General features: G+C 33.3%; 2 protein-coding genes and 1 long non-coding RNA gene across 3 annotated transcripts in view; 2 read left to right on the top strand and 1 right to left on the bottom strand.

Moving 5' to 3' along the window:
* The first annotated feature begins 21,921 nt into the window (after window positions 1–21,921).
* On the top strand, window positions 21,922–28,265 carry LOC131652101 (succinate dehydrogenase [ubiquinone] flavoprotein subunit 1, mitochondrial). The gene is made up of 16 exons (XM_058921875.1): window positions 21,922–22,205; window positions 22,442–22,609; window positions 23,550–23,637; window positions 23,983–24,129; window positions 24,216–24,356; window positions 24,615–24,700; window positions 24,790–24,882; window positions 24,981–25,044; window positions 25,160–25,303; window positions 25,626–25,813; window positions 26,468–26,642; window positions 26,730–26,900; window positions 26,992–27,061; window positions 27,159–27,279; window positions 27,367–27,404; window positions 27,941–28,265. Exons 1-16 carry the CDS (start codon window positions 22,116–22,118, stop codon window positions 28,041–28,043), a joined length of 1,887 nt encoding a protein of 628 aa, XP_058777858.1. The 5' UTR covers window positions 21,922–22,115; the 3' UTR covers window positions 28,044–28,265.
* Window positions 28,266–40,252: 11,987 nt separating this feature from the next.
* LOC131646798 (uncharacterized) lies at window positions 40,253–41,083 on the bottom strand. The gene is made up of 3 exons (XM_058916760.1): window positions 40,822–41,083; window positions 40,616–40,740; window positions 40,253–40,491 (listed from the first exon to the last, which is right to left on the bottom strand). The coding sequence occupies exons 1-3, from the start codon at window positions 40,995–40,997 to the stop codon at window positions 40,418–40,420; spliced, it is 375 nt and encodes a 124-aa protein (XP_058772743.1). The 5' UTR covers window positions 40,998–41,083; the 3' UTR covers window positions 40,253–40,417.
* Window positions 41,084–71,808: 30,725 nt separating this feature from the next.
* LOC131652100 (uncharacterized) overlaps window positions 71,809–72,089 on the top strand; it is a 1,981-nt gene continuing 1,700 nt past the window's right edge. Inside the window, exon 1 of the long non-coding RNA XR_009298580.1 lies at window positions 71,809–72,089. This exon is cut by the window's right edge and continues 307 nt beyond it. This is a non-coding gene — a long non-coding RNA (uncharacterized LOC131652100).

The following is a 72,089-nucleotide window of genomic DNA, read 5'->3' as shown; positions in this document are numbered from 1 at the left end:
CTCGGGTCATTATTGGGCATTCATTTCTTTAGGCCTCATGGGCGGCCCAGAAAAATTTCCCCTAGGCCTTTATCTCTGCTTGGCGGGGCGAGGATTGGTGGCACACACCTATAGTCAACAACGAAACCCGTGGATGTGGAAGTTATATAGGGGACATTGTTGTTCTTGGTAACAGCACATGAAATTCCTCCCATATAAGATGTAATGTGATGTTGGGAATGGCTGACACGTCTTTCTCTGCTAGTCAGTAATGATGTTTCTCCTTCTTTAGAATACTTAAGTATTTTTTTGAACTCTTTTCGAGGAGATCTCAACAGTTGGTAGTGTGGGGTGATCATATAATCCTTAATTCTCGAGTAGGGTATAAAGGGCTTTTAAAGTGTCATTTTACCCTTTATTTTATTATTGACCTGCAAAAGAGAATATTTTTGCTTCTTGTATTTGAAATTCTCTAGTACAGGGTAGACACATGTTAATACTGATGTTCCAACATCAGAACATGACATCAAGATAGATGTTATGACATATGCTCCTGATATAGAATAATAACATTCACGTGTAACTTTTGCGCATGGATAAATCACAGAATGACAAAAATCATAAGTTAAGATCAATGTCTCAACTCAGATGAAAATGTCAGGACAGATGTCTTGACATCATCTGCTGACATAACACATATTTATCAAATAGAAAGATATGCATAGAACAATTACAGAATGGTAAATAACACGGGAATTGTTAGCCTATTTCAGTGCAACAACACCTAATCTGGGGGCTATCAAGCCAAAAAAGAAATCCACTGCTAATCCCTACCAGTTTAAAGCCTAAACAGTCTCAGTTTACAATTTCTCGCCTAATCCCTACCCAGTGCAACTTCTACCTAGAAATCAACATCTAGATATGAGAAATCAATATCTCACCTCCAATCACCGTAGTAATAAAACAAACAGTCCCAATCATAGCTATTGTTTCAAAACAAGCCACAATTCCAATGATAAAACCAATCACAAACTAGTGATAAAAGAAGTTCACTCTTCCAAAACAAATACTTAGTCTTGCTTTACAGCTTTAACTAAGAACAATACTTGATCTTGCTTAAAATCTTCAATCAAGAACAATACTCATCTCTATGCTTAAAAGTTTAAAGACTAAGAACAACAACTTGACTAACAGTCAAGTAACAGGAAGTCTACCACACTGTATCAAAAGATACGTGGGTGAATTACACACACACAAGACACTCTCAAAACGGCAGGACTAAGACTCCCCTAATTTATAATTATCATAGTTCCATTTTACATTAGGTTAGGGTTCTCTTTAAATAGACTTTAGCATACTGTGGGCTTCAAAACCTTTTTCCCTAGTTCTTTCTTAATCCACACGCTAAGAACTGCACCGAATCTGCAAAGGCATCCTTTTGAATCTTGGAACAAATCTTCAAGTTTTCTAAATTGTTCAATCAACCAATTTTAGAAACTTTAATTCTGACTTGATTTGATTCTATAGTTTCGGATTAAATCTTATTGACTTGTAAATATTATTGAGATATATCTGAAAGAAATATCATCAAATCAAATCAAATATGTCAAAACTTAAAACAACCTATAATGAAGTTTTAGTTCAAAATTTCATGACATCTGTTAGAACATCTGTCTTCAATATAAGCTTAAACTCTAATGTATCAGTATAATTAAGATGTTACGACATCTTGCTCAGCATCTGTCAAGAACCATGTTTTAGAAAAATTGTTGTCAACCACAAAACCATGGAACTAATAATATTATTCTTCTCTAGGAGTGTTCCCGTTCAAGTGTCGGATAAGGTTTAGACAACTTTGGTCATTATCATTGACTTTGCATGTTTGATCGTCCTTTCCTCTAAGTTCTAAAGCTCGAAATTCTCCTTTTTTTGTCGTTCTTATTTTTCTAGGGTTTTTGAGATAGTGAGTGTTCGAGCAGCTTGTTTGCTTGCTGCTTTGTACCAGAATTTATTTCCTTTTCTAACATATTTAAGTCATGATGATCAAGTCAAACTCGATCAAGAAGGCCGATAAGGATATTTCAGGCAACGAGGTGGATCTAGAAATAATGAGAGTTGCTTCCTCTTTTGTTCATGAAGATGTCTTTGACCAAGCTTTGACTGACGTGGGTCTTGCAACTGACTGCGGGTGTTTCCTCCAGATGATGATAAAAGGATATGAAGTCAATATGATGGGTGTGTGATCCCTTTTCATGAATAGATGTTCTTTATCATAGGTTAGCGCCTTCCCTTCAATGAACTTGAAGTTAGCGTACTAAACCATTTACTTATTGCCCCTTTCACAGTTACATCCAGTGAGCTAGGCAATTGTTAAGTTTTTCCAATACTTGTCTGAATACAAGGGGAGCGAGCCAATTTCTAAGTTATTTCATCTTTTTAAATATCAAAATATCCCCAACTACACGAATGGATTTGGTTTTCTCTCTCTGATGCAAACTATTAGATATTTAGAGGTTTGTTCCAATAGCGTGAAACTTTTCAAGGATCGTTTTTTGTCACTCCTCTTAATTAGGAAGCGTGTGTAAAGATATACCACTTAATGCCTAGTCCTTTTCCAATGTGCACTGACGTTTTTCGCAAGTATTGGACACAAAGCCACTACTTGACTAGGGCATGTTTGTATCGCTATAGAGAGGGGGCCTGTCTCAGGACGAGTTATACTTGAAGAACTAGTTTGTGGCCTTCTGTTAGGATCTTGGTTACGTTGATGGAGTTTTTCCATCTGGCGTGGTGTCCATAAATCTTTTGAAAAGATGCATTCAGACCGCTAGCTAGGAGATGCCAAATCAAAGGAAGAAAGGAACATAATTTTTGGTAAGTGGTGCTAGAGCTTTAATTTTTCTATTTCATTTTCTTGAATCTCTTTTGACGTCTGTTTTCTTGATTGTGTAGATGCAATGAAGAATGAAGATGTTATGCGGATATTAAGGAAGTAGATTCGGGCATTTTCCCCTTGGCCAGAATTTTGAGTACACCTTCCATTCAAGGAGCTTCTACCTTGGGTACTTCCGCTTGGATGCATTTTGGTTTGAATATTGAGCAAGTCGTTTTTACTACCCCTCCTTTTTTTCAAAATGATGTATGGGCTTCTCCTAACTTAATCCTGGAAGATGATGTAACCATCTCCATGGCAGGAAGGAGAGGAAAGATTGGCTTCCATGCTAAAATCAAAAGAGATTTGGGTTTATAGATCTCTTCACAAGCATCCTCAACTTAAGTTTGAAATAGGGTAGGCTTCTATCTAGGTAGAGTTAAACCATGTGTTGCTAGCTCGTCCTAGTCTGAAGACAGACATGGAGTTTTGGTATTTTATTTTTTATGAAGATTATATTTAATTCTAGGGTGTTTCTAAGGAAGCTCAACAAAATGAATTTGTCAAATTTGCTTATCATACTCGCCAGGCTCAATTGTCCTAACATTTAAGGCTATTGGTTGGGGAGAGGCCTTATTACCCGGTTGTCTCTGTCAAAGGAAAGAAAAGTTCAAGGAGTGAGTCGACGACCTTACCGTTTAGCAAAATAGGTAAATGAAGAAGGTATAAGGTGCTTCTAACTCAATTCTAGATATGGAGGATGTTGTGGAGCCTTTCGAGTACCTTGACACTCTCATCGAAAAGGTGAAGCTGCTTGTCTGAGAAATTACTGAGAAAAACGAGGCTTTGGCTTCTGCCCAAGCATATTTGTCCAAGGTGGATACATCTCTATAAGAAGCGACATGGTCCGTAGATCCTTTAGAGAAAAATATGGAGGAGTTGGAGAAGTTTCTGAAAGATTAACAAGCAAGTCAGAAGAAGGATGAGGATGGCATTCGTGCGATGCATAAAGAGAATCTCAGTCTCTCTAAGGAGTTGGCTAAATCGACACAATAAAAGTTTCTTTGTTGTTGAGGATGCTTTTTAGAGTTCCTTGAAGCAGGTGGAATATTTTTATCCCACTGTGCTTGTCTCCCATAATCGTGTTTATCTTAATCAGGCTATTGAGGATGGGAAAGTAGTCTCTTTGAAGGACTAATGTGCTTATATTCTTTTTTTCCTTTTTTTGATTAGCGTGGTTGTACCCGGTATGAATGAATCTTTGTTGTTTTTGTCCTATAATATATACATATAATTCATTTAATCGCTTATTTCTATTTTACCTGATTTGTGGTGTTGCTTCTGGTCTCGAGTTTATTTCTCTAGGACTCAGATTTCCTTCAGAGTTTGTACTCGAAGTTTATTTCACGTTTCTGGGGACCATACCTAGCCAAGGGTCAGTGTTGGAACAAAATTGGTGTGCACCATATCCCATGGGTTTTAATGATAACAAAGTATTTAAATAACAATTAGATATACTAATGTGTATTCAAGTGTGCAGGTACAACGATGAATATATTGATTTAAAGTCAGTTTTGGTATTGCGCTAAACATTTAAAGAGAAGTTTAAAGTTGCAGATTTTAAATAAAAGCTCCCTTGGTGCATTTTGGGCCTTGTGGTGAATTTCATTGCTTTTTTGCACCCCTATTTAGCTTTATTTGCACCTCATTTCTATAAAAGACTTAGAAACTCATCCTTTTGGTTAGTGAAAATAATTTATTGAGATGGGCCAAATTAAATTACTCAGATTTTTCTGACTATTTCAACTTTAAAATAATGTATTGCCTAAATTATCAAAAGGCCTTGATAAAACTTCCCTCTTTAAAGGGAACACCACCACACTGTGGTGCGTCTTTCTCTTTGAATTGTTGGATGTGAGATTTGGTTAAAACAACGAGGTAAATATGTCTGTCACATAAGTATCCATTCAACCTACTATGAGGTTAGCTGATCATTAAGGATCACAGATGCTGAGATCTTCCTAAATACTTTGCTTTGATCTTTATTATTGATATTCATCATCATAGTTCATTCTTGAATCGTAGACTTAAATCATTGTATACTTAAGAGTATACCTTTAGTATTAACTACGACATTGAGCTGCAAAGAATACCTACAAAACATACTAAGGCTTCACATTTGATACCCAGATTTTCTTAGGTCCAGGTGTGTTAGTTTTTCTAAAAGGCATAGGGTTATTACATTTAGATCTTTTTAATTTATTGAAGCAGAATGGCTTTAAGTGGCCAAATCTCTTGTAGTGAATGCATTAATAAACAAGACGATTCTTTTTCTTATGATTCAAACTTTTACTAGGTGTTCTATTTGTTTTAAATCCTAGTCCCCTTTTATTTAAGTAAGGCCTTTAATTTGATAGAATCAAATCAATATTTTTTTTATCTTTGGTAAATTTACCTAGGATTTCATGCAAGTGTATTACTTCTTTTTTCAAAGAAACAGAAATCTCACATGTTTCTCTTGAGTGTCTAATATTAGATATTTCTGATTTAAGCGCTTATTCCTTAAGGTCTAAGTTGGGTATTTTATCATATCCTTTTCTTCAACTAACTTAGCACTTATTTTAAACAATTGTTTTTAAGATGGTTTTGTTACCTCATAATAATCTTCCTCGTAGGATGTTTTCAAGAAAGCTTAATCTTGTTCATTTGAATAAGACTCTTTTATAATTCTCCTCGAGGTTGATGTCTATTCTTTTCTTCTTCTTTCAAATTTTTCACTGGACGGTGCTTCTTCTTTATATTCTCTCACAAATGAGGTTCCTTAATTTAATCTTGAATCTTCCCAAGATCTTTCATCTACTGAGTATGTTCTTTCAAAGGAATCCAATGGAATCATTTGATAAAAGTTTGATGAAGTTTATGATTCTTCAATATTTTAGCTTTTTCCTTCATCTTCAAGTAATGAAATTAGGTCGTTCAATTTCTCTATGATTTCCTCCTTCTTATATTTTTCCTGAAATTCATGAATACTCGTATCTTTCGATTTAAGGATTGGATTAAATGTTCCAATATGATTTCTAACATCCCTAAATTTAGAAAAACATTTGTAAATAAATTTATAAATAAATTTTAAAACTTGATTTAGTGTGTGTGTGTGTGTGTGTGATTAGCCGTATAACTTTATCAAAAATTCCTTGTGTTTTACAATACTCAAATCAGTCAGACGCGACTTGACGAGCTTTCACACTTCCTCTCTTTCATATTATGAAGCTTCAAGACTTATCAAATAATTCAGTCATACAAATACTTGCTTGAATTATTCTTGAAGATGAGGCTTGAGGTGTATTCTTGCCATCATCATAGGACTTTTGTAGTAATCATTAAACCTTAGCTTAGTCATATTGCATCTTTGACTGCTTGTTATGTCTGCACTTTAATTGTTATTCTTAAAAGTTAGTTGTCATCATCAAAAGCATATTCATTCCCAAGAATATATTTTTGAGAACTTCCTTGATCATCAAACTTGTATAACATGGTTTCACATTATTCTTGGTTCAAGGTTGGCGTTATGCAAAGCCTCCTCTTGATCAATGTTGTTCTTCGAATAGGCATGGTGTAAAATTTATTCTATCTGAATTAATATTCTGATATGGCGTGGGAGTTTTGTTGTTGCACCATATGGTAGACGTTGTTCAACAGGTTGTTGGCCCCTTTCAAACCAAACTTAGCCTACAAGAGTTAAAAAAACTTACTCTTGGAGTAAGTTGAACTCCACTCTTTATTAAAGAGTGGGGTTTAACTTACATCAAAAGTAAGTTTTTTTAGTTTACTCAAAATGATAGTCTTTAAATTAGATTTAATCGAATGATTAATTGAATAAAATATTAATTACTAAGAATGCTAACCATTATATTAGATTCAATTTAAAGGCTATGATTTAGAGTAAGTTAAAAACTTGCTCTAGTAGTATGTTAAATCTCACTTTTTGTTAAAGAGTGGAGTTCAACTTACTCCAAGAGTAAGTTTTTTTAATTTATTCTAAATCATAGCCTTTATATTAGATTTAATCGAAGGGTTAATTGAGCAAAAAATGCTAATTATAATTAAATAAAAATGTTAACCATTAGATTAGATTCAATTTAAAGGCTATGATTTGGAGTAAGTTAAAAAAACTTATTCCAAGAGTAAAAAAAATAGTTTACTCCAAATTATAGCATTTAAATTAGATTTAATCAAAGAGTTAATAGAGTAAAAAATGTTAATTACAATTAAATAAAAATACTAATCATTATATTAGATTTAGGGATGGCAACGGGTCGGTGCGAGTTTCACACTACCCAAATCCGCACCCGAAATCACCACCCGAACCCGAACCCAAAGGTTATTCGGATTACAAAATAACACTCACGCTCACACCTGTTGGGTTCGGGTTTTTTCACCTGAATTCAAACCCGCAACAAAACACATAAAATACAACAACAACATTGAAATTTTTCATCAATTTTTCTCAACTTTCCAACAACAACATTATAATTTTTCATCAAATCTACTACAACTTTTCAACATCCACATTACAATTTTCCATCAACATTGAAATTTAAATTAAAGTCTAAAACTTTCCATCAAGTTTGTTACACTTATATATATTTAAGGGCACTTATATAATTTCAATTCTAAGCGGGTGTGATTTCGGGTTTCGGGTGCGGGTTTTACACTACTCAAACCCGCACCCAAAATATTGGGTAGCACCCGAACTCAGTTGACTCGGGTTCGGATGCGGGTGGACTTCGTAGATTTGAGTTTGTTTGCCATCCCTAATTAGATTCAATTTAAAAGCTTTAATTTGGAGTAAGTTTAAAAAAACATACTCTTGGAATAAGTTGAACCTTACTCTTTTTTAAAATGTGGAGTTCAACTTACTCCAATAGTAAATTTTTTAATTTCAAATCATAGTCTTTAAATTAGGTTTACTTCAAATCATAACCTTTAAATTAGATTTAAAATGTTAATTCAGTAAAAAAATTATAATTATAATTAAATAAAAACTTTAACCATTAAATTAGATTTAATTTAATAGCTATGATTTAGAATAAGTTAAAAAATTTACTCTTGAACCCCGTCTTTGTTAAAATATTATTACGAAATAAATATATTTTTAACTATGAGTTTAAAGGTAGTGCACTGACAGTGTAAACAAACTTTACACATACATCCAATCAAAATCTTCACACTTGCCATGTCATATTAATTTTTTAAAATTAAAATTGTGTTTTAATTGGATGCATGGTTGTGATTGGTTGACAGTGTAAAAATATTTTACACTGTCAGTGCATAACCCTTTTTCTCTTTAACTATTTTATAATTTAATAGCTCAATGTTTTTTTTACTAATAGCCTCTATTTAGAAAAATGTGATTTTATAAAACTAAAAACAAATTTAACATTATTTTTTTATACTTAATTATTGGTGGTTAAATTATTAGGAATAAATTGTTATCAACATGATTGAAACCCTATTTTATGATTGGGGATGGATTTAGTTTTCAGTATTTATTAAAAGAAGGCAAATGGCATAATTATTAGTTTCTAAAAAAATCTATATAAGCTTTTAGAGATTATATCTGAAAGTTTAGTACACATTTTATTGTCCGAAAATAAATTATAAAATATTTTTTGCTGCTTTAATATAGGTTTCTAAAATAATAGATGTTTAAGATGAAGTGCAAAAAAATATTGGAAAGAGAAGTGCTAATAGTTATTATCCAGAAGGAAAACCCTTGTATATGCTCTTCACTTGGTTTAAATGATAAGATTTGATTTAGGCCCAAACGATAAGATACTGTGGAAATTTTGAGGGGTGGAAAAACAAAATAGTAGGGTATGCAAAAATCTCTCCTATAAAATTATTTTGTACAAATATAATTCTTGGCACCCTTGGCCAACCTTGCAAAGTGTTGGAGAATTTAACTTACCACCCTAAAATTAAATCTGACACCCTCCATTTTTTTCTTAATACCAAAAGTAACCCTTGAAAAGAACAATTTTTTCGAACTAAATTTTCGATACTATGTTGGAAATTTCTAGTACGAACAAAATTTTCTGTAGTCATTTAAAATTTTCGGTAAGTTATAATTATTTTTAGAAATTTCAAAATCTACCATTTTGTATCGGAAATTTAGTTGGAGGGTGAAATTTCTAATAGTGTATTGTCTCAAAATTTTATTAACGATTAGGATTTTGTCGATAGTTTTGTAGGATTGTGATTTTATCGACAATTTTGTATGGTCTAAAATGAATTCAAAGTTGTATAAATTGTGGCATATGTTATAGAGAAAGACATCTCAAAAAATATCTCTTCCGCAATTTCTGATTAAGGCATAAGTGTATTTCAATGGAGACAATCTTTCTGTTGAGTTCAAGCTTCCGGATAGCGCTACATCTCTCTTCAACTTGACAGACAAGTTGAATGAATTGTTGCCTGATACATATATAGAAGGATGAGAAAGATAGAGTTTCGTGAAGATTGTATTAATAGTAGTTGAATGGTGAAATACAACTTGATTGAGTTAAAGACCGATAAAGATGTGACGGGCATGTGGAAATCATTTTGCTGTAGGATAACTAAAGGGTCGATCGAGTTTGATACACAAATTTCAAGATATGTCGATGAATTAATCATGATGCTAAAACATCCATAATCATCTAGTAGTACCTAGGTTTTCATGTTCATTTATTTTTAATTTATGTTTGTTGTACTATTTTATATTATGTTCATCTTCGAATCGCAACATGTAATCGCCAAAATATCATGCAATAAAAAATATTGTGATAAGTAGTCTAAGTCGCAAAATATACAAAAAAAAATACAAATATCAAATCAAAATTATAAATAGGCCCCCCACGGGCGAAGTGTGTTAGTTAGGATAATCATGTAAAAACCTCACCATCCGGGTTTACCAAACCCATGAGGTTTTTCATAATAACAGCGATCAACTAGAGGCGCTTCTGGTCATCTGTGCCTGGTGGGGATGATGGTGGCAACACATCGTCAGCTTGTACCTCAACCTCAGAAACCCGAGCATCAGAAGACCCTATAGTATGTGGTATGATGTCGGGGTGTGATATAGTGAGATACCACTCTAGGTAACCATCCTCACATTGAGAAGGGTGTTAAACCCTCATTGCGGTAGCCTTAATGGCACGTCAGAGTTGGTGATGTTACTCTAAAACCATCTGCCAATACCCTCATTTGGAGCCTCCAGAACTGGTCCAAGGATGCCTTGGATATAACCATATTGTCGCAGACACCTCTTGGGCAAGTGTCTAGTCATCAAGGTCTCCCACCTCATATGACCTAAATATAAAGAAGAGTCGTCAAATGCACAGTGGACCTGATGAGTTGTGTATGGTGTCCATATGACATCATCTATTGTCAGAGCATTAAGCCTCCTCATGTACTCCACAACAACACCGTGAATCGCTTGTCTGACCTTCAATCTCCTCGCTCGTGGAGCATCCGCTGGGGCAAGTTACACTCTCATATCACAGATACTGGGGAAATGCTCGTATATATAGCACTAGAGAAATAAAAACTAATTAATGTCACAAATAACTATTAAATAAAAAATAATTAAGAAATTATTGTATACTTGGAATAGATTCAAGTAACCAGCAAGTTGTTTGGTTTCAAAGACACCCGCAACTCCACGTTTCATATAAAGCATGGTCAACGCATCTAATCCTTAAGCCCAACATAGAACCTCTAGGCTACTGAACAGCCACAAGTATCGAACATCAATATAAACACATGACTTATCAGCAAAGAAAGTATATGCCATTAGATGTAGCATATACGCCATAGCGGCAACCTCATACCTTTGTGCCTCCACAAGCTTGTGGTACCTGTCCCGCAGCCAAGACATTTGAAATTGAGCTCCCCTGTTAAAATCAAACTCTTGTAGCACGACCTCCTCATTGACTTGCATATCCTCTACAACCTATACTAATGTTGTCGTCTAGTTAATGACAGAAGTAATAAAGAAAATACAGATGATGGGGAGATGAAACAACGAGGAAATATCATTCAAAGTGATATTTATCTCCCCGAATGGAAAATGCAAGGAAGATGTCTCCTTGTGCCACCGCTCAAAAAAAGCAAACAGGAGTGAAGCGAGCAGTCGGTGAACTCCAAAAGACTAAAATCACCAATAACACACCTGACCTGCTCAGGCATCGGACTCAGTAGGAAGTTCTTTAAATTTGAACTGTGGGATGTGACCTTCAGTGTCGGACGTTCCTATAGAAAATAAAGTTAAAAAAATTATCAGTAAACTTTCAACACATCACTCAACCATAAAAAATAAGTTGCAATTAAAAAATATAACATATATACCTCCCCCTGCCATACTCTATATGTGACATGGTTAGCATACATTGTGAGCACAGATCGGTCACTAGGATCTTCCAGGAAGGCTCCACCTATGTGAACATATGCCTCTGTAGAAGCACTAGTCAAAGCGTCTATATCAGTAAGAGTATCATAATTGTCAACAAGAGGTATGGAAGCCTCCTCTTCAACAGGAATCTGCTCAGCCAGCACATGAACCTCCTCAGCAACAAGAACCTACTCAGCTGACACAAGAACCTCCTCAACAGCAACCTCAGCAAAAACAAACTCAACAAGAGGTACCCCGTCAGCTACAAGTATCTCCACAACAGCAAGTACGTCCACAACAGTAGATACCTCCATAGTAACAAAAACTTTAGCAGCTCGACGTCGAGGTACGCGGAATTGGCTCAGCGCTTGCTCAACCATCTGTTTCCAATGCGAATCGGTCAGAGCAACTCGTCCAGCCCGTAGTTGGGAAGACTCTACCTCAGCATCCCTAGCAGCAGTTGCCGCTCTATTAGTGATCTTGTCGGGAATAGTGATGTCCTTCCCCCTGAACCTCACTGAAAAATGGGAAAAGGGCAAAAATTAGAGTAAGAAGATTGTATCGGAAATTTTAAAATTTCTTGAAAATTTCAAAAAGAATTGTACTACCGAAAATTTTAAAATTTACATTATACATGGTCGAAAAAACTCTAAAAATTTTAGAATTTCTAATAAATATTCCCGGAATTTTAAAAAAAAATTATAATTTTTCTCGAAAATTCTCACTTTTATGGTATTTTACTTATTTTTTCTAAAAAAAATCAGTATGAACTTGAAACATTCGACATCACCCTAAAAATTTGAAATTTCCAGTTGGTGTGTTTGAATTTGGAAAATGATAAAAACTTTGAGTAGTAAGGTGGTGTGAGGATCAACTCTAAGGATGGTAAGTTAAATCTTCAAAGTTTGGATTCCTTTTTAAAACTCATTGGGCTTCTAAACTTTGTTAAGATGCATACGATATTTATTTGTGGGAAATCGTTACCCACACATGATGATTTGTTGTGACACCCCTCCATTACAAAATGTTGGTATCTTAATTGGAAGTAAAAGTTTTATATAAGAAAAAACAATAGATGATAGTGTGTGTGTGTATATATATATATATATATATATATATATATATATATATATATATATATATATATATATATATATATATATATATATATATATATATATATATATATATATATATATATATATATATATATATATATATATATATATATATATATATATATATATATATATATATATATATATATATATATATATATATATATATATATATATATATATATATATATATATATAGGACAACTAAAGTGAGAACACTTGGTTATTATGAGAAATGAGAACAATGAATCACGACCATTAAATTTTGATTTTGTTGATTTTAATGGACTGGATTGACTTCTCTTTCTATCATCCTTAATATTTATTTTAAATCAACATAGAAAGAGAAACCAATCTAATCCATTAAAATCAACAAAATCAAAATTTAATGGTCGTGATTCATTGTTCTCATTTCTCATAATAACAAAGTGTTCTCACTTGAGTCGTCCCCATATATATATATATATATATATATATATATATATATATATATATATATATATATATATATATATATATATATATATATATATATATATATATATATATATATATATATATATATATATATATATATATATATATGAGAATTTATACATAATAATGTATTAAAGTTTTTGAGTGAATATAGGATCTTTAAAACACAAATTCACTTGTATTGTTGTTTTTTAATTCAATGAGATTATCTTCTTTTTTTTTTTATAAGCAAATTTTATTACTTAAATAGATGTGAGTACTAGGGGTATTCACAACTAGGGGTGGAAATAGGCTGGGCCGAGTTAGGCTTTGCCAAGCCTAAGCCTGGCCTGTCAAAAAAACTAAAGCCTAAGTCTGGCCTGTAGCCTGTCGTAGGCTTATTTTTTAGGCCTGAGCCTGGCCTTTTTGAAGGCCTGGTTAGCCTGTTAGCCTACATAAAAGTCTATTTGTTTTAGGCATATGAAATAAGCAATTAAAATAATGCTTAAATAGACTAACTAACTAAAAGAACTTATGAAAATGATGTTCATCAGGTGTTTTCATCTTATTTTCACAAGTTCTTCAAGATAACCAAGTTTTATTAATGTATTTTAATTCAAAGTACAAAACATAACATAATGAAAATAAAAAAGTATTCATATTTATTTAAATGGGCCGGCCTGATAGGCTTAAAAGGCTTTTTTTAGGGCCTGAGGCCTAGCCCTTTTAACTAATTAGGCTTATAAAAAAGCCTAGGCCTTTTCTATTTAAAAATAATCTGTGGCCTAGCCTGAGCCTATATAGGTTGGCCTGTAGGCCCCTGTTATCGGCCTGGCCTATTTCCACCCCTACTCACAACCCATTACAAAGCCAGAATTATACAGTACAAGATTAAATACTTAGGACCTCTAAAGGTGCTTGGAACCAATAAAATAAGGGAACAAAATTTCCAGATTTTGCACCAATCGATAACCAAATCCAAGAAACTAATTTAATGTTTACTATAACTTCATCTAGAACAAAATTTGCATTGTTGAACATGAAGTTGTTTCTTGAGTTCCAAATTGACCATACCGTTGTTAACCAAATCAAGCACCACTTCTTCCTTTTCAGTTTTCCTTTCAATCTTTGAACAAACTGTTCCAAATGGTTAGAACCTACCAACTCACCTTCCATTTGAACATCCAGCCACCAACAAATGTTCTCCCAAATTTTTTTAGAGAATGGACATTTGAAGAACAAGTGTTCCAAGTCTTCAATCTTAGCAGAACAAAACACACATATCTTATCCTCATCCCTATGGATGACATTCCTTTTTGCCAATTGTTCCCTGACTGGCAGCCTATTTAACATTAACCGCCACCCAAAAAAAATTATTTTTGATGGAACATCAGTACCCCAGAACAGATTAATCGCTGCTGTACAATTTGCTTCTACCGTCCGCTCCAAATGTCGCTCCCTTAGAAACGTTGCACAGCTTTTTACTGAAAAAACCCCATCAGCATTAGGCCACCATTTGGATGTATCGACTCCGTCTTCTAACGGCTTAATACCCCCCAAAATTTCCAGGAACTCTAACGCCTCTTGTACCGCTAGCGGATTATCTAAAAGCCCTTCTGCCTGTATGTGAAGATCCCACGACCAACATTTCCCTTCTAGTGAGCCCATTTCGTTTACGAACCCCATCTTCTTGGTTGAAAGGCTGAACACCAGAGGGAATAAAAGCCTTAATGCCGTTCCTCCTAGCCACCTGCCAAACCAAAAAGGAATAGAGTTTCCAGCTCCTAAGCCAAAAGTGATGTTGCCTGCAAAACAATCAGAATCATTAGTTTTATGTACACTTGCCATCATCATGTCTTTCCACCAAATGGAGTGTTTCTTCTCCGCCTTAAACATTACACCCATGAGCAAAGCTTTTTGATCGTCCCCGTATCTTGCTACTAAAATATCTCTCCACACCGACGCACCTTCTTTCAACAACCTCCATTTCCATTTGATCAGAAGCGAATTATTAAACTGCCCAATGTGTTTTACCCCCAAACCACCCTCCACTTTAGGTTTACAAATGTCATGCCAGCTAACTCAACTGATGCTTCTTTTATCCTCATTTCCACACCAAAGAAATCGACTTTGAATGCATATTAGTTCCTTGATCACCTTCATGGGAGCCCGATAAAAGGACATGGTAAGAATTGGAATACTCGATAGCACTGAATTGAGAAGAGTGACACTGCCCCCAATTGATATCAACCTGGACTTCCACACTGATAACTTATTTTTAAAACTACTCACAACAGTTTTCCATGCCTCTATTCTCCTCGGATTGATTCACACCGAAATGCCTAGGAATTTAAATGGAAGCTTTTCACTACTGCAGTTCAGAAACACTGAAGCAGTTTCCATAAAGTTCTCATCCACATTTACCCCTACCACCTTACTTTTGTGGAAATTCACTTTTAAACCCGAAATTAGTTCAAACCCTCTGAAAATCGCTTTAGTACTCCTCAAGTTGTTCCAACAGCCATTTCCAATCATTACCGTATCATCCGCGAATTGTAGAATCTTTATATCAACACTATTACTGATCTTGTAACCTTCGAAGAATCCGGACTCAGGTGCTGAGTTGACAAGCACGCTTAAACCTTCAGCCACCAAAGTAAACAGAAACGGAGACAATGGATCTCCTTGCCTTAATCCCCTTTCAACCTTGAAATTTGACGTGGGACTCCCGTTTACCAATATCGATAGTGAATTGTTAAAGATACACGCTTCCATCCACTTGCACCACAATCTAACAAAACCAAAATTCCGAAACAAAGATCTTAGGAATTGCCAACTAACACAATCATAGGCTTGTTGGAAATCCGCTTTAAAAATAAAGCATTCCTTTCTTTCCTTTTTAGCATGGTCAATAACTTCATTCAAAGCTAGAACCCCATCGAGAATCTGCCTGCCCGGAACGAAAACTGATTGGGACGTAGAAATTAAGCTGTGTAGCACCTTCTTAATTCTGTTTGCCAAAATCTTAGAAATTATCTTGTATAAACACCCGATGAGACAAATTGGACGAAATTCTTTAAGACCTTGAGGGTTGAGATATTATCTCTTGATGCTGAAGGCTTCACCCATTAAACAACAATAGTATTAGAGTCTGTCATACTTTTGACAAGAGATAACAAACTTTTTATATTGAAAGACATGCAATTATAATTTTATTTCACAGTGAGAATCAAATATGAATAAACTCATACTTGAAAAAAAGAGGTTGTAGGCATGTAAATCATGACTAAAAAATTATTGAATAAAAAATATATATTTTTAACAATTCCCTAATGTTCTAGAGTCATCTCACAACCCCACGCATTGGTAAGTGATTAAATGGCTAATTAACTTAAATCAAAATCGAATCAACATAAAGCATTTAATTTTCAAATCAAACGACCATGATAACTCTTCACCGAATGTCCATATAACAAAATTGACCATTAAATTGAAAGATATTATTATAAATCAAGTCTATAAATTTTTACATCAATAAAAAATTATTTGATACGTAAAATAGAATGATAAAAATTAACAGTTTTCATGAAGTTTTATAAGACGTTGATTTTTATGTGTCTCGTTGACATATCAAATAATTTCCGATTAATGCTAAATTTTATAGACATGATCTATACGATATTAATTTTCAATTCAACGATGATTTTTATCATGCGAATATACGGTAAAGAGTTATTAGATGTGTCATATTATTAAGTTTCCCAGCTAAACATCATTTTATCCTGCTTCTATCTTCTATTTTTTAATGGTTACAAATGCACGCAATATCTTATTTTTTAACCTTTTACATATATGAATAGTGTGACATTTTTCTTGCTTCTTCTTTTGTTTCAAGTTTGAAGATTATTTGCCTCAGTTTGTTTTTTGATATAAAAAAATTATAATCCTTCGATGTTTCATTATCATTGTTAAGTCATATTGCATGAGAATCTATTTCTCGCATTGTTGTCTCAATGTTTAAGGGAACGCCTGAAATTCTATAATCATAAGCAATTCACATTTCGATGTATGTTTAGTCTATTTCGACTAGGAAAATAGTTAAAATTTTCAAAATAAATTTTCTAGGCATAACGAGATTCAAAATTCGGTCCTTAGAATTGCTTTGTATTGTCACACATACCATCTGCACCTTTACCACTCATGTGAATTGTACTGCAATTCAAATGTAATTCAGCCTTTGACATATGGTATTGTCTATAGTTGCACAAGTTGTCATTCCCAATTCCAATCATCGAGCATTGGGCACCATCTTTACACACACAAAATTAACAACAACAACCATTTCCTTCTTCTTTTTCTGCATATACTTTTCTTCAAACAAGGTAATCAATCCTTCTGATATCCAACAATTTACAGTCTTTGCACATTTTTTTGTCTTAGGATTAATCTTTTACTCAATTTTTAGAAATTAAGAGTTTTGTTTGACCTAAATGTTTGACTTGTTAATTTTTTTCAGTTTGTTTTGTCATATACAAGGAATTCAAGCTCAAAGATGATTCATATTTCTTCGTCCAACTACATGTACGAGTTTGTAAATCCGCAACACTCTAAATCCATGTTTGAATTATATTTAACAATGGAAATTTGGTGAACCCTAGAACTTACCATTTTCCTTTGAAACAACTTGAAATTAATAGGGAATGGAAGACATTACTTAGTTTAATGATCATGAATACTCAATGGGTTCATTTACATCCCACTTTGTTAATATTTCATACTTCAAGTCTTTCTCAGGATCCACACTAGAGAATACTAATTCCTCTCATAATATTAATAATCACAATAAACAAATCCAGGTGTTCTACTAATTCCTCTCATATTCTTACTCGCCCTAACTTTTTCAATCTTTGGGCATTCTATTTGTCGAACCCTATCGGCCAACTGGGCCATGTCTCTCAAGTGTTGGGTATCCAACTTCTTCCTAATGGAATAGTCAAGGCCCCTATCGGCCATTTCGACCAACTAATGCTCAAGCACTTGCGTAAAGCATTTGGCCTTGAGCAAACAGAATCTGTTCAAGTAATCATCTATTGGCTAGTGAATTTTCGTTTGACACTTACCAATTCTTTCAGACTAATCTTTATTTGTCCCACGTAGAATTATTCATGGAACAGTTTTTCCAATTGAGCCCAACTATGTATCAAACTTGATGGCAATATGGTGAACCACGTAAAGACAATTTTCATAAGTGAACTTGGAAAGTATTTTATCCTATGGCTTTCATTATTGGCAATTTCGCCTACCTCTATTAGGTATTTTGCCACATGTTTGACAGTGGACTCGATGGCGTCCCCATAAAATTTAGTAAACTTGGGGACTTTCCATCTATGGGGTACATCTTATTGTAAGACATACCCATGCAAAGGTGATGTATAATTGGCATGTGAAGGCCAACATTCACCCGATTTCGCGCCATGATTCTTTCGACCATGGCATCCAGATTAATGTCTGCTGCCGCATCATCATGTCGAATCTGATGTATGACTTCGTCGACATTCTGGTTCTTATTCACCATCACTACCATTGATTCTCTTTCCCTTAGAGTTTGTGGCTTATGCCTAAGAGGTTCCACTCTAGGTTGTTCGAATGCCACTCCTTGATTCTCCACATTTGCTAGGGTGGATTTATTTGATTTTGTTGGACTTGGTTAATAGTGGGGTCTTCTTCAAGGACTACCCCTTGATTTTCTATCACCTACTCCCTTTGAGGATGTCTAGGGGGCTGTGGTACACCAAAGAAATCGACAATGCGTGTCATTTGCGTTGTCATTTGTTGGTTTGATTGAGTAGTGTTTTGGATCAAAGGGTTGAATATCGTACCCATTGTTTGGGCAAGAATCTGGACCATTTCATGGTAACTTTCGTCCATTTTCTGCCTTATTACTGCTGCAAAATTATTGGTCAAATTAGGCATTTGGATAGAAATTCCCATCCCTAAGGGTTGGATAATTCGACCCAAATTATTAACAGCAAACCCAGAACCTTGTAATGGCAAAGTTATGTTCACTATCGATTCTGAAAAATGTTTATGTGGTGTTGTGCAAACTCGCCATCAATGAAGTTGGCATGCCATAGGGTTGTTCGCAACCACCTAAAGGCATAAAGAAGCCAGGAGGCATATAAGGCCTTTGCGAAGTATTCCCCACTGGTGGGGGGTCACTTGTGGACAATGCGTCCCTACATAAGACAAAATGGGTCCACTTTGGACATTCGACTGCATTGGCGTCGAACTTGTTGTGGATGGTACAGGTTCAAATACATACGCTGAAACCGTAGTTCCCCCTGTCGAAGACAACTGAGGTTGTTCTCCATTATTGTTTGGTGGATTTTGGTTATTTGAATGATTTTGATTCGCCATCCTCCTAACGTATACTATCTTTGGTATTTTTGACTGGGTTTGTGGCTATTTTACCACTTCTTAGTCTCATGCAACAAAGTCTAACAAAGAAACGATAAAATGAAGAACTTTACACACAAAAAATTCACAAGAAAATATTCCAATCAATAGCACTGTCCCACCGGATGTGCCAATTTGTTTACTGTGAAAATTGGTAAACAACCTCTAGTCTCCAACGAAATGGTTAACTTAAAAGATCAACTAGTGAATCCTAGGACATGTGTTATTGTTTAGATCATGGTAATCAAAACCGGACCGGACTGGCCGGTTCAACCGGTTCGACCGGAAACCAGAACTCTAATCGGTCACTATGAAACTGAAAATCGACATGAAGATGAACCGAGATTTAAATTGGAACATCGGTTGAAAACCAGTTAAAATCAGAAAACCAGCGGTTTAGGCGATTTTAGGGTCGGACCAGATTTTGCTTTTGATTTATAAAAATATGATAAAAAAAATTTGTTTTGAATCAAAATAATGCATGATTTATTTTTCTTTTTCCTTCTCCAATCACTCTAGTACGTATTATCGTAGAAAAATCAAAATAAACACTATTTAAATTCTTTTTCTATTCTCTATTCATTTGATGAATGAAAGTAGATTTTGTATAATAATATATAATAGATAAATACGATAAAATACAGTTCAACGCATAGAAAATAATTAAAAATACCGTAAAAAATAATCAATAAAGTTATTTGATTATTAATTAATAATAATAATAATAATAATAATAATAATTATTATTATTATTATTATTATTATTAGGTTAAATTACTCACAAGGTCCTTTAAGTTATTTAATTATAACAGTTTGGTCCTTTAAGTTTTTTTTGTAACAACTTGGTCCTTTTGGGTGATATCTTCCTCCTTTTTCTCTCATTTTAATCATTTAGAAATGTTTATTGTTGTGTTTTTGGAAGCACTTCATCATTTTTACATCCCTCAAAATAATTGCATCCACAATTAGCACATTTTCTTGGTTAAAAAAGGACAATGGTGCACACATTTGATAACATAAAGGACCTAGTTGTAGCAAAAACAACATGAAGGACCAAACTGTTACAATCAAATAACTTAAAGGACCTTGGGAGTAATTTAACCTTATTATTATTATTATTATTATTATTATGAAAGTTCTGAGCTTACCTATCTAACTATTAAAAATATAAAAAGGCTATTAAAAAAATTTTAAAAAAAAACTTTAAGTATTAATTTTATAAAAATTATTAATAATATTTTTTGCTATTTAGAAAGTATAATTATTTTGTGCATTATTATTCTTATATATAACAAAAAAACATTTATTTATATATAACTGGTTCAACCCGAGTTTAACCTCGACCAAACCTTAAAACCCTTGAACCCTTAGTCACACCGGTTTAATGTTCGGTTCGATTTTAATTATCTTAGTTTAGATTACAGTTTTTTGAGTGTTAAACACTTCGACAACATTCATGATTCAGAGATTGTTCGTTTCGAATGATATAACTTGCAAAATATAAAGGAAATGCAATAAAGAGTACTTTTAAAGTAAATTGCAATGAAAGGTAAATTCTGAAAATATAACTGAACTTTAAATTGGAATGTAAAGATGGTGTTTTTACACGTACGTTCTCAATGACTCTTTTCTCAATCAGCAGAAAAATCCTAACACTAAGACTCCTATAAATACTAAGTCGAAATAACCGCTACCAACGGTCTTTCTCCCAGAAAGTGGCACGTTTCACTCGGCATGTCTTCCATTTATCTTGAGGCTCCACGCGTCTTTCTTTGAATCTAGATAAGGATAAAATACAATTATTCCTTATTCAAATTCAAACTACTCGTCGAACGCAACTTCAGTATTGCTGTTTGTCAAATCGTTACTTAAACTTGGAAAATATTTCCAAGTCCTATTCAACATCTTCCTCTCATACTAGGATGAGTTCGACTAAGACTTTTCAATAGCTTCTTGTCGAATTCCAGAATAATCTTCAAAATATTTCATTTTTCCCTTATCATATCAAATCAAGTTTGGCGTCAAAACTTCCAACTAACAATAAGATGTGGACTTTTGGTGCATCCGAAATATTTCTCCGTATTTAAGAGACATTTTTATATTTTCACTAGGTAATGTTATATTGAAATCACTTTAAGCTTTGTTTAGATTGATGAAATCGGATGGAGCGAGGCAGAATGAAATTGAATAAAATGATATTCCATTGTTTGAATAATTTATAAACATATAGAACAAAGCGGAATTGAGTGGTATGAATTTCATTTCATTCAATCACTTACCATTTTATTCCTTTCCGTCCAATTTGGACGTAATTAACAACTTACATTGTTCCGTTCTAAAATTTCCAAACAATAGAATAATATATTCGTTATGCTCCACTCTATTTCGCTCTCTTCCATTCCACTCCATTCATGTCACGATATAGATTCGGTTTTATTTTTAATTAGTTTTCCCCTCTCTCTTTATGTTAGTTTAATAGTTATAAATAATGTATTTTTATACATTGTTAAGTTACGGTTTCGGTTCTTAGATGTTAAAACAACACCACTATTTATTTATTACCATTAATCAAAGCGAAAAAAATGATGCCCTTACCTCCCATACGAAACCCCCGAGTGACGTGTTTCGAATTAAACCATCATTTCCCTTCCACTCCATCAAGCCACCTTCATAACAATAAACAAAACCCGACGACAATATAAATACATTGAAAACAGAGAGCCAAACAAGCCACGCTCACAGAGAAACTCGAAATCACCATAATCGAACGAAAAGCGATACACCACTCTTTCGTGCAGAAATGTGGCGCTGCGTCGCTCGCGGACTTCGCGTTCCACAATCCAACAGATCCAATAACTCTCTCGGATCTCACTTTTCCAGATTCTTCTCTGTATGTTTCTCCACTCACCTTCTTCATTTTTGATTATTTATAATCATTTTTCCATTTCCTTCGATTATTATATACGATTAGCAATTTGTTGGATCATTTTGCATTACTTGATTCCGATTCGTTCAATTCAGAGTTTGAAATTTGCAATTATTTATTTACTTGTTTTAATTGATTTTTCCCCTGTTTTTTAGGGTTGAGTTTTTTACTGATGCTAATTGTTTTTTGTTGTTGTGTAGAGTGGTGTAAACTCGTCTTACACCGTTGTAGATCACACTTACGATGCAGTTGTGGTTGGTGCTGGTGGTGCTGGTTTGAGAGCTGCTATTGGACTTTCGGAACATGGATTCAATACTGCTTGTATTACTAAGCTTTTCCCAACTCGTTCACATACTGTTGCAGCTCAGGTATATGAGATTTTGTAGTTTTATTACTAACAGTTGTTTGGGTGGTTTGTTTCTTATGCATGTGTATAGGGAGAGGTTTTTATTGCATTGGTGTTTTTGAAATATGGGTATTTGTTGTGGATTATATTAGTCGAGTCTTTTGGTTTTTGGTTGCTGCTGTGATATTGCTAGTATGATTGTGTATTGTGTAGAAACTAGAAAGAAATTATCTGGTTGAGGTGTAGTAAATTTTTTATGCGTTGGAACTTTGAGAAACCCTCAAGTTTATAATCTAGAGTAGTCTTTTGTTCTATTGTAGTAGGAGACGGTGTAGACAAGGATCCCATTTAATGGCAAAAAGATTTGACTGTTGTTTTTAATTTAAAAACATTTTAATATAGTAGACTTCTTGATGAATATATCGAGCCCGGCTTTTTTTACTTCCCCAAGAACTTTGGAACTACAAATATAGATAAAACATAGTTTTTTCCTGTCTGGAAGTGTATTTCTTTACACAAACGCGCTTGTTTTCCTGTTTGGAAGTGTATCTCTGGAATCAAGTGTGGTTTTTAAGATACACGAGGTGATTAAAGTTGGGCCCCAAATATCCCTTCAATACGAATTTGGTTTCACTTGACACCATCTATCGCTCGACTTTTCCACATAACTCATCCTTGTTTGACATTCCACTGTTACTTTGTGAGACATGAAAATGTGAAATTTTAAACTTGGAAAGACAGAATATTGTTTATTGAAGAAAGATGGGAATTTAATCAGCTCTTTGTCGACTTTTTGTTTTGAAAAAAATATTAAGTTAGATATTCTCCTACAATTCTAGTTTTTGTCTCCCCATATAGTTAGTTGTGAAATAAAACGTACTAGTGGATGTTCGCAGTAAAACTTTATTCTTTTCCTGAATATGCTGGAAATGCTCACTCATGGGAATAAAATCTCTGTATAGGGTGGCATAAATGCGGCATTGGGAAATATGACTGAAGATGACTGGAGGTGGCACATGTATGACACTGTCAAAGGAAGTGATTGGCTAGGTATAAGCTCAGTCAATCTTTGAATTATTTTTCATTATATTATATATCCTACAATATTAATAAATTGTAAGTAAAGTGTTCACTGCCGCAAATATCCTTATATGTAGAGATTTGTTTTTCTTTAAAAAAATTTACCTCCAATGAGCATGATATGCCCCGTGGTTGTTTACCTAGACAAAAAAAAAGAAACTTGTCAATTTTCTAACTGAAATGATGCTTTAGCAATTTTCAGGAAAAAAAATCCTTAGATGCTTAGCCTTGAGCAGCTGAGTACATACGAACGGAATTTTTCTTTCGGAATGTTTTTATCTTTCATGTTCTTGATGCTAGCTCTATAATTTACAGGAGACCAGGATGCCATCCAATATATGTGTAGGGAAGCGCCAAAAGCAGTTATTGAACTAGAGAATTATGGGTTGCCCTTTTCTCGAACAGAGGAGGGAAAAATATATCAGCGCGCATTTGGTGGCCAAAGCTTAAACTTTGGAAAAGGTATATCCAGGTTTTGGTGCAGGGTTGTGTATTTTTTCTTTTAAGAAGAGGTCTGATGTGAGCCTCTATTTATGGCTGAAATACAGGTGGTCAAGCCTACCGTTGTGCATGTGCTGCTGATCGAACTGGACATGCTTTATTGCACACTCTCTATGGCCAGGCGATGAGACACAATACACAGTTTTTTGTGGAATATTTTGCTTTGGATCTTATAATGAATAGTGATGGTAAGTTGTTGCAGAAAACAGCCTGCTTTCACTTAATTTGCAATAAATTACTCTAACCAAGGTATCAGGTTTCATTGGCATTAATAAGCAGTTTCTTCATATAAATTGAATTATTTGTTCTCTACAGATTATAAATAAGTTATGTTTTATATACCAATTGCTTTATCAAACATGTTACGGTGGTGAACGAGAGGAAAAAATATTTGTTTGTTCCATTTATAATGATTATGTTAACTAATTTTCATATTGGATATGTAGGTACTTGCCAAGGAGTGATTGCCTTAAATATGGAGGATGGGACACTACATCGTTTCCAAGCTGCTTCAACAATTTTGGCCACAGGGGTAACATAATTTTTCTGTGGTTTATTGTCACTGAAATTTTTGTTGCACTTGCTTGTTATGGATCATTGAGATATTTTATTCTGCACCAGGGTTATGGTAGGGCGTACTTCTCAGCAACCTCAGCACATACATGCACTGGAGATGGCAATGCCATGGCTGCACGTGCTGGGATCGGGCTTGAGGTTTTCAATTCTATAATATTTGGTGCTTTTTAATAATAAGATGATGTCCTATGGAGTGGGTCTTTTATATTTACACACTTTTATCTTATATGATGTAGGATTTAGAGTTTGTGCAATTTCACCCAACCGGTATATATGGAGCAGGTTGCCTCATAACTGAAGGTTGGTAGTTATGTTTTCTTTGCAAATCTGGGCTTGCTTTTGGTTGTACCTCACTAGGCACTTTGTCCAATTAAATTGTAATAGAATGTTTTCCATCTCTATTTTGGACTTTTAGGCTCTCGTGGTGAAGGTGGAATTCTTAGGAATAGCGAGGGGGAGCGGTTTATGGAACGATATGCTCCCACCGCAAAGGATCTTGCTTCTAGAGATGTTGTTTCACGATCGATGACTATGGAGATCCGGGAAGGTCGTGGTGTAGGTAAGCTAGCTTTTCATTGATATATCCAATGTATTTCATAAAAAGTTTCGAAAAAGAAGTCAGGATGCCACTGATTGTTGGTAATTATAGCAACATCGATTAATTGTAGTCTGGGGTTTAAGCTATGTAACTCTGTATGTCAGGTTTTCTTTTCTAGAGATTTTGAAATTTCCTATAAATGAATGCATTTTCTAATCTTGAAGAGACAGAAACAGAACTCAATCTATATTTTGTACATTGGAAAATAAATAAATTAAAAATACTGTTTCCCTGTTCTTTATTTTTATATAAGCTGTTATAAAGTGGAGAAAATCATTTGCAGGACCCCTGAAGGATCACATCTATCTACACTTGAATCATCTACCCCCAGATGTGCTCAAGGAGAGACTCCCTGGTATCTCTGAAACTGCTGCTATTTTTGCTGGTGTGGATGTTACAAAGGAACCCATTCCTGTTTTGCCAACTGTGCATTATAACATGGGTGGCATTCCCACAAATCATCATGGAGAGGTATTGAGTTTAAACAAGCACTTTGAAGTAAAAACTTCCAATTGAAAGACTTAATGATATAAAGTAATGAAGAAAAGAATAACATAAACCTAGGATGATTAATCACAGCATCCTGGCAAGATAAAGTTTCATATATCAAAATACTCACTGTTGATCACTTCATGAATTAATGTTCCATGCTTGCTTTTCACTCATCTCTACTTGCACTCCGCACACCTCTGACATGAGCATGTAGAACACAAGTAATAGATTTTAGTAGTCATTAGTTGCACACTGGCACCCCTATATGAATAATATGGAGCTAAACTAAATTGAATTTGTTTAAACGATTATCTAATATTATTATATAAACAAAACACCTGGACGCGTTTTAGATTTTAACTAGGAAAGAGTTATCTCCTGTCAGTAAGCAAATATAAGTTGGTGTTGTTGTCAGTTGCTGCTCCAAATTTATATCATCACTGACAATGGATGTTCTCTGTAACTATCACCACAAATAGCAAACTAGACTAGTTTTTTTTGGATTAATGGGTTGGAAGTTGCATAGTACAATATTTTCAATAAGCACAGAAATTGCAATCGTGTTCTATGTATATTTTATTTATTGGGAAAAACAAAATAAAAAGACTTAAACTAACGTGCTTTGATATGCAGGTGGTTACCATTAAAGGCGACGATCCAGATGCATTAGTTCCAGGATTGATGGCTGCTGGAGAAGCAGCCTGTGCATCAGTTCATGGAGCCAACAGGCTTGGTGCAAATTCACTTTTGGATATTGTTGTTTTTGGTAGAGCTTGTGCAAATAGAGTTGCAGAAATTAATAGGCCAGGCAAGCTTCTTTTCCAGTTATTGAAATTAAAATGGACTTCTCACTGAAATTAGTGTGATGAAAATGCATATATTATCTATGTTACAGGACAGAAACAAAAGCCTTTAGAGAAGGATGCTGGCCAGAAAACAATTGCATGGTTGGACAAATTGAGAAATTCAAATGGTTCATTACCTACTTCAAAAATTCGGTTGAATATGCAACGAGTAATGCAAAGTAATGCTGCTGTGTTCCGTACACAAGAAACATTAGAAGAAGGTAATCTATTATTTTGCCAATGCTGCTTCATTCTGCAACCATTTTTTTTTTCTTTTACTAAGTGTGTTTACCTTTGCTGATTTTGTAACAGGTTGTCAATTAATTGATAAAACGTGGGAGAGTTTCCATGATGTCAAGGTTGAGGACCGGAGTTTAATATGGTAAATCCTTCTTAATTAATGTTGAATATCCCTAATATTTCGAGGAATCTGCTTGGTAATTTTAATAATTTATTTTCTTTAATCTATATATTTACAGGAACTCCGACTTGATCGAGACTATTGAGTTGGAAAATCTTTTGATAAATGCCTGCATCACAATGCACTCTGCAGAAGCTAGGAAAGAGAGTAGAGGAGCTCATGCCCGAGAGGACTTCACGGTAATTTTTTTCGCCCCTTAATGTGCAAATTTCATACCATTTATGTGAACAACAAGGTAATTAAATTTGTTGTGTTGGATTCTGCAGACAAGAGACGATGAGAAGTGGATGAAACATACTTTGGGGTAAGTAATGTTCAAATAATACAGTTATTACTTTATGTTTGCCTTTTGTAAATATACTTTTTTTGAATGAAAAATGTTGGTATAATTAGTATTTTCTTGGGTGTGGAGATAGAATCATTGACTTCCTTATCACTCCACACCTTAACTCTTTTCCCTTTCCTTCCATCCAACCTAGCACAATGGAAATATGAAAACCAATAGATAATCTAAGTTACACTAAATTACTCTGGGATATAAACGAGACGATATTTTTCTATCAAAATGTTTAAGTGATTTAGTCTGTCCAGTTAATTCTTGCTTGAAGTTCTTTAGAAACAGAGTAGTCTTGATTTTCATAGAGACGCTAGTATTAATGCAGTCTTCTAATTATCACTACCAAATTTTCAAGTGGCCCAGTGAAACCTAAAATTGAACGCACTGTTCTTTATTCGGAAAATTACCTGAAATTTGATTTAGATGTGCCAATGGCTCAATTGAGGATATAATGCTTTTACAAGTTACACATGTTAGCTAAGCTTTTATATATTAATTTGCAGATTCTGGGAGAATGAGAAGGTCCGATTGGATTACCGACCGGTGCATTTGAATACATTGGATGATGAGGTTGAGTCATTCCCTCCTAAAGCTCGTGTGTATTAATTAAATATAATATTAATAGATGGCTCAGGCATATTGTTTCCACTTGTGCACAAGTGAAAAAAGATGCAATAAAAATGTCTTGAGATCTATGATTTTGATTTGATGGAAATTGTTGCATTCGTCATCGATGTTAACTAATGCTCACAGCATCTCCAAATAATACTCTCTGTATTTGCAGAAGAGAAAGCAAAACAATAATTTCATCGTTTTGTATGTTGGTTAGTTGTTACTAGTACTTATGTACACTGTATGCTATGTTGTGCATGTTTTGTTTAATTTTATTTTACTATTGTATTGAAAGTGTTGGATATGAAAACATAAGAGAGTTTGAATGTTGATAAGGGAACAAAACAAAACTCATGCTGAATAAATTCAAAACCCCATGTTTGGGTATTATTGTATTACCCAGTTTTTAGATAAAGACCTGTATGTTTTTACTTCTTTTTTTTTTTGGCAAAAGAGGATCAGTTGACTCAGTGATCTTATGTGGTGCCCCAACATTATTCTCATCTGTACCAAACATATTGTTTACGATGTTATGGGAATTTGCAAGTTTGTCAAATTTAAAATTAAGCGTTTTACCAGGTTATCGATGCAATATAATTGAAAATTTTCCAAAACCTAAAAAACTAGTAGAAATATTCGTTGGATATTTTTTTATAAGCAATCAATTATGTGAAAGAGAATACAAGTAATATCCAACCCTTAATACAAAAGAAAAAACCGGTATCAAGCCGGAAAAGAGAAATCAACATACACTAATGTGAAGATGATTTAAAACAATTTCTAATATACATCTGCCGATCCTTCCAATTGTATTGCTTGGTACCTTGGAAATTAATTTGAAATCATACCCACATTTGCTTCTAAATTCTGAAAAGAAGGTCCCAATTCTCCAACTTGTCTCCTTCAAAGACCAAGTTATTTTTGCAGATCCATAAGTTTCAGAAAACAGAAAGCCAGAAAAAACTAAGCGAATTCACAAGAAACTTAGAATTGGCGAAGGTACAAAAATGATCAATGCTTTTGAATAGACCTCTTCTCCTCCACCTCTCTAATCCCGATCCAACTATACACTTTAGACCAAACTGTTAAAGTAAAAGGACAATTTAAGGTTAAGTGTATTTCATCTCCAGCACTTGAATCACAAAACACATTTCAAATTATTACTATCATCCAACACTCCCCAATTTTTCAAATGGCTTCTAGTTGGCAAGCAATTCTAAAAAAATCTTCAGCAAAAAACCTACAAATTACTAAGAATTTTGGAATTTCAAACTTTGTCAATACTTTCCAACAATAAAGCATCCAAATTGCTTCCCGTATGAGTTTCCCAGTTTAAAAATAGCATTGCATAATTGCTTTGAACACTAAAGCCATGTTTGTCCTTCCAACAAATGAATCTGTCATTCTTATCCAGTGAAGGTTGAATGTCTGCAATCAACTCCATAACTTAGTCACTTGATTGTAAGCCGCCAAGTCAGTCTGATATAGGGATCTGCTTAGGGTTCCAGCACCACTTCCCTTGAATCCACGTTCCCATCTCAACAACCTTTGAAGAGGGAAAGCAAGTACTTATTTTATTTAGGAAATTCAAAATACAAAAGGAAATTTGCTTAATTCAAAGGTACAAGGAAAAACATAATTCATCTCATCATCATCCTCCCTGGAATTCGTTGGAGAGATAAGATTTTTCCTTTCCATTTTCTCAATGAGCAAGTTGATTTTTGCATTCATTTTTCTTTGCACATCATATATGTCACTGTAGGGGTTGTATGGAGGAGTGTTTCTTCGTCCCTTTGTTCTTCTTGGTTGTTAAGGGACAAATTCTCCTTTTTGAATTGCATATCTGATCTTGCTTATAACACATTGCCCTACCTTTGTGTGTACATAGATAGGCTTTTCTTCTACAAAGGGATAGCCAGAGTAGTGAAGAATCTTGGAGATCAGTTCGGCATAGTGTCACTCTTGTGTGTGAACAACATCTTCATTCCCCTGTGGTTGGTCAACATGATTTGGGTGTTATGGTGTTAGAGTGCTATTACCTGGACTATGCGATTGATGGTCAAGGGTTAGAGCCATTAGACTCATTTGAAGGATGTTCAAAACCTTGGTTATTTGGCCCATCATATTTTTGCTCAGGATATTCGTCTTCATCCACTTTGATGGATAATCTCGTAATGTTTACCTCAACCACTTCCTATAGTTAATCAGCAATTGTCTCTTGGACTGCATTGTCACTTGTTGGTGTTTGGACTGATGGCAAACTTGTGGTTAAAGGAACCGATCAATGGATACTCGAATCAAAATTTAGTGGCAGGAAACATAACAAAAATATGTTTTTCCTGTAAAGAAAGAAGTCAATGATATAACAATATTGTGTAGAGATAGATCACAAAAGAGATAAAAATTGAATTTAAAGTGCCATAGAGGCCCTAAAGTTGGAGTTTGAATCTTTGCTTTCTGAGCTCTTGTCAAGAGCGATTGATTCTGAGCATTTTGTTTTCTTTTTTATCACTGGGGAATTTTCCTCCTATGCTTCGTCTTCATCAATAGTGATGAAAGTTTCTTTTTTTGGTTGTTTTCAAGGATCTTGTTTTGGGCTTTCTTCTTCTTGGTTTGTCTAAGTTTGATGGTACCGATGGAAGCTTTTTTCTTCTTGGCATCTTGAAAATTTGAGGTTGCAACTTTCTCTACCATGTTCTTCTGATGCTTAGCAGGAACAAGTTGAGTAGAAACTAAACCTTCATTACCCTCACCAGTAGGCTCGACTTCTTGATTTCCATATTGAACTCTTGGTTCAGACTAATGCATTGGTAGAAAGTGAGTATGATAAATAATGGATGTGAGGAGATATAGGAGAGTTAGAGGATAAGTAAGACATGTGTTTTTTCACTATCAGGGCGGGAATGACTTTGTCTTTCTTGGATTTATTTTTTGGGGTGGCAGTGGTGGCATTACTTCCTCTTTTTCGACTCTGGAAAATAACAAGGATAAGCAAGAGAGAAAGCAAGGATTGTTGTCAAAATAAAGAATGAAAGTCCATGAGGTATACCTTTTTTGTTTCCTTTCAAGGGTCAAATTTATCACCATAGGTTGGATGTTTCTATTTGCTTATTCTTCGACTCTTTTGAAGCAATGTGTGTAACTGGGATAATTTAACACAAGTAAATAGAGTGAAAGATAAACAGAGTTAAGAGGTTCCCAAAAATCATGAATCTCACCTGCTAAACTGGGGGATAGGATTCGAACATGTTCAATATTGACATGAAGGTTCCCTCTATAACTGTGTATATCATGCTTAGCCAGAACTACTATATGAGCAAGTTTTTTAAAATTGCTTTATAAGGTCATCCAGTACCTACAGGGCAATCACTTTGGAAGTGGCGGCCGAAAAGCCAAGCCAAATTTACAAGCTGGTAATGGTGGAAGCTTAGAAAAATAAAATTTTAAAGCAAAATCATACTTATCTTTTATATAAAGAGGAATTTTCCAATTTGTGAGTTTTTCATTGACTTTATATTTTAAAGTAAGGGATGTATCATAAATAGTTCGACTAAGGTTGCATGATTTATACACAATTTCAAAATAATTTTGAAAAGCTTGAATTTACTTGATGTACATACTCGACTCTTCTTGAATTTAGTCTGCAGAGATGAAAAACCGTCTGTTAGAAGTTGGAGAAGAATCGAATGATCCACAAAAGGGCACGATGATAAGATGATTGTCACTCTTTAAATTATTGTGTGCATAGATAAGAAGATTTAAGTTTAAATGGAGTTAGAGTAATGACTTCTTTGGTATGGAAGTCTAGACATGTTTGATATTCTTCTTCTAATAGTTTAGAAGTGGCCAAAAAGATGTTGTATCTATTGCGAAAAAAGACTTTGGTAGAAATTGGCTAAAGCCAAATGAAAGCATAAAGTTATCGTTCGATATAGTTTATGTACCTTAAGTATCATTTATGTGTTTTGATATTTTTATCAAATCGATTATTTATTGATTGTGTATTTATAATTTGTATATCGTTTCATTCGCGGGCTTGTACGCTTTTATCATTTCAATTTGTTTGTAATCGCTTCGGCTACTGTTAGTTTGTACCACTAAGAACCCTCTATATTTCATCAATTATGTTCACTTGATCCTTGTTGGTAATTCCTTTTTTGAGCCCATAAAATTTCTATTTTTGTCATTTCCACAGGCGTAACTTGAATCACAAGTTAGAACATTTAAATTTGGATGTCTTGGTATTTGATTCGAATCATGTGTTATATCTGATTTGGATCACAAACCTGTGAAAATGGGAATTTTCCTCTGAACAAAATGATTCAAATCACAAATTGAACATGATTTAAATCATAACCTCATTTGATTCTAATCAAGTGCATATCATGATTCAAATCATGCAGTTTGAAAAATACCCCTTTTGGGTCTATCTTGATTGGTTCAAATCACACTTTCTGCTTGATTTGAATCACGTATTTTAAAATCCAATTTTCAATTTCTCATTTAAACAGTTGTTTCTTTTGGTGGAAGCAATAAAAGTGTAAAACCTATGGTAATACCCATAGAGACAAAAATGTTATTTTGTCTTCTATTCTTTGTGTATCTATCCCCATAACCATGTATATTTATCCTTTTCACTAAAATAACTACTTGATTATGAATTTATGTTGATTTCATTCTTCTTTTTGTTGCATCTTGTTCTTGTGCAATTTATTATTATGTTTGAGTGAATTAGAGAGAGGGAGTTTATTAATCTTGACATGTGTTCATGGTTAATAAATTTATTGATAACAATCAAATCCAAGACCCATTCATCTAGAAACTTGAGAGAACCTTGTGTGTGTTCATCACTCACCATTATCTAAACACTTGACTAACACCTTATGTTTGTAGATAGTTGTGAGATATTCTAGCATGTTCATCATTTTCATCCTTAGTCTTATTCCGTTATTGAGGACCTTCACCTCTAAAGATTGAGTGTTGAGGGAGACTAGTGGCACATTAGGGTATCTGATGTTTTTGTGTGAAGTTTTCCGTTTGTAACGGGTGCATGTATCTTTTCTTGGGCGTCGTTTGGTGATTGTTATTCATCAAGAATAAAGTTTTCATTATACTCGAAGGAAGACTTTGGCAAGATCTAGTATCAATTATTTATAAGGCGGGATAGAAGTAGTCCATCTTTGGTGGCGTTGGAGAAAGATTGCTCGTAGACAAAGTTGAGAGTTGTCCAATCAACACTTAGCTACGGCAATCACTCAGATAAGAGATCGATGGAATTAGGTGGATTGCCACATACAAATACTTGAAGCATAATTATTGTGGATATCAAGGTTATTGAATCAAGATCTCTTAGAGATTTTGTCTTTTTGTTAGCAGTTTAGTGTCTGCATCAACAAGGAGAATTATCGTATAATAGTTAATTATAATCAAAATGTTGCAATCAAACGTATCAAAATAGTGGAAGATCGTGATTATTTTCCAATAGTTTTCAACACCATTGAACAGTGGAGTAGGCAATGCAAGGACAAAAGTTGAACCACGATGTATCATTGTGTATCTTTTCCTCTTCCCTTACCTCCTTTAATTTTGTAGTATCTATTAGCATGTTGTTGTACTATTGCATATTTGCATTGATTGTATACCACATAAGTTAGACTTTACTTATAGCAATTTAATGTATAAACTTGGGTTTGTGGTGTATAAATTTTATTGAAATATCATGACTTTAATTGTGTCTTGTTAGAATTTATGAGCTAAGTATTTCGAAATAGCTTTATTTAAAATCTATTTGAGTAGTCTTGTGATTGACATGCATTTGAAGCAATCAAATGCATAAACATCATGTATCATTTCATACGGATTAATTCATTGAGATGCTCCAAGCTCTCTTATTTCGGGTTTTGCTTTCACGCTTCTTAAAATCTTTGATTTCTTATATAGAACCTAAATTCATTTTTGGAATTGTCTAATTGGGAAAGGGTTTATTCAACCCCCCTTTCTAGACCTTCTGATGTCCATATTCTCACTAACACCAAATTGTCTGGCCACCAAATTGGGTTGATAGCCAATATGTCTCAAGCCACCTCTCCCAGCATAATTATGGTTGATAGAATAGTAGGATTGTGAAAATCTACCCGAATGTTGATAGCCTCAGAATATTGTTCAAAGGAAAGAGGTGTAACTTTTCTTTTAAACCAATTTGGACCTTAACTTTGACTGACAAAAAGGGCTATATATGAGACAAAGTTAGCGCAATCTGAATACATGAAAAAGTATTTATTGAAGGATTCTTCTATTGAAAGTCCAATATCTTTTGGAGTGAGCAAAACAAGTCTAGTGGCTTCAACCCATCTTTCTTCGACCTATTTTGTTAAGTCAGAAGGGATGGTAACTCTCAGGGAAGGTTCAAAAGTGGCAATAAGCCATAGTTTGCAGAAGCCACATAGGGCCAGAAATAAAAAAAACCTTTGATCCGGGTCGATTATGGATTTTAGGTCAGATGAGGCAAGCCTAAGAGTTTCATACAAGTAACCTTAAATCAACTTGCTAAGATAAATTTTCCACCCCTCATGGATTTGGGTTTCCAGGGAAGGTTCAAAAGTGGCAATAAGCCATAGTTTGCAGAAGCCACATAGGGCCAGAAATAAAAAAACTTTTGATTCGGGTCGATTATGTATTTTAGGTCAGATGAGGCAAGCCTAAGAGCTTCATACAAGTAACCTTAAATCAGCTTGCTAAGATAAATTTTCCACCCTTCATGGATTTGGGTTTCCAAAGCTATGAACTTTTTGGCTATCTGCAGAGAACTAAAACATAAGACAAAATGGGATAGCCAAAAAGTGAGGAAAGTGATATGCTCGTGATCAGAAACTTCATCATGTTAGGCTTGGTATTGATCTTTGTTGTAGTTACTACAGCTTGGACGGAGAAAAGAGAAATTTGTTTTGGTTTTATTTTTGCGAGAAGGGTCGAAGGTTTCCCTAGTAGGATGAAGGCCAGTAATAGCTGCTACGTCGAAGCGGGTAAAAGTCTCGTTCCACAATGTAGTTGAAAGGTGTTAGTCGAACCTTCCCAAAAGAAAATGGCTAAAATAAGCGTGTTGGCGTAGTACTTGGGACCAACTCTAGACAATTGAATCAGATTATAGATTCCTTGGTATTTATAGAATTGTTCCATTTTTGTTTCTAATTTGTTTGACCAATTGATGTAAGCCTCATCTTTATTAAAGGGAGAGGAACAAAAAACATTGTAGGGTACGCTCATGAACCGTAACTTGCAAATTCTGCCTTCGAACGCTCGAGGTTTGTAGCGATGATAGCAAAGGAAAAACTTCTTTAGTTGTTCAGGTTTTTCAGAAGATCTAGGAAATGGGTCCATGAATACATGGACATTACTTGAAATAGAGAAAGGGATTAGTACTTGATAAGCCCATATTGTAGCTTTCTTCCTCCATTAGTAACTGCTTGACATTGTTCAAGGTAGTTTGTGTATATTATAGTCATCATGACTACTTTCACCAAACTATCACGTTAGTGAACATGCGCGTACCTATCCATCATGATTACAATTTCCTAGTACATTGTGGATCGCGAAATTAAATCACAACTAAGAAATCATTTGATTGATTTTAAATCAGATAAATGAAGCGCCACTTGTCCAATTTTGAGGGAGTCACTGAAAGTTTTTCTTCCATTATATATGTATATATATATATATACCTTCACTCTCTCATTTTTATTTTCAACAACTTCATCTCTCTTCAAAACATGTTCATAATCTCGAAACAGTTTGTGATAATTTGGTATAATCGAGTGGAAGTAGAAATAAGTTATATAAACATGCTAAGTATGAATAGCTTAATCATTTTGATATTATTATCCAAAGATTCGACAAGGAAAACTTTTCATATAAGCATTTAGAAAATTTAAAAGACTGTTTGAAACAACAAGAGCAGTTCAAAACAATTCAAATGTCGAAGTTACGTAGAAGCATACTAGATGGTTGAAGCCCGCGTAAGGGAGTGCGTGTCAATTTTTGTGAAGATGACAATTATCGATGGTTAACATTGTAATAGTATATAAGACGAATTGAGTCATGTAGACAAGGGTTGCAATTTCATTTATTCTCTATAGAAATAAAGTATCTAAGTCATATAGAGAAATACTTTGTGAGAAAATGTATGAACATACGTCATTTCTTCAAGTCTTTTCAATTCAAGCATCTATTTTAATGACATTTATTATGCTTTATATTTACTTTCTTCTTCCAAAACAGTCCTACAACGTTTCAATCATAGTTTCTATCCAAACTCTTAATATTCAAACATCTAAGTTTCGACACAAACACTTTTTGTTATACTCTTTTACATAATTTGTCCTTAGGACTTTTTTAGTTTAATCCATTAAGTGAACTAAAACTTGTGATTTAATTTACTGAAAACACCAGTAAATAATATGTTCGTACATCTCCAGGTCATAAGGAAAGGTTTAAAACTTGCATTAAGGAAGTTACGTTACAAGAGAAGTCAATTGTTTGATTGGATGTTTCCATAGGTAAAACTCTACATATATTATGCTAGAAAGTGCATTGAAGTTTCAAAAGACATATAAGAGATTGAGCGAGAAGTGTGTTGATTTATGTGGATGAAATGCGGTATTCCAAATAACGAGGATCTGGATAATGTAAAATATTTTGAATTTTTTTTATGTCACTTATAAGGTGTCACGTTCTACTTTTGTAACTTCTTTTTAATATTTCATGAAAACGTTATGATATTAACTACATTGAAGGGGTTGATAGAATTTAAGAGTTCAAACAACTTGTTTGAAAAGATAGCTGAAAATATGAAAGCTAAATTAGATAAGTATTAGGGTGATGTTAAAAATATGAATATGTTAATCTTTGTTGTTGTTGTTATGTTTAATCCTCGAAATTAGATGCAGTTTGTTATGTGGGACTTGAACAGAGCATATGTGAAGAATGTTGCGGAATCTTTGTGTGAAAAAAAAATAGAGGATGATAATTGGTAGACAATATACAAAATATTTGATAGTTATAGATTTTTTGTTGGTTAAGGTCAAATTCAAAATTCTACACATTCGTTTCATAAAGTAGAAATTGGTAGAACTTAAAGCACCAGAGGATACATTTTCTTTGGAGGTTGAGATGAACATAAATCTTAATTAGAACATGCAGAAAAATGAAATGAATTTGTATTTTATGAAAAAATTGGAGAACAAAAATCGTGTTTTTGATATTTTAAATTGATGTAAGGTGAATTCCACCAAATATCTTATTCTTGGTCAAATATCTCGATATGTATTGATCATGCCTGCGTGTACTGTATGTCTGCGTGTACTGTTACTTAAAGTCCGCTGGTAAAGGTTTTGTTTTGTATATCACTATTAAAAACTTTGAGAATTTACTAATTTTATTTACTCATTAAGTCATTATATTTCTTAGGTTTTGAAAATTTGTTGAATTTGTTTTTGAAAATTTACTATTTTTGTTTTATTGTTAGAACTATTGTGCTAAAAAATTATTAGTTTTGTTTTAGCAAGTTAGCAAATTTTAAACTATTGTGCTCGATTGTGTAATATTATTTTCGACAATTTCTATTTACTCCCTTATACAATGGAGTGCACTTATGAAAATCTCAAACCTTAGTTTATTCAGAGATACATCTCCGTACGCACTAAATATTATTTTTTTGCTAAAATTTAGTTCAGAGACACATCTTCGAATAAACTCAAGGATAAATTCACATATACATCTCCGAACATACTCCTGAAGTTATTTTATGATTTTTATTTAGAGTGTATTGATCTGATAAGATATGGGTTCTCAGAGGCATTTTTTCCACTACAGAGTAGTCAACCTAAAGACTCTTCCAAACACATAATGTGTATAAGTTAACTTTCAAAATCACTTCGTTTTATTCAGATTAATTTGAAACCTGGATGTCTAATACCAACTACATCAATGGAGTGGACAAGACATTCAACAAATGAGGCGAAAATTTAACCGGATCGTATTTTTAGAGAGGATGGAAGAGTTCACTAAATTGATGGAACTTGAAAGAGAATAAAATCACGAAAAATCGAAGACATAACCATTTGTAAATTTATGTAATACTTGATATTTTGATGCATTTTAGATTGTAATCATTACACTTTTTATATATTATCGTCAACAATGTAATCTTGATACGATTTAATACATAATAATATATAACAGTGTAATTCTTGATTAATTTTCTAGTTTGACTTATGAATTAGATTTTATGTACGTTTTCGGATATACATATCTAAATTAACTTAACGTATTAAAAAAATCATGTATATTTACGAATATTCATATCTGAATTTAACTTTTTTTGTACAGAAACGTGTGGTTTATCCGGAGATATATTTCTGAAACGTTATCTCATATATGGTTTAAGGTCCAAAGTGACTCAATACTTGTATAAATAGGGTGTGTTTGAAATACCCACCTTTTACATTTGTGTATTTGTGTATTTCAATAGCAAAAATTCGCCACTTCCATTTTGGGTCACCGAAAAAACATTCCTCACATATTTGATATCCAAATAGAATACTCTTGCGCTTTTCAAAAAATCGTAAAATTGTTAAGCTCGAATATCGATCACTCTTGTTTGACAGCGAATAAAAAGTCCTTTTCACCAACTTTAAATTGAAGACAAATAAAAATTTAAAAGATATGTGAATTATTTTTCACCGTTATGAATAAAAAAAAGTCCGATTGAAGTAGGTATGAATAAACACCAACATCAATATTACATTGGACAGTGTAATATTGATGTTGGTGTTTATTTATTTTTGAATTTGGTTCTGTTATATTTCTATTTTTTGAACTTTCTGTAATTAGGCATATTCATCTCCAAATAAGACTTCACGAATGCATCTTCAAATTTAATTTAATAAAATATGAAATTTGATAAGCTCGAAGAGATATCTCCAAAAAATATCAGGGGTTTATAAAAGTATCTTAGAGAAGATATAAAAGTATAAGGAGAAATTGCCTTATTTTCCTTTATACAAAGTGAACCTGTTGGAAACATTAAGCCCAATTAAATCGTGATGGTTGCTATTGTTTTAAGAGAAAAAGGGATATGCACTGACAGTGTAAAATATTTTTACACTGTCAACCAATCACAACCATCTGTCAACCAATCACAACCATGTTTCCAATTAAAACACAATTTTAATTTAAAAAAATTAATATGACATGGCAAGTGCAAGAGTTTTGATTGAATGTATGTGTAAAGTTTGTTTGCACTGTGTTTTAAATCTAGCAAGATATATTGTTTACTTTCTTTTCTAAAAAATAGAATTCTAGTTAAAACTAAGTTTTTAAAGTATTTAAAAATATTTATATATAGTGTGTTTAAAAATCGCGATAAGACGAGAACAATGTTCTTCAAAATGATTGAAAGTTAATGACGCATAGTCAAAAATTGACGAAACTCTCTCAAAATCGATTCAGTTAATGACGCATAGTCAAAAATTGACGAAACTCTCTCAAAACCGATTCATTTGAATAGGACTGAAAATGAATCGATTTGAGTTGAACTTGTCTCAACTCAGTCTAACTCATTAAGAACTGGTCGAATTCGAATTCATCACGAACTCTCTTTAAAACAAAAAAGTTAAAACTAAAAAAAATATGAAACTAAAATTTGGAATAAATCTTTAAACCTACTCTTAAAGAGAATATAATCTATCTAAAACATAATCTATCTCATATAAAATCGAGTTGACTCATGAACCTAACGAATCGAACTATGTATAGTTCGAGTTCAGACTCACGAACCTAACGAATCGAATTTGTATAATTCGAGTTCAACTTATTTAGTTAACAAACTTAATTTTTAATTTTTAAGTTATTCAGTTCAGTTGGTTCATGAACCAAACACAGCTTGATTTTTTTTAATTGGATTTTGAACTATTTTCAAATTGATTAGATTCATCATTTTGAACTATTTTTAAATTGGTTCGGCTTATTATCTACCCTAGAGACACTTGTGAGACAAAGGAGAGTGGACTGTCCCATTAGAAAAAATAGCACAAGAGAAAGTATACTAGTTAACATAGAAAATAATTCAAAGGTAAAATATATATTGTGAACCGGAACGGAAAAAGAGAAACAAAAAGCAACAACATCAAAATTCCACCCACAGGAAAAACAGAAACTAGTTAATATAAATTAAAACACCAGAAAGAATTAAAACAAAAACAAAATCATAATCAGAAAGCAAGAAAATCAATATAAAAAAAAAAAAACAACAACAACAACAAGAAATACATGGTATAATATTTGCATAAACCACTCCACAACACATGAAAAACCTAAGCCTTGGAGTTGCTCTGGTGCCTCGCTGTTTCCTTCTCTTTCACAACGCTTCCCTGCGTCTTGTCATAATCTTCACACCATAATAAAAAACAAATATTAACTAATTAGCATTAATAATTATTTTCCATCTCAATCCCAACAAAAACACAGAAAAAAACAAATAATAAGCTTTAGTTATTAATTATAATTATAACCTGGATGATTTTCATGAACCGACTTATGTTGCTGAAGAGATTGGTTTCCACCATATATTCCTCCAAATCCTTCTTCATCAGATCTTGTGGCATACCCTTCTCCAAACGAATGAGACATCACATCCCTTCATATAATAATATGAATTAATACTTCATCTTATAATACATAGAAATTAACAAATCAATGAAGATTATTTTGAGCTTACCCATGCTCAGTAGTTTCCTTTTTCTCAGTATTAGCCTTTTGAGCCTGGTCCATCTTACGGTCAGAATCAGGTTTGGTGCAAAATCTAACTGATGATGTTTTCCGACAAAGGTTAGAAGAGAGTGAGCGTGAGAAAGAGACTTGTGGGAATGTTAAGGTCTTTATTGTGTGAAGCATTTTTTTCTATATTGAGAGATGTTGCGGAGTTATAGCACACAAGAGGGGGAGTCCTATGATATCGGCAAGGAAACAGAAGTTAATAATAGATGAACATGGTGACATGCTATTATTACTCGTGTCACTTGCTACATGGTTTGTTTGTTTTGGAGATTCTGTCTGACTCGTGTCCTTCGCATGATACAGTGCGTGTCACACGTCAAGGTTAATGAGAATAGAGTAATATTTCAATTCAGCGTTGAAGACACGTTGTACTTGTGGTGGAGTAACACAACCAATGCCACGTGCTTCTTGTCTTTATGAAATGAGATTCAGTTTTGGGAATTCAACCTAAGTTGGGAATTGCTTGACAAGTGGGAGGTACGGTTGAATACGGGTCTTGTGGTGTGTTTCGGGGTTCAAAAAGCTCATTCGATGAACAACCGAGCGGAGAAAAAGTATAATATCTGATCTATTTAAAATTAAAAATGAGGGCATCCATACAAAAAATGTTCATGTTTTTTTCTTTTTACATATTTTAACTAAAGATGACAAAATGCCTATTTAATAACCCCGAGGCGCAATTATTTTCCATTCAACCTATTACACCACCATCCACAAATTCCCCACCCACATACACTCTCTTATCCCAAACGCTTCCATCCCACCTAAATTCCCAATTTCAAACCCTCATCACCAATCATGCCAATTTATTTGAAGAACCCTCTTCCCTACCTCCATCACGCCCCACTGATCACACCATACCCCTTGTTCCTCAATCCACCCCTGTCAATGTCTGACCGTACCGTTACCCACACTCTCAGAAAGTGGAAATTGAAGCTTAGATTTCCAAGTTTCTTAACATGGGTTGGATTCAACCCAGTACGAGCCCTTTTTCATCACCGGTCCTATTGCTCAGGAAAAAGGACGGTTCGTGGCGTATGTGAGTGGACTATAGGGCATTGAACGCGTTGACTGTGCGTGACAGGTTTCCCTTTCCACCATTGATGAATTACTCGATGAGCTTGGCAGTGCTCAGGTATTCTCTAAATTAGACTTAACTTCTGGTTTTCATCAGATAAGAGTAGCTCCTCAGGACATACATAAGACTGCGTTCCGCACACATGATGGTCATTACGAGTATCGAGTAATGCCCTTTGGTCTATGTAATGCTCCCTCTACGTTTCAAGCAACAATGAATGATATATTTCGCCCTCTTTTGCGTAAATCTGTGATTGTGTTCCTTGACGACATTCTTTTCTTCAGTGAGTCCCTGGAGAATCATTTGCAGCATTTAGCTCAGGTGTTTGATATATTGGAGCATCATCAGTTTCATTTGAAACCTTTTAAATGCACGTTTTGTCAAGCACAGATTGCGTATCTTGGTCATGTTGTTACCGCTGGCCGGTTGCCCCCGACCCCCTTAAGATACAGGGAGTTTTGGATTGGCCCACTCCTAAATCTACTAAGAGTTTACGTGGTTTCCTTGGGTTGTCTGGGTTTTATCGCAGGTTTGTTCGTTCTTATGCGAGTCTAGCCCAACCACTGACTTCTTTATTGAAAAGGAATTGCTTTGAATGGTCTGTTGAGGCCGAAAGAGCTTTTGAAGTTATGAAACAAACTCTAGCGACAGCTTCGGTTTTGTCTCTCCCTAATTTTGCAAAAACTTTTATTGTTCAGACAGACGCCTCAGGTCATGCTATGGGAGCAGTTTTACTGCAGGAGGATCATCCCATTGCTTATTTCAGTAAGGTGTTTTGTCCTAGGCTTTCTAAAGCTTCTACATACATAAGGGAATTACATGCCATTACTTCAGCTGTAAAGAGATGGCGACAGTACCTATTGGGTCATTATTTCATTATTCAAACAGACCATCGTAGCCTTAAGGAGCTTCTCACTCAGGTAATTCAAACCCCTGAACAACAGTTTTACCTAGCCAAACTCTTAGGATATCATTATGATATTCAATACAAGGCTGGAAAAACTAATGTTGCTGCGGATGCATTATCTCGTTGTTATGAGCCACCTACTGCTGAATTTCATATGTTGTCCACACCTCAATTTCTCTTCATTGATGAGTTAAAAAGAGAATTCATTCAGTCAATTGAGTATCAAGAGAAGTGTCAGAAATATAACACTGATCCCACTAGTATGTTGGGTTTTACTCTTTCCAATGGATTGTTGTGGCATAAGGGAAGAATTTGGATTCCTTCTAATTCTCGTTTCAAGTTGTTATTGATGAAAGAATTCCATGAAACACCAATAGGTGGACATGCTGGTGTTCTTAAGACTCTTAATAGGTTGTCTGCGAACTTTACTTGGGACTCCATGAGGAAGGATATCTCCTCCTTTATTGCTGATTGTATGATATGTCAACAGACATAATATTCCACTCAGAAACCAGTTGGCCTTCTGCAACCCCTACCTCTACCGACTCAGATTTGGGAGGATCTGTCTCTTGATTTTGTCACTGGTCTACCAATCTCAAGGGGCTATTCAGTGTTATTAGTAGTGGTTGACAGGTTCTCTAAGAGTGTTCATTTAGGTGCTCTGCCCTCTCATTACACAGCTTATAAAGTTACAGAATTATTTGTCAATATGGTGTGTAAACTTCATGGGCTACCTAAAAGCATAGTTTCCGATAGAGATCCTATTTTTATTAGCAAGTTTTGAGCTGACCTATTCAAATTCAGTGGCACACTTTTGAGGACGAGTTCTTCTTACCATCCCCAAACAGATGGCCAAACGGAGGTAACAAACCGTACCATTGAACAATATTTAAGAGCTTTTGTTCACCACAAACCTTCACTTTGGTACAAGTATTTGCCATGGGCTGAATATCACTACAACACCTCCTACCATACTGCTGCAGGCATCACTCCCTACCAGATAGTGTATGGTAAACCACCTCCCACCCTTCTTGATTATGTTGCGGGATCCTCGACTGTGGATGCCAGTGATGCCTTGCTACAGTCTCGAGCAGAGATCCTAGAGCTCCTGGAAAAGAATCTGACAAAGGCACAACTTAGAATGAAAGCAATTGCTGATGGAAAACGCAGAGAAGTACACTTTGAGGTGGATGATTGGGTCCATGTCAAGTTGCAGCCTTATAGAAAAGGATCGTTGTCCTCTGTTAAGTACAGCAAACTTAACAAACGTTTCTATGGACCTTATCGTATCTCGGCCCGCGTGGGACCTGTCGCCTACAAATTAGAACTCCCTTCACATGCCAAAATTCACAATGTGTTTCACTGTTCTTTACTTAAGCAGTATAGTGGTCCTATTCCCCCTACTGTCGACCAGCTGCCTCCTAACTCGGTTGATAACAATCCTATAGTTTCACCCCTTGCAATTCTCTCTGCTCGTACCACCACTCAAGATGGACTTTCTTGCAAGCAAGTGTTGGTACAATGGAATGGTCTGCTGCCTGAAGACATGACGTGGGAAGATTGGGAAATTCTTAAACAGAATTATAACCTTGAGGACAAGGTTAATTTTGATGGGGTTGGTATTGTTACAAGTTCAAGTTCAGAAGATGGGCCTATTGCTGCTAATGATATTGGGCCTGCTAAGGAAAGGCCCACACGTAACAGAAGGATGCCAAGCAGGTTCAATGATCACATAGTTTATAAATAGATTCCTATTTCATGTTGTTGTTTCTAGAACCTGTGAGTCACCAATAGTTTGTTAGAATTGCCTTGCTGTCACATCCTTGGCTCGATTCTGTTTAGATCCTCTATATATTTTCCCTTTATAATCGTTGTAATTTCCAGATCTGAGTATCAATGAAATATTTCTCAATTCTCTTTCTTCTCTCTATCCATTCTTAAGGAGGCAACTCAGGCCTTATAATTATGAGCATAACATTAATATATGACACAAGAAAGAGGTTTTGTTTGAAAGTTTGAAACGAGAAAAAATTATTAGAAGTTGTAATTCATTGTAGAAAAATATGTATTTGATATAAGTGTGTTCGATCTAGTAGAAGTTAGTTATATTTGACAAAGTCGAATACAATATTTAGTTGTTGTGTCAAAAGTCAAAATATAACTTTGGATGTTTTGGGTTTTGATTGTATGTTTAGAGTTTGAGCTTTGATCACCTATAAATAAGCATGATATTGCATAGTTTTATAGAGAACAATTTTAGTAATAACAACTTCGCAAAATTCAAAATACAGTTGTCTCTTTTTTCTCTCTTCGTCTTCCTCATCTTTCTTGAAAACCCTAATTATTTCAACAAATTTATATGAGAGTTTGTGTTGCGATTCAGAGAGAATCTGTAATGGCAAACAAAACAACAATATCAACGTAATTTTCAGCAAATCTACTGATTTTTAATTGTGAGAATTACGAGAGATGGGATGTGCAAATGAAGGTCATCTTCAGATTTTAAGATGTGTATGAAATCGTGAATAATGGAGTATCAGCATTGGAAGTGAATGCATATGATGTTCAAAAAGCAGTGCACAAGGATTAAATATCACTACATTTTTCCTCTTTAACAACAGAAAATAAGTGTAGCCAAAAAGGGGATAAACGTTTCCTAAAAGAATAGGTGACATTTTCCAATCGTCTTCTGTGCGAGCGTTGTCTATTGTTTTAGGAGACATTTATTTTTACTTTTAGGCCACAATTTTCTAAAACATCGCCTAAAATACAAGAAAGATGAACGTTTTTTCTTGCCATATGAGGCAACGTTTCTAAGGTGTGCAGCGACTGAAAAAGTGTTCCTTAAAAGTGGAAAAGTGAGAACACTCTAAGGGGACGGTTTTTAAATGTTGTTATATTTAATAACAATTATGAATTGTTCCCTAAAAATGAAATGGAGAGAAGACTTGGTAAATATATCTATAAGTTACAAGGTATGCTTCTTCCTATGTTTTTCATCAAATAAACAATTCAAACAATAATTACTCCAAACATAAATTGCATGTACATCAAAAATTATGTTGATAAAATCTTCAAACATTAACTCAAATACATACAATAAGCACAAAATGTCTAACATTACTCAATACTACGTACAAGTTTAACAGTACTTACTCCCTTCATTCTCTTTTATAAGCAAATTTGACTTTTCAGATTCATTTAATAAATAATGTATCTAGTCTATATATAAACCAAATACATCATTTATTCAATGAATCTGAAAAAGTCAATTTTGCTTATAAAAGAGAATGAATGAAGTATAAGTCTAAGTCAAGCAAAATGAAAAATACATAGTTTCTTTAAATTTAATGTTTAAGTATAAGCTTAAAACAACATCCAACTCATTTAAATTTTCCGAACTCATCGTCATTTCCATTATCCTCTTCATCACCTACGTCGTTGTCATACCCCAAAATTTGCCCATACTATGTCCCTTGCACAAAATCAGATCAATGCACAAAACTCATAGACACTTTCTCCTACACAAAGGCTCTGAACTAGGGTTTGGTTCTTTCAAAGGAAAATCACTGAATCAATGGCTCCAAGACATCTCACATGGCTCAATGTATCCCACATTACCTCCATGACAAGTATCAAGACCTATCTCAAAGATCTGGTCACTCAAAAGTTCATAAAGTCAACAGTCGACTGATTGACCCAAAAAATCAACTGTGGTCAAAGTAAAGTCAAAACTCCTGATTTTTTGTCAAGATCCTCATATTGAAGTATCATTCACCATTTGATCAAAAATTGATAATGGTTCATCAAGGAAAGATCAAAAATCAACAATTCAAAAAGTTTCTAAATTAGGATTCTGTATAGGAAAAGTCAACTGAACTTTGACCAGCCATAACTCTCACATGGAACATCGGAAATTTCCCATCTAAAGCTAATTTTGAAGGAAATTGAATTCTCTACAAAATTGTCTCTCACATGCCAAGTCCAAAAATGCTTCATTTAAGAGATATGGACTAAAACATTATAGGTCCTTTTCAAAAGTCAACAAAAAGACACTTTTTTCAAAAGGACATAAAATGAGCATGGAAAATAATTTTGATATGAGAGCAAAGACACTGGTTAGAGGACTCTCTAGGGTTTCTAAAAAGTCCTAGAACACCTTCATACCTCAAAAATTGAGAGAGATAGGCCTTGTCAAAGTTGGACTATTCTAGAGGGAAAATGTGAAAGAATTGAAATATTTTGCAAAGGAGCCCAAGTTTTTATGGCCCAATCTTGCTTCCCAAGTCATCTAGAGGATCCAAGACCAATGCCACGAAATTATGAAGATTATTTGATTTTTTATTGAATTTTTAATAATTAAAATAGGATTTAAATCGAGTAAATCAAAGAAATTTGAAAAGATTTTATTTAGTCATATTTTTCAACCAAATTCAATTATCAATTAACATAAATAATTGATTCAAATTTGTGGAAAAGAGATTGGCAAGAGATTGTATTACATTGGCAAATTTTGACAAATTTAGAAATATATTTCAATCAAATTTTCTTAAATTTGCAAATCAAGGATTCATATAGATTCAAAGCAAATTTTATTGACCTAGGCCCTCCACTATAAGTAGGCAGCAAATCCAAGTACTAGGGTGACGGATTTTTGGCAAGAAAGAACCCTAAACCGACTTGAAGAAGTGAAGGAAATTCCAAGATCCAATTTTCAGTTGCGGGGCGATTCAAGTGTTCTTATTGATTGCAAAACATTCCTTGGTGCTCATTGAAGCTATTCCAGTCTTCACACGCAAGAAACGCACTCAGAATCGCGCCCAATTCGCCACGGTTTGCACTATCTGAAACTTAGTCGATTAGCCTTATTCATGCATCATTATCCTTTCTTATTCATATATTTGTATTCAATGTTGTGTGTTGATCGTTTCTGGAGGTTTATGGACATTGCTATGATGTTATGAATGATTTGCCATGCTAGGGTTAAAGCTCCGAATTGGGGTTTTTAAGCATAAGCAAAATTAGAATTAATTAGGGCCAGGGTCAAATTCGTGAGGCCGAGACGAGTCGTTTGGCATACTCGCGAAAAATTTTCTCGTTGGTTTGGGGCTATTCGCTGTTTTGCAGGTATGGAGAGTACATGATTTTATAGCACTTTTTTCAGCAAAGCGTTGTAAAAACGCATCCGGGTCTTCCCATGGTAGAAGACGACTGCGTGGCGCAACCCTATTGGTCCAATTCAAAGAGAATTTGGCGCGCAGAAGTGGATGGTGCTGCCAGATCCAGCACATTAAGACGTACCTGTTAGCGTGTTCCCTCACCATCTCAGCCGTTGGATGCATTTTTGAATCAATCCCACGCCCCAGAACCTGCAGGTCTATCATGGTCACGCGCGCGCTTCCACACTGGATCATAAGTTAAGATTTCCAGAATTTGTTTATTTTTAATTGCACAACTCCTTTTTTTTCTTTTATTTTATGTATACATATAGTATTTAAATTTTTTTCTTTTTTTGATAACATTCAAACTATCATATATTTTTATATTGTTTAAAAAATTTTGTTTAATTGATTAAAATATATAATTTATTTATTTTACTTAAATAATTGTAATATTTATTTTCTTTACTCACATTTATTTACTAACACATAATTATATATATATATATATATATATATATATATATATATATTTATATTTTACTATATTATATTTTACTTTATTCTTTTACTTATTTATTTGTTTTTATAATTAATATTTATATTGTTTTCTAACATATTTATTTAATTTATATTTATTACTTCTATTTATTCAAGAATTTATATTTATTCCAAAAATTCATAAAAATATTTTTGCACTTGATTTTATATTTTTATCTCGATTTAATTAATTAGGTCGCGAGACCAATAATTAATTAAATCGTTTGTATTTTCTTATTTAAATTCGTACCCTAATCAGGGTTTACGAAGATCATGCCCTACACTGAATATTTCTTTTGTGCCTTTTCAGGGTTATCAACATGGTTCCTTCCGACTATGCGCTTGATCAAGACTCAAAGCTAAGTACCCTATTTTATTTTTTAAAAAGTCTATTTTGTTTCCTTTTGATTTTAGGGTTTGTCTTGCCTTCATTCTTCTGCCTTTGCCATTTTTCAGGGTTAACTCCAAGGCTTCCCGCCAACCATATCAGATCAAATTCGAAGCTAAGTGCCTATTTACTTTGTTTATTTTAAATTTCTTTATTATTTATTTTTAGGGTTAGTGACGTTTGCCTCCGAACCGATAATGCACTCACCCCTCTGTTTATTCTTTCTTTTCCAATTTTCAGGGTTTATTGAATGCCAAAGCTACGCGTATTGGTAACCCTAAACCCTAACTCTAATATTTTCCGTTTTAATTGTTTAATTATATCCCCTGGTTTCAATTCCCCTCTCCTCCGCTGGTTACAATTTCCCTTCCCCGTATTTGTTATATTGCGTGGTTAGTAATTCTAGGGAGTGCAAGCCTTGTTAATTGAATTAGAATAACTAATTACAAGATAATTTAATTGAATTAACCACGTGATTGTTGCACACACGCACACTTTTGGGGTAACCTCTCTGTTGCCTTGTTGCCTGTTGCCTTGTTGCCTGTTGCCTTGTGTTTTTGCAGAATAAGCCATGTCCCACGAAAACGAGGATACCTCAGCCATGCTGCCTCGATAAATAAAGGTCATACGACCCTAATGATACTGCCTTCGATACACTATATGACCTCGACCCTCGGAAGTTGCCTACGAAAAAGGCTGAGGTATCCTCTGGTTGCCTACGAAAAAGGCTATTCTGATCCTTCTCTTAGACTACCTGCCTCTCTATGGCATGGGTCAGTCTTATGGCGAAGGATAACTCGATGACCCGTTTACATCCAAACGAAAGGCTTCCTGCCCTCTCATGGCGTGGATAGACCCTTTCATCCTGAAAGGCTAAAAGAAACCTATCATCTAAGTTTAAGGTAATTGCCCCTAATTGCTTTGCCTTGCTCTAAAATTTTTTCTATATTCTTTCTCAAAATTCTTCAAAAATGGCTACGCTCATTTACGAGCTAAAGTCCACTTTTCTTCTTCATCTACTTTTCTTTTCAAAAAGAGCAAAGCAATTAAGAGCCCATGGAAAACCATGGATGCAAAGGGTGCCTTACACCTTCCTTTTGCATAATTACCCCCCGAACTCAAAGTTTCTTTAAAAGGTTTTTCTCTGTTCTTTTAGCCTTTCTAACTTGTTTGGATAAAATAAAAGTCGGTGGCGACTCTTGCTTACCGCGACATTCCGATTATAAAAAAAGTCAGTTCACCGTATTACAGTCGTCATCTTGAAGGTCGTCACATATGTCGTCTTCTTTAAATTCTTCTCCTATTTCATCCTCATCACTTAATTCGTCCTATTGAAATTCGTCACTTGCGTCGTTGTTCTCATCATCATCTATTGATACCTTACTGCATAAGAGAATAAAAAAAACTTGTTAAACGTTTAACTTCTCTATACTTTTATAGATATCTTGTTGCTAAAGGTAAAATTTATATTTATACAAATTATAAACAATGTATTTTGTTCTTGCTGCATAAGATGATTTTTCAAATTTATACCTTGTTGCATAAGGTAAAATATCATATTTATACCACTTATAAAATATGCATTATCTCCTTGCTGAATAAGGTAAAATTTTATATTTATATTTTGCAAATTTCATATTTATACCACTAATAAAATTTTAGATGTAACTTCTCTATACATTTTATAGATATCTTGCTACATAAAAGTTTAACTTCTCTATACAATTATAAACTAAGTTTCTAAATAAAATAAAAAAAAACCCGGTGAATCTTTGTGATTCTAGTACAATCAATTTAGATAAACCTACTTAAATTTCATATTTATACTTTGCAAATTTTATATTTATACCACTAATAAAATTTTGGGATAAATATGTCTGACGTCCCTATAAATATAGTGAATTTCAATTTTAGTCCCCTCTAAATTTTTCCTTCAAACAATGATCCTCCCAAACTTTTTCGTCCCTAAATTTGGTCCCTCCCGTTAGTTTTCACTAACGAAGGCTTACGTGGCACGCCACGTGGAGGATTATTAGGCAAAAATTTAAAAACGATTGAGATTGCGAGTGTTTTTAATCCCCTCTAAACAAACCTAAAAAAAGAAGAAAGATATTGGTTATGAACTTTTGCCGAACAATTTGTGAGCAAGGTGTAAACTGAACAATATTATCTTCATTCTGCTGTAGTTTCAAACTTCATGGATTATAAATATGGATACATCAATATTCACAAGCTTTGAATTTGAAGTATATTTCAAATTTGGAGCGAAGTTAAAAAAAATTGCTCTGAACCAAAAGTTTAGTCACTCACGCTGCATTTCAATTATATTTTATAAAGATATGAACAAATAGTGCATATCATAATTAAGAGCAAATATGAACATCTACATTATCCATCCAACTTGGAACATTCCAACAACCTATCATATTATGCATTTACATCCATATATATGTAAAAGAGAATAATATAATAAGAATGAATACAGCACTGCAACACGTTGACTACACATTTGTGAAGTGAATGTTTTTCCAGCACATCATTGGAATTCATTACCTGCTTTTATACTCCATGGGTGGCTGGGTAACACCAAATAACAAATTCCAAATATCTTGGGGGGAGAATATTGCATTGCTTGTAGCATAGTACGAGAGCACTGTATTAAGCTACTATTCGATGACGGCTTGTTTCCTCTTTCAAAATTAGTGAACTTTATACTTTTTATAATTATGCACAAATGTAGGCATATTATTACTGACATTTTCCTTTTAAATAGTAAATAGGTTTTGGTATGACAATTAAAAAGAAGAGGACCAAAATAAATATAAACCCTTAAAAAAGTTTTGGTATGACAAATTGTTGTATAAGCTTGGATTATCTACTAATAGTTATGTTATGTATGCATCACAATAGCTGGTTAGTTATGTTATGTTACAACAACAAATATTCTAGAATAGGAACAGCGAGATTAAAGAAACTAATAAGATGTAACAAAAAGAAGATGACATTGTTCAGTTTTGTTGTGAATTTAATACCAAGAACAAAGTATAATCCAAGGGAAGAATAAAGGACAAGGAAGAAGAGGAACACAAGAATTGGTTATAACTGCTATTCTTTCACTTTCTCTTAAAACAAGATTACAAGTTTACAAGAATAACAAATAACCTCTCTCACCCTAAATTAGGATTTGCAGCTTAGCAATGATGAGAGACTAGTATGCTATTTATAATAAAACCTAACATACTAACTAATGGGCTTTTTCCACAAGGACCATTACACAAGCCAACTTAATAAACAAGCTAACTTAACAAATTAGGGTTTAAACACTAAAACCTAATTTAACATGCTAACAACCCTAGCATCTTCGACACAAGCATGTGAACAACCTTCGACTTCATGCTTAATCCTGTCGAACCAAGAAGCTACCCTTCGACCATACTAGAGTTCGATCCAATATCTCACAAATCTCCACCTTGGACCTAACTCTACAACGTCAAGGAACAAACTAGCTTTCTTCATGCAGCTTTATCAACTGCATACAGTGGAAAAACTTGCAACTCGGCAATGTCTTGGTGATCATATCAGCAGCATTGTCTTCAGTCGAAACCTTCAGCACTTGGACTTCTCCACGCTCGATTACTCCTCTGACGAAATGCAGCCTCACATCAATGTGCTTAGTTCGCTCATGATAGGCTGAATTCTTCGACAGGTGTATTGCACTTTGACTATCACATTTAACAGTGATACCTCGACCTTGAAGTTTTAGCTCCTTCGCAAAACCTTCAAGCCACAATGCTTCTTTCACAGCTTCAGTTAGGGCAATATACTCCGCTTCAGTGGTTGATAGAGCAACAACCTTCTGAAGTGTTGCTTTCCAACTAATTGCAGTGCCAAACATAGTGAAAACATATCCAGAAATAGATTTTCTGGAATCCATACAACCTGCATAATCAGAGTCGACATATCCTTCTATTACTGCTTTACTATCTTCACCCAAGGCTCCACCATAAATTAGGACTCTATTCAGAGACCCATTTATGTACCTTAAAATCCACTTCAATGCTTGCCAGTGAGCCTTTCCAGGATTCGCCATGTACCTGCTTACAAGACTGACTGCGTAAGCTATGTCGGGTCTAGTACAGACCATAGCATACATCAAAGAACCAACTATATTAGCATATGGGATGCTATTCATATAGGCTCTTTCGACATCAGTACTGGGACACTGATCAATACTCAGCTTGAATTGAGGGTTTGTTGGAGTCACAACTGGCTTCGAATTCGACATACCAAACTTTTCAAGAATCTTCCGTAGATATGCCTCTTGAGATAGACATAACTTCGACTTCTTTCTATCTCTTCGAATGTCAATTCCAAGAATCCTGGAAGCAGCTCCCAGATCCTTCATATCGAACTCCTTATTGAGTTCAGCCTTCACCCTCATCACATCTTCAACATTGTTGCTTGCTATGAGAATATCATCCACATAAAGCAACAAAATAACAAATGAATTACCAGGTCGAAATCTGAAGTAAACGCAGTGGTCGAACTAACTTCTAATGAAACTTATGCGTGCCATGAACTTGTCGAATCTTCTATTCCACTGTCGAGGAGATTGTTTCAGACCATACAAAGATCTCTTTAACTTGCACACATAATCTTCCTTCCCGTTTTCGACATACCCTTCAGGTTGCCTCATCAGGATCGTTTCATCTAAATCACCATACAAGAACGCAGTCTTCACATCCATTTGTTCCAGTTCAAGATCGAACTGTGCCACCATGGCAAGCAACATTCGAATGGACCTATGCTTCACAACAGGAGAAAACACATCATTGAAGTCGACACCTTCTTTCTGAGTGAAACCCCTTGCAATTAACCTTGCCTTGTATCTTTTCGACGTCACTCCTTCAATTCCTTCCTTAACTTTGAAAATCCATTTACAGCCGACTAACCTTGCCCCAACAGGTTTCTTGATCAGTTCCCAAGTATGATTATCATGAAGAGATTTCATCTCATCATCCATGGCCTTCAGCCATTCAGTCTTATTTCGACTCCTCATAACTTCCTTATAGTCTCTAGGTTCTTCGTCTAGAACCTCACTTGCAGAGATTAAGGCATAAGCTATAAGATCTGCATATCCAAGTCTCTGAGGTGGCTTGATGACTCTTCTCGACCTATCTCTCGATAATAGGTAGTCATCGCCAGTTTCCTCAACTTCAGCATCTTCTGCTTCTTCTTCGACTTCATCTGGGATATGCAATTCAGCATCAACATGCTCCACCTCAACAGGAATCTCTACCTGTTCCAGCTCTTCGTCAGATGTTTCTGTACTTCGACCAACATCATCAGTTTTCTTAAAAGCCATTTCAGCTTCATTGAAAACTACATCTCGACTGGTGATACACCTCCTGTGACCTGGCTCTAGGCACCATAGCCTATAAGCTTTGACTCCTTCAGGGTATCCCATGAACATGCATTTCAGAGCTCTAGGTTCGACCTTGTCTTTCCTAATGTGAGCATAGGCTACGCAGCCAAATACTCTCAGTTTGTCGAGATCTGGTGGATGTCCCGACCAAACTTCTTCAGGTGTCTTCATATCTAACGCTGTCGAAGGACATCTGTTTATCAGATATGTTGCTGTCGAAACAGCCTCAGCCCAGAACACCTTTGTTAACCCCGCACTAGTCAACATGCATCTGACTCTCTCCAAAATAGTTCGATTAAACCTTTCAGCCAAACCATTTTGCTGTGCAGTACCTGCAGTAGTTCTATGCCTTGCAATACCAGAGGCAGCACAAAAACTGTCGAATGCCTCATTGCAAAATTCAAGGCCATTGTCGGTTCTCAACCTCTTGACCTTTCTGCCAGTCTGATTTTCAACCAGAGTCTTCCAACTTTTGAAATTCTCAAAAGTTTCATCCTTAGTCTTCTGGATGAATACCCATAATTTTCTGGAATAATCATCTACTATGGATAGAAAATACCTTGCTCCTGAATGTGATGGACACCTTGCAGGCCCCCAAAGATCAGCATGGATGTAATCAAGGGATCCATGTGTTCTTTGTTTGCCTTTGTTGAACTTCACTCTGCAAGATTTTCCAAGTACACAGGGTTCACAAAACATCAGCTTTTCGACTTTGTCTCCACCAAGCAGATTTTGTTTCCCTAATTCGACCAGACCCCTTTCACTGACATGGCCCAATCTCATGTGCCAGATTTCTGTTTTCGACAAAGGTTTCGTGGATGCAACATTTGTCGAACCACTTACAACTTCAGCCTCAAGGGTATACAAGCCTTGTTTTTTCACGCCTCTCAAGACTTCCTTCGAACCCTTCATGACTCTTAGGATACTTTTCTCTCCTTGGAAAACATATCCTTTCTTGTCGAATTCACCAAGAGAAAGCAGATTTCTCTTCAAATCAGGAACATACCTGACTTCAGTCAACAACCTTATTGACTCATCATGGAGCTTGAATCTCACAGATCCAACACCTGCAATCTTGCAAGCCTTGTTGTTTCCCAGCAATACTGATCCACCATCTTGATCACATAATTCCTCGAACAAGTCTTTGTTTGGAGTCATGTGCCAAGTGCAACCTGAATCCATAATCCACTCCTTCTTAGAGTCACTGCTTGAAACCACAAGAACATCAGATGATTCGAAATCATCTTGAACAATGGCAGCGTTGCCATTATCCTTACCTCCATGATATTTCAAGCGTGCAGGGCACACCTTTCTTGTGTGACCCTCCTTCTTACAATGGTAGCATCGAATGCCAGATGCTTCGCCACTGTAAGTCTTCGACTGGCTTTTGCCTTTCTTCTTGTCGAACTTACCATCCTTTCGTAAGAGTTTTCCTTTAACGGCCAAACCTTCGCCAACAGTCGAAGGTTTATGCTCCTTTCGTTCATTCAAGTCCTTAGAGTACAAGGCTGATTGAACTTCTTCAAACGTCAGGGACTCCCTTCCATACAAGAGAGTTTCTTTGAAGTGAGCATGTGATCGAGGCAAAGAACACAATTGTAACAGCGCTTGATCTTCATCATCGATCTTCACATCAATATTTTCAAGATCAAGAATCAGCTTGTTGAACATATCCAACTGCTCAGCCAATACTTTGTCTTCAATCATCTTGAATGAATACAAAGCTTGCTTCAGGTAGAGTCGATTTACCAGCGATTTGGTCATATACAAACTTTCAAGTTTCACCCATAACCCTGATGCCGTCGTCTCCTTTGATACCTGCCGGAGAACCTTATCACCAAGGCTTAGCAAAATTGCGCTGTGTGATTTCTCGATCATATTCGTCTTCTCCGCTGCCGTCAATTCTGCATTCATGGCTGCCTCTCCCTTCAACGCTTCCAAACAACCCTGCTGAACCAGTAGAGCTTTCACCTTCAAGCGCCACAGACCGAAATCATTCACTCCGGTGAACTTTTCAATCTCATACTTTGTTGAAGGCATCTTCTCCACGCTCACCGCACCAATTTGTTGTGAATTCAATACCAAGAACAAAGTATAATCCAAGGGAAGAATAAAGGACAAGGAAGAAGAGGAACACAAGAATTGGTTATAACTGCTATTCTTTCACTTTCTCTTAAAACAAGATTACAAGTTTACAAGAATAACAAATAACCTCTCTCACCCTAAATTAGGATTTGCAGCTTAGCAATGATGAGAGACTAGTATGCTATTTATAATAAAACCTAACATACTAACTAATGGGCTTTTTCCACAAGGCCCATTACACAAGCCAACTTAATAAACAAGCTAACTTAACAAATTAGGGTTTAAACACTAAAACCTAATTTAACATGCTAACAACCCTAGCATCTTCGACACAAGCATGTGAACAACCTTCGACTTCCTGCTTAATCCTGTCGAACCAAGAAGCTACCCTTCGACCATACTAGAGTTCGATCCAATATCTCACAAGTTTGCACCTTACTCGCAAAGGGCTCGACAAAAGTTCACAGCCAATATGTTTCTTCTTTTTTCTGGGTTTGTTTAGAGGGGCTAAACCCCCCCCCCCCCCCCCCCCCCCCCGCAATCTCAATAATTTTAAAAAATTTGCCATTCGTTAGTGAAAACTAACGAGAATGACCAAATTTAAGGACGGAAGACTTTGGGAGGATCATTGTTTGAAGGAAATATTTAAAGGGACTAAAATTCAATTTCGCTATATTTGTAGGGACTAAAAACTTATTTAACCCTAAGTTTTAGATGTAACTTCTCTATACATTTTATAGATACCTTGCTACATAAACGTTTAACTTCTCTATACAATTATAAACTAAGTTTCTAAATAAAAAATCCGATGAATCTTTATGATTCAAATACAGTCAATTTAGATCAACCTACTTAAATTTCATTTTACCTTTACATCATAATTGTAATCATAAATTTCAAACAAGTAGAGTCGTTGCTTGAAAATTTTGAAATTCTAAATTGAAAAAAGAAACTCAATGCCCGATGAAATGCAACCCAAACAAAATTCAAATAAAGGTTTCATTAAGAAGACAATATATTACAAAATGATCATTGATATAGAATCATCATTGAATGATTTAAATCATCATTTTTTTTATTAGGTATAGTTTAAACCAACAAAAAACTTGCTTAGTCAAAAGAAAAATTAAGCACTCTTGAGTGTAATAGATTTAATTATCTTTAGAATACATGTAGTATGAGCTAAAGGTACAATAACATTAAATTTTTACATGCGGTTATTTTTCCAGTTCCTGCATCTATCTCTTTTCACTTATTTTCTTTCTGAGTTTCAGCAAAAAAAATTGATTGAGTGGGCTCTTTTTTTCTTTTGCACGCTACACAATCACAAGAATTCCAAAATAAAACAACCCATAATAAAATCAATTGTAGAATAAACAAATAAATAAAATGCATAATAGTATTCCATGAATTAAATAGAAGTTACCAATTTTTCATGAGTCAAAGAGAAGTTTTTGGGACCCATTCGATACACCCACTTTAGTTGAGCTCCATTTTTAGTAGGGGTGGAAAAGCGGGTCGTGGCCTGCCGGACCGGCCCACACATCCGCCAGAGAAAGGCGAGTTGGGTTGGATTGGGATTTTGTGTCTGCCTCCCTCCAAAGCTCACTCCACCAAAACCCGCCTCCTACAAAAAACTCGTCACGCTTATTCGTTCAGTCTGTCTCGCTTTAAGCTCGTCCTTTTTTAGTTAATTCTAGCTAGTAATTCTAATTCTTGATAATTTATTTTATATGTTTATTTGTGAATATATGCAATATTATTTAATGTAAAATTTGTTAAAATTATGCTTTATAAAAAACTATTCTAAAAAATAAATGAAAAATCAAAGTGAAAGGTAAAAAAAATATTATGTTAAAAATGAAAAATAAATTGACGCGCAAGCCCGCCACCTTGACGGGCGGACTAGATTTTTATGTCCGTCTTTATTTGACGGGCTTGCTCGTCCCGTTCTTTTTTGGCAGACTTAAGGATGGATAGGATGGAGCGGGCGACCCGTTTTACCACCCCTAATTTTTAGTGTTCTTTTCGGTAATTATTTAAAGTTGAAGAAATTATTATAATATAAATCTTAATTCAATATATCATAAGTAAAAAGGTTCATAATTCATAAATAATTAGTTTTTATTGATCTTACTTGTATAAGTTCTTTATTTCAATATTCACAAAGATTTCTAAAATGAGTTTCTGGCACCTTTAGAGGATGATGTTTGAGTCTCTCAGTCATGTTGGAATGCTTCAAAAAATAATTCTTCTTGATTTTATGTTTATATCATCTCCAGGCATCTTTAATAATAGTTACAACCCAATTTCGTACTTCATTAAGATAAACTTCCGCTACAAATTCATATAAGACAAAACAAGATCAAGAAATTTTACTTAATTTTGATAACACTGGTCATGAGTGATTATAATATGTATAATGAACCTGCCTATTCATCATTCAGAGTTCATAAATTCATAAATCCATTATGTCGTACCAGAAATTAGTTAATCCATTAATAGTACCTCTCCAAATTATATCTCTCACCTAATTATCCAAATCTCTTCTACTTTAAAATCACAAGTTATTTTATAAACTCTCTTAAAGAGTTTCACAAGTATGAGTGTTGATAATAATATACAAACTAAAATTAGTTAATCCATACAACCTCGAATCTAACGAGTAAGTTTTTTCAGTTCAATACAAACTTGTGGTGTTCTATATTCACTTGCTAAACAAATATATGTTTCAAAATGGAATACATTGCTTCAACCATTGCACAATAATAAAAAGTTAATTTGGTACAAGGCTTGTAGTTTTTCATTTATTTAGAAATATACATGTATCTTTATATTCTATTATTGTGATACTTGGTTTGTATATTGGTATGACACGTATAACTACAAGACTTTGCATTTTGGTCAATTAATTGTTTATCCTTAACATACAATAATTTCTGTAGCTTCCTATGGATTTGATGGACACTTGTAACTAAACAGTTTCTTATCCTGACACTAACAAAATGAGAAATTTAAACAGAAAACCATTAATTTTTGGTAAAATCTTCTATAGTTTTTGGTTGCCCAATTTTCTTTGTAGCAATGGTCTTGACCAATTTTCTATCAACCTTTAGAATTCTTTCTCTATCATTTACATGTAGTCTCTTGTGCAATCCATTAATTGTAGCTTTTCCATGAGTTCTCTTTTTTGTTTCTAATTTAGTGAAAATACACCAAACGATATATATTATGAATAATTTAAAATATCTTTTTGGAAACATCAAGGAGTAACTGTTTACGGTGATTTCCGGTAAACAACCGCTAGTCCTCCAAACTATAATAAATATGATTTGGTTACTCGCAGGATCGACTAGATTGATCCTAGGACATGGTCAAACGAAAGGTTTATTGATGTGATTTGGTTCATACCTGTTTGTTTTGATTTCGAGAAATTTATGTTCAAATGACTAATCATTCGAGATAACGCTGGTTATATGAGTTAGTGTAACTTCGACGCATAAATCGTAATAAGAAAACATGTAAATTGCAAGAATGTAAATTACAAGAAAATTAACATGCAAGAATGTAAGTCGCAAGAATATAAATTGCAGGAAAGTAATGTGCATGAAACTAAATGACTTTGAAAGTAAAAGTTTAAACAAGGAAAGTAAAGAAAACGAAAAGATATTTGATAAAAGTAAATACACATGTATTCAAATTGGTGGTGTCATACGTACATTTCTCAGCGAACTCTTTCTCTTAACACTTGATACTTGAGCAATATGTGAGTGATTTGTACAAAATGAACACACGAAATCCTATCATCAAGACTCCTATTTATACTAAATTTGACCCTAACGGTCATACAATAATCTAATGCCACGTTATCCACGAGAACTCTGGGGATGCCATCTGTCTATGTGCAGTTTATAGAAACCGTTTCGCAATTCAAACCTTCCCGCTCAAGTCCTTTTCGACATGTGGCCATATAGTTATATTCGAAAATGTTACGGAAATACATTAAGCTTCAGTACTTTATGTAATTTTCCGCGAAAGATCTAAGTCTTGGCAAAGATATCTTCCGTGTTAGCTTCGATACTTCTCTCCTTCGTTTCAACTTAGACATTTTCTTGAAGCATGGCCATCAGTAGCCATTTTTTAAATCTTCGAAGATGGTCATCAGTAACCATCATTCTTCGAACTTAAAACCTTCGAAGATCAACTTCTTAAACGAAATCTCCAGCTAACAGTAACTGAACACACATAAAGAGCAATAGTTAAACAAAGAAAGAGCACTAATTTAACAATACAACACTATTTCTGCACTATAACTAGCTTTCTATAAATTACTGCATGTAAGAATGGACTAATGCAACACAACAAAACATCAACCTAACTAGCTTTCTATTATATTATAAACATATTGTTAAGAATATAATATTATAAACATCCAGTTTTTATGATTTACGTCTAGAATGTTGAATTTCTCATGTTTTTAGAACAATGTCCAAATAATGCGCGAGTTACATCTTTAATTCTATAAATATATATAAATTTTAAAAATTCAAAAGTAATATTAAATTTCAAAATTATAATTATATTTTAGAATGATGAATATATTAATAACTAAAATTTTAAATAAAGTGGTTCATGGCCTATTCCAATATTTTTATTGTAACAAATTTCATTGACATACAATTATATTATAATACTAGGAGTTGTTTACACAAAATAGAAAAAAGGGTTAAATATGTTTGACGTCCCTATAAATATAGCGATTTTCGGTTTTGGTCCCTACAAAAATTTTCTTCAAACAATGATGGTCCTTGCAATATTTTTCGTCCCTATTTTTGGTCCCTCCCGTTAGATTCCACTAACGGAAGCTTACGTGGCACGCCATGTGTCACGCCACGTCAGTTAAAATCAATACTAATATAAAAGAGACAGATTGCGGGGGTTTTAAACCCCCTTTAAATAACTTAAAAAACAATAATTTTTCACAAGTAATTAATCAAACAATTGTTAGAGAAATATTTGTTACCCTCATTCTTCATTATAAGTATTGACAAACCATGCATATTAAATAATCAATTTCCTAACCAAGATGATATTGCATTTATACTTAATTTTGTTGACAACATATTAATTAAGAAAACAAACATATATTGAATATTAAATAACCAATTTCCTAATCAAGATGATACTGTATTTATACTTAAGATTGTTGATTCCGTTTAATTCATTCTGGTGCTGCTGCTATGTAACAGGTGGGTAACTCATAGTCCTTCTAAGATTTTGCTTACTTATTAAAAAAATCATCCCGGCCCCAGGTACTAGTTTTCTTCATAAAACAAGCTTCATTGACTAAAATATCATTACTATTAAAGTAGTTAATTGAATGGTTACTATTAAAGTAGTTATTGAATCGTTAAGTGGTTTGAGATGCAATAAAGAAAATTATTTATTAATGAAAATAGGTACAAAAAAATTTGTTTGTCATTAGGAATTGAATTATTTTCAAAGCTGGGAGATTCTATTTATTTTTAAGAGGAAGGGAATAATCCTAGTAATTAATGTTTTAACTAAATCACATATATATTATCACGTAGTACTTTAATGAATTCATGTGTGCTCATTACTCAAAAGATCAAATGGATGAACTTATGGAAGAATGGTATGAATTTATTTCAATGAGTTTTTATTTTCTTATATGTATTGTATTTTCTTATATGTATTGCATTTTATAATTGTATTAATGTGTATAAAAATAGTGAAGCCAAAAGAAACATGTAGAAATATGAAGAAATGTAAAAAAAGTGTAGAACGGTTTGTTTCAACCATGTTTAAATGTTTCTGCTAAATAGCTATATCATATAAACCAAGAAAAAATGACTTAAAAGAGTTAATTGTGTAAATCATTTTATAATAGTTAAAATTTATTTTGCTAGTGAAAAATTATTGTTTTTAAAGTTATTTAAAGGGGGTTTAAAACTCCCGCAATCTGTCTCTTTTATATTAGTATTGATTTAACTGACGTGGCGTGCCACGTAAGCTTCCGTTAGTGAAATCTAACGGGAGGGACCAAAAATAGGGACGGAAAATATTGCGAGGACCATTGTTTGAAGAAAAATTTTGTAGGGACTAAAATTGAAGGTCGTCATATTTACAGGGACTAAAAACATATTTAACCCTAGAAAAAAAATCGTAAAGCTTTTTAAAAGCTATAATAGACAAACAAGCAAAGAATACAACAGACTCATATGAATGGTGGAGATGAATCTAATTGAATTTAACGTAATCTTTATTTACTCGTTCCAAAAGTTATCTACAAGCTTTTTCTTTTTGGCAAGAAATTTTATGGTGGAAAATGTGGCAAGACACATCACATATTTCTATGAATTGCAACATGTAAGAATGAACTAATACAACACAACACCAACCTATTTATCTTTCTATTTATTCAATCATTTTTTTTTCTCTCTCTCTCTCATATTTCATTTTCATTTCTTTTTGGACTTATATACTTATTTTAAGGTTTGTGTATATGTCAAAAGGCCCAGGTGACAATATGGATCCAAATGGACCCAGTTAAATATATGAAAATGGTGTAGAATATGTATATCTAACATATTGAGATGTGTTGGAGTATAATAAAATAATTATAACAATAATTACTCACGAGTCACAGAATATAGCAAGATTTGAAAATGCCCATAAAGTGAAAATTAATTGGTTAATAAGGGGAAACATAAAATCTAGAAATTGAAAAAGAAATTAGAAAAGAGTGAATAATTGGGTTTAGAGATTGACCTAGGAAGAAGAAGAGCAAGAGCTTCACAAGTGGAACGGTGTTTGGAAGAAAAGAGTAAAAAAAATTGAAAGAGTCATGACTATTGGTAATTAATTAATATTCTAAGTATTTAAGTTTTAAGAATAAAAAAGTGGAAAGGATTTTTGGTGTATGAGTTTGAATTGGAAAGAGTAAAACTCACGAGTTAGGGCAATAACAATAACTTTTGGGTTTTGGATTTGATTCAAAGAAAATAAATAAAAAATTATCTATTGGGAGAGAATATGACAAAGAAAGAAACAAGTCCTATAGATAGGGCCATAAAGCCAGGGTCATGAGTCAAATGATAACCAGAGATCTATGTAACCGTTTCCTCGCTACTACTAGTATCCATAGTAGGAAACTCCACCTCAAACTGAGTTTTCTCCATTATAGTTTCTTTCAGGTTTCTTCCTTGGTTTTCACTATTCTCCCTCTAAAGAAATTCTCTACCAACCAAGTAAGTTGTTTTAACCCCAACTTTTCCCCAAAAACTCAATAACAACTCAGCGGTAACATGCATTTTTATTTCTTGATTTTTGCAAAATTCATTATAATCCTCTGAAACTTTCTCAAGGCATTCATAATGCCTTAAACTCAAATCCCATAGTTCTTCCATGTCATGAAATTCTTCACTAGTTAACGATGAATGAATAACAACATTTGAACCTACTAAAATATATAGGAATCACTTAAACCCAAGGTGTTTAGAAGTATTTCTCAATCCCCTTAGATAACTCCAAAGATTTCCCAAAAACCTTTGTCTTTCTAAGTTTTCCCTTAAAATTTCCTAAACCCTTATTCTCCCTTGTTGTTGTAAGCTCTAAGATTATTATACTATAATAACATAAGAGATACATATTTATAATAGGCAAAATCCAACAAATCCATAACAAATCCCAAAACATATCTCCTTAATTGTTAGAATAAAAGATATTATTATAATATCTCTCAAATATTATAAATATCTTATAATATCTCTTAGACTATTATAAATATATATCTTATAATATATTTTTAGAATATTATAAATATCTTATAGTATCTTTTTATATTAATTTATATGATCTCCAAATTAATATAAAATATTTTAACATTAATGAATTGATCAATGAACCGAACTTGATACCCAAAAATCGCTCGAACTAGATTACTTTTAGATGATCATAGTTAGATGTTTTCCAAAAAGGATTTCATATTCAGTAACTTATTTATTAGTCACAGTGGGAGTTCGATTCATGATATGAGTTGCATCGAGTACACATTCCCCCCAGAAGCGAATGGGAAGATTTGCATGAAACCTGAGTGCGCTTACCACATTTAATATATGTCAGTGTTTTATCTCTACATGCCCATTTTGTTGGGGTGTACACACACATGAGGTCTCATGCATAATACATTTTTCTCGAAGGAAAGCTTGAAAAATAGAATTTGTAAATTTTGTCCCATTATAGCTTCGAAAAGTCTTCGCATCTTTATTAAATTGTGTTTTCACCAAGTTGCAAAAATTCATCTAGATTCAACTGACCCAAGTTTTATCTCTCAATAAATATACCCAAGTCCCACGACTATAATCATCAACGATTGTGAGAAAGTAGTATGAACCATCATGTGCGGCAGTGTGGTATCTACCCCCACTAGTTAGAGTGTATTAAACTGAAAGGCTTTTTTGCTTTATTAATGATTTGAGGGAAAACAATCTACATTGTTTGGACTTGTGACATATATCTCATCTAATGATCTTATTGAAATTAAAATTGCGCTTAAGTAAATGAGATAAGTGATGAAGAGCTTGGCTAGATGGACGGCCCAATCTTGAGTGCCATAGGGTGGTCGTGTCTCCTTGTTTTGCTACAAGTGAAGTCCCATGCATATTGGATTTGAGCATGTACAGCCCATTAAGTAAGTTATCTGATCCAATCGTCTTCCTCGTGGTTCGATCATGAGTCGCACAAAAATGTAGATGATAAGTAACAATACAATCTATATCATGTGTTATTTTGTGCACATAGATCAAGTTGCAACTAAATTTAGGTTTAAATGACACATTATATAGCTTAATGTTATTGTCAAAAATGAGTTTTCCTTTGATTTCCACCAGAACTGCATTCTCAATCGGAACTGTGATATAAAAGGGTTCATCAATTTTGTGAACATCTTTTAGAAGAGAGTATAAGGGGGGTCATGTGGTGTGAGGCACCACTATCTAGAACTCATTGTATTTTCTCGCGATTACCAGTCATGCCTTCACATGTTACTGCACCATTTTTTATGTGCAATTGATGTAAAGCGCGACTTACTGTTGTTTCCTACAAGCCTTCCATGTTCTAATTTCCATTAGCAACTTCCAAGCGAGTCGTGTCATATCCAGCTTGCTTTTCTTTGTCTCGTTGCACTCTATGCATATCCTAGTTGGATGGGTATCTAACTATTTCAAAACATTTTGATTTTATGTGACAAATTTTACCATAATGATCACACTTTGGCCCGCCACTTCTGTTTGCTTCCACTAAAGTAAAATGCTGCTCCTGCATCTGGTTTATTGCTGATCCCTTCTCTCCCTGCAGCGCATTGTGCTTCTTCTCTCAAGACAATGTTGATAGTTTTCCATAGCGAGGGCAGTGGTTGAGTGTTGAGAATTGTGGCTTTGACATGAGCGGATTGATTATTGTCAAGGCTTCCAAGGAAAATGTGAACCCTCTGATCTTTTTCTCTTTTCATCTGTTCCTTGAAGGCCCCAACTGAGCATTTTGGTAATAGTTGTAACTCATTGAACTCATCATATATACCTTTGAAATTGATATAAAATTTTGTAACAGGTAAATCATTTTCTTTTTGCATCAAACAAAGCACACGCCATAATTGATGAATTATTGGATCATTGGTCTGGGCAAATTGTTCTTCCACATCGAGCTACACATCTCGCGTCGTTGATCCGTGCGAGATACTTCCATGTAGAGTTGGATTTATCGAGTTAAGATCCATGCTATGACCATGGAATAAACTCTCTCTCAGTTGAAGCAATGTGCCGATTGTGGTCCTAGTTTCTTGATGGTTCCATCAATGACACCTAACTTTGCTTTCGTTCGCAACATTGTTCTCATCGATTATTACCATGTTTGATATTGTTGCCATTAAGAGTGACTATGACCAGAGGCGTTCTTGGATTGTCTGAGGGAACGAGGTAGTAAAGTGAGCTAGGAGTGAGTGTTGTTTTATGGTTAAATGCATAATATTCAATCATTTATTGCTAATATTTAGTCATTTACTACTATTAATTACAACTCATCAATTCTCTCTTACACATCTCCATCATGATCTAAATTATGATATTTTTTAATTGTTTCTTTACGTTTATGTAGTGTGGGTTTGTTTGGTTGGTAAGAAAGTTTATTATGCTAATGCTCTTTTGGTTTGCTTGATAGATTGATAAAAAACAACTTATCTTACTTAAGAACTCTGATAAGAGAATTTTGAACAAACAGGTGTAAGAGGAAGATGGAAGAGAAAAATATTTGTATATAAGGAGGTAATAATTGTGCGTGTCAGCCTATTATAAAATTTGATATTATATCATATCTAAAGGCTATTAGTCATGGTAAACCATTTAAATGGTATTTCATTCTAGAAGCCATTTAATTTTTGAAGGCACAACTGTTTAAATCCAATTGATAAACCAAAAAACAAAGGGGAAATTCTTATTTCACCCCACGTTTTTCTAGCGCACCACATAGAATTCCAAAAATGCCCTTGAAAATCGAAAAATATATTTTTGATTCGCACCATGCATATAATTCATTCGTTTTTGAGGTTTGCCTCATTTTTACGATAAAATTTATTTTGGAAATGCATTTCCGATATAAAACCGAAAATACATTTTCAGTTTCTACAAACTACAGAGAATTACGTCACCAAGCATGTAGATGTTTTGTAATAATTTAGGATAATTGAAGTGATTATATGCAATTAGTAACAACTCTAGTACACGTCCGTCTCTCCCATATCTTTGCATCTCTTTCAATAACTTGGCTCCAATCTTTACATCACCTTTCATACAATAGCAATCAATAACCATTGTATACGTTGGATCATCGGGTTCGTAACTAGCACTCAACGTATCCCTCAACAATTTTTCAAAAAATAAAAAATATATTTTGGTTTATATTAAAAGTGCATTCTAGATTTACATAAGTGTAACTTAAAAAAGATGCGTACCGAAAATATATTTTCAATTTTTAAGAAGGTATTTTAGAAATTTCATAGGATTTTCCTTTTCACTAAAGAATGGAAATAAGAAATCCCCAAACCAAAATAAAAAAACCGAAGTTAAATTCAATCCGAATTAGTTCATATTTTGGGTCTGTTTGGTAAAAATAGCGGTTGACTGATAAGCTAGCTGATAGCTTATAGCTTATGACTGATGGTTGATGACTGATGGCTTATAGCTTTTAGCAGATAGTTGAGACTGATAGCTTATAAGCTAATTGAAGTGTTTGGTAAAATTAGTGGTTCAATTAACTTATGTAAAATGACATAAAAGATATTTAATATATAATTTTTTTTAAATTAAAATAAATTATAAGGGTTAAAAATGAATATTAATTAAAATAATAAGGATAAAAAAGGAAGAAAACATAATAAGATATAAGACATAAACTAAAACGCTATTTAAAATAGCGTTTGAAAAATAAACTATAAATTCGTGATGAAAAGACCGTTACCAAACGGATCTAAATTATCATATGAATTTACAAGACATAAATTATAATCTCGAAAACATGACTTAATAAACAGAATCTTTAACATCTACTCTATAGCCTAATTGGAAACTTTGTATTGAAACCTCTAGTAAATTTTCAACAAATAATTTTTTTCCACAATTCACGTGAAGAAGTTGAATTGTTCTATGGACAGCACATCATTGCCGTATTCCTAGTTGCTTCATACCTAATCGCCATGACGCCACCAATTGACAAAATTGTCCCTCTTTATTATTTTTAACGGGGACAGATAATAACAATATCTCCTCTAACTTTAAACACTATTAAAGGACCCGTGCGTTCGCACGGGTCGCGTAAAGTCGATATAAATATGGGTTAAAAAAAATATATAAAAATTTATACGAATTAACATTAAAAAAAATTTCAACGTTGATTGTCATACAAATATTAATTTAATTTATTAATCTGTAATATTTGCTAGGATATACATATATTTGGTAATTGCTATTAAACCAAATATATGGTGGAAAAATAGGTTTGGTCCGTCGGGTATACCTATAATTTTTATAATTATTTATAATTTTAATTTTTACAATTTATATTAACAAATATTATAAAATAAAACATATCATACACCAAAAATATATATTGGTTTAATAATTTGATTAGATTTAAAAAATTGAATAATATTATGTTTGTTAAATTTGTGTAGTAATTTAGAAGTTATATGCTCTAGTAATTCAAAAGTCATTAAACATATTATCTCTAATATTTGTTCAATTAAAGTAAATATTTTGTCGGCCCGTCAGTAAAATATGTTCGGCCCGTCGGGCATGACTATAATTTTTAAATTATTATGTATAGTAAATTTATGGATTTTGTTGATATTTTATGTTTTTATCATCTAATAGAAAATAAATTTAAACATAGATAAGTTTTATAACGAATCTCTGACAAATCTTGAACAAATAACAATTGTTGAAAAACTTAAAAGAAAAAGTTTTTGAAAAAGGATATGTGATTAGTAAATTGTAAAATACAAAATAAAATTGAACAAATTACATTATTTGTAATTTTATTTTAAATTCTATTTTATTTTATTTTTTACAATTTACTTGTAAGTATGAAAAATATTTAATATAAATATTGCAACGAATTACAAATAAATAATTAATAAAAACAAATAAAAAATATTCATTATTAATTAAGTTAAAATAAGAATTATAGGGTAGTGATGGTAATGAATAATTAAGATTTATAAAAAGAAAATAAAGTATTATTGTAATTGTTTAATTGGATTAGTTCGAACATAATTAAAATAATAAAAGTAATATTAATGATAATTAAAATATTTTATTTGAAATAAGAACAATAAAAAAAATTGCAAAATAGGATGGATACCATTACTAAGGGCAACAATTGTTTAAATAAATTAACCTAATAAATTCAAATGCCTCAAAGGTTAAGTGGAACAAAGAGAGATAAAAAATACGGGTCATTGGAATTAAAAGAAAAAAATATTTAGAAAATTTGATTGTCATACAAATATTAATTTAATTTATCAATTTGTAATATTTGTAAGGATATACATAGATTTGGTAATTGTTATTAAACCAAATATATGGTGGACAAATAGGTTTGGCCAGTCGGGCATGCCTATAATTTTTATAACTAGATATATGGCCCGTGCGTTGCACAGGTTTAATTAAAATATATTTTTAAAATATTTTATAAAATCTAAAATATCAATTTAAGTGAATATCAACATATATAAATAATTTTTTAAATGTGAAACTCTGTTTATATTTAGTATTAATTTATTATAGAAAATAAATTTTTTATATCATTTATAAATATAAAAATTATATAAAATTTATAAATATAATGGTTTATTGATAAACATTAAATATTATAATGTTAAATATACTGAGTTAAATTTTTTTGTTCAATCAGTAAAAATAATTGAAGATAATTTTTTTAATAAATAATATAATAAATATAATAGTATAAATAAATATTTTTGTTTTGTTAATATTTTTATTCTTAATATTTTTATTGTTAATATAAATATTTTGATATTTTATTTAAAGTGACTACTAATTTATGAAATAGAAAAATTAGTTTAAGAGTTAATAATATATATTGGCAATAAGAGTTACCAACATAAAATTTATTGGTGTTTTAATCTAACATTATTAAGTTACGACCTCTCATTTTCTATAAAAAATATGATAAATTCAATTGAGTATTATGCATTACTAAAGTTTAATTAAATTTAAAAATATTTATTTTAAAAAAAAAAGTATAAAATTGGAGAGAAGTTTAAAAAGTGGTTTACGTAAATATAAATAAAATATATAATAAAGTAATATTATTTTTATTAATAATTAATTGTATTGTAATGCTATATAATCTAGCATTTTGCTTTTATACAAATAATATTAAAAAAAAAAAGTATTTGGTTTAATAATTTCATTATATTTAATGAATTGAATAATATTATGTTTGTTAAATTTGTGTAGTAATTTAGAAGTTATATGCTCTAGTAATTCAAAAGTCATTAAACATATTATCTCTAATATTTGTTCAATTTAAGTAAATATTTTGTCGGCCCGTCAGAAAAATATGTTCGGCCCGTCGGGCATGACTATAATTTTGAAATTCTTCTGTATAGTAAATTTATGGATTTTGTTGCAATATTTATTTAAAACATTCTTCATAATTACAAGTAAATTGTAAAAAATAAAATAAAATTGAACAAATTACATTATTTGTGATTTTATTTTAAATTCAATTTTATTTTATTTTTTACAATTTACTTGTAATTATGAAGAATGTTTTAAATAAATATTGCAACAAATTACAAATAAATATTTAATAAAATTAAATAAAAATATATAAATTATTAATTAAGTCAAAATAAGAATTATAGGATAGTAATGGTAATGAATAATTAAGATTTATAAAAAGAAAATAAAGTATTATTGTAATTGTTTAATTGGATTGGTTCAAACATAATTAAAATAATAAAAGTAATATTAATGATAATTAAAATATTTTTATTTGGAATAACAATAATAAAAAAATGGTAAAATAGGATAGGTACCATTACTAAGGGCAAAAATTGTCTAAATAAATTAACATAATAAATTCAAGTGCCTTAGAGGTTAAGTGCAACAAAGAGAAATAAAAAATACAGGTAGTTGGAATTGAAAGAAAAAAATATTTAAAAAATTTAATAATGATTATATTTGATTAGAAATATTAATGCACCCGTTTGGAATAAAGGAAAAAATTATTTAGAAAATCTTAAATAATGATTATATTAGATTAGAAAAATTAATGCAGTTTTGAATTTTTTTTTATAGCTTATAGCAATAGTTCAGACCGATAGCTTATAAGCTAATTGAAGTGTTTGGTAAAATTAGTGGTTCAATTAACTTATGTAAAATGACATAAAAAATATTTAATATATAATTTTTTTAAAATTAAAATAAATTATAAGGGTTAAAAATGAATATTAATTAAAATAATAAGAATAAAAAAGGAAGAAAACATAATAAGATATAAGACATAAACTAAAACGCTATTTAAAATAGCGTTTGAAAAATAAACTATAAGTTAATAAAATAAATTATAAATTCGTGATGAGAAGACCGTTACCAAACAGATCTAAATTATCATATGAATTTACAAGACATAAATTATAATCTCGAAAACATGACTTAATAAACAGAATCTTTAACATCTACTCTATAGCCTAATTGGAAACTTTGTATTGAAACCTCTAGTAAATTTTCAACAAATAATTTTTTTCCACAATTCACGTGAAGAAGTTGAATTGTTCTATGGACAGCACATCATTGCCGTATTCCTAGTTGCTTCATACCTAATCGCCATGACGCCACCAATTGACAAAATTGTCCCTCTTTATTATTTTTAACGGGGGACAGATAATAACAATATCTCCTCTAACTTTAAACATGCCGCACCTAACGTTACACGTCATTAGATCTATACCGTCAACCCAAGAAATCTTAGCCGTCCATTCCTTACAAAACTATTATAAAAGATAGGTTTGAGACCTTATATTTT

This window comes from Vicia villosa, linkage group LG2 (assembly GCF_029867415.1).
Source record: "Vicia villosa cultivar HV-30 ecotype Madison, WI linkage group LG2, Vvil1.0, whole genome shotgun sequence".
Lineage (NCBI taxonomy): Eukaryota > Viridiplantae > Streptophyta > Magnoliopsida > Fabales > Fabaceae > Vicia > Vicia villosa.
Note: the sequence above shows the minus strand (reverse complement) of the source record. Positions and strands in the feature narration are given on the sequence as shown.

What these genes read in the sequence shown, in the direction of transcription:
- LOC131652101 (XM_058921875.1), top strand. Translation starts at nt 22,116, where the DNA reads ATGTGGCGCTGCGTCGCTCGCGGACTTCGCGTTCCACAATCCAACAGA. An exon ending in CACATACTGTTGCAGCTCAG is followed by an intron (nt 22,610 to 23,549) that starts GTATATGAGATT and finishes ATCTCTGTATAG; the next exon opens with GGTGGCATAAATGCGGCATT. An exon ending in CCGGGAAGGTCGTGGTGTAG is followed by an intron (nt 25,304 to 25,625) that starts GTAAGCTAGCTT and finishes AATCATTTGCAG; the next exon opens with GACCCCTGAAGGATCACATC.
- LOC131646798 (XM_058916760.1), bottom strand. Translation starts at nt 40,997, where the DNA reads ATGCTTCACACAATAAAGACCTTAACATTCCCACAAGTCTCTTTCTCA. An exon ending in AAGGAAACTACTGAGCATGG is followed by an intron (nt 40,741 to 40,821) that starts GTAAGCTCAAAA and finishes TATTATATGAAG; the next exon opens with GGATGTGATGTCTCATTCGT. An exon ending in GGTTCATGAAAATCATCCAG is followed by an intron (nt 40,492 to 40,615) that starts GTTATAATTATA and finishes TATGGTGTGAAG; the next exon opens with ATTATGACAAGACGCAGGGA.